This window comes from Macaca fascicularis, chromosome 14, assembly GCF_037993035.2.
Source record: "Macaca fascicularis isolate 582-1 chromosome 14, T2T-MFA8v1.1".
Taxonomy (NCBI): domain Eukaryota; kingdom Metazoa; phylum Chordata; class Mammalia; order Primates; family Cercopithecidae; genus Macaca; species Macaca fascicularis.
The window spans coordinates 70,009,297-70,081,385 of NC_088388.1; the positions used below are offsets into that span (position 1 = coordinate 70,009,297).

At 38.3% G+C, this 72,089-nt stretch overlaps 2 protein-coding genes and 4 pseudogenes across 3 annotated transcripts in view; 4 read left to right on the forward strand and 2 right to left on the reverse strand.

Annotated features, from left to right (window-relative positions):
* TRIM21 (tripartite motif containing 21) overlaps positions 1-3,421 on the forward strand; it is an 8,781-nt gene extending 5,360 nt beyond the window's left edge. For both annotated transcript variants that reach the window (XM_005578941.4, XM_045371381.2), the window contains exons 4-7: positions 1-51; positions 1,358-1,380; positions 2,086-2,186; positions 2,481-3,421. The exon at positions 1-51 is cut by the window's left edge and continues 180 nt beyond it. In XM_005578941.4, the coding sequence (XP_005578998.1) occupies positions 1-51; positions 1,358-1,380; positions 2,086-2,186; positions 2,481-3,049 (744 nt within the window). In that variant the 3' untranslated portion in view covers positions 3,050-3,421. The remainder of the gene's footprint in view (positions 52-1,357; positions 1,381-2,085; positions 2,187-2,480) is intronic.
* A 3,105-nt stretch (positions 3,422-6,526) lies between these two features.
* Positions 6,527-7,469, reverse strand: LOC102129618 (olfactory receptor 52B4-like; annotated as a pseudogene).
* Positions 7,470-17,378: 9,909 nt separating this feature from the next.
* Positions 17,379-18,317, forward strand: OR52B4 (olfactory receptor family 52 subfamily B member 4). The gene is given in 1 exon segment (XM_015436042.3): positions 17,379-18,317. A coding segment is annotated over 1 exon segment (939 nt).
* A 24,528-nt stretch (positions 18,318-42,845) lies between these two features.
* Positions 42,846-45,095, reverse strand: LOC102129848 (olfactory receptor 52B4-like; annotated as a pseudogene).
* Positions 45,096-54,055: 8,960 nt separating this feature from the next.
* On the forward strand, positions 54,056-54,943 carry LOC102130240 (non-selective voltage-gated ion channel VDAC1 pseudogene; annotated as a pseudogene).
* An 11,339-nt stretch (positions 54,944-66,282) lies between these two features.
* On the forward strand, positions 66,283-66,867 carry LOC102129995 (RNA polymerase II subunit A C-terminal domain phosphatase SSU72 like protein 2-like; annotated as a pseudogene).
* The last annotated feature ends 5,222 nt before the right edge of the window (positions 66,868-72,089 follow it).

Consider the following 72,089-nt stretch of genomic DNA (forward strand, 5'->3'; position numbering starts at 1 on the left):
ATCTCAGAGCTAGAGAGAAGGCGCCAGGGCTCAGCACTGGAACTGCTGCAGGTGAGACAGGGAGGGGTTCCCTTCTACTATTCCGGGAATAACTGAAAAAGACCAGAGCTATCTGGAACTGCCATTCGAATAAATGGACACCTGGTCCCTGGAATGTTCTTAAATAAAGTAGAATTCAAACCCACGAATGGTTTGCATTCAAGGCACAAAGTAAAGATGAAAATAAGTATAGGACCTTTTTAAAAATCAATGTATGTTGCACTTAGAATCATCTTGCATCCACCAATGATATGTTTGCCTCACTGTACGAAATGATGGACTAGATCGTCTCACAAGTCCCTTCTGTTCTAACATTCTACAGTTCTTTCTTCACCCCTGTTCACTGTGACTCAGCGTGGTCATGAGCCATTGCTTTCTGGTGTGTGCAGAAAACCTAATTGTATTGGGTTGACTTGACAGGCTCTCTTCTGCCCAAACCAGGCTTTCTTATTTATTTATTTATTTATTTATTATTTATTTATTTATTTATTTTGAGATGGAGTTTCACTCTTGTTGCCCGGGCTGGAGTACAATGGCGCGGTCTTGCCTCACTGCAACCTCCACCTCCCGGGTTCAAGCGATTCTCCTGCCTCAGCCTTACATCACCACACCTGGCTAATTTTGCATCCCTAGTAGAGATGGGGTTTCTCCATGTTGGTCAGGCTGGTCTTGAACTCCCAACCTCAGACTCCCACCTCAGCCTCCCAAAGTGCTGGGATTACAGGTGTGAGCCACCATGCCTGGCCATGAACCAGGCTTTCTAACATACTTTTAACTGAGTCTAGGATCCTGCTAGCTCCCATGTAATGGCTCCCAATCCCTATAACAAAAATATTTTCAGTGATTTGGTTTCACATACAGGAAGGGGCAACATTAAGTACCCAAGGGAACTTTAACTAACCAACCTTTCCTTCCCAAGCAATGCTAGCCCACAAATGGAACAGAGCAGTTTCTAGACACCTGAACTTGGCCATTCTCTGCCTGTGATTGGGCTTAAGCCAAGCTGGGCTATGTGCCCTCTCTGCCCTCCTTTCTTTCTCCCCTGGGGGAAAAAAATCTGGTCTTTGAGTCAGAGTCCTCAAACTGATAATCCTTCCCCAGCTGTAGGTCACATCCATGCTGGGCTTCTGGTTACCTCACAAGCATCCACACATCCTTTCTGCTTCAAGCTGGTCAGAATCATCTTTGGGGCTTTGGACCAGAGGAAGGAAAGGAACAGTTCCCCAGGGACCACAGATGGATCACATCACCCACAGGGCTAATGTCTCAGTGGCAATCCAGCAATCCAGAACTTACTCTGTGTCTCTTTTCTCCTCAGGAGGTGATAATTGTCCTGGAAAGGTAAGGAGGAGTTTTCTTTTTTAGAAGAGGGGCCAGCAGAAAGCATATATGCCTATGACAAAGGTTATTGAATTAGAAATACATGCACTGAAGTTTTCCCCATCTGGCTTCCTATTCTCAAAGACTTCATTGTCTATAAAATATTTTCTGGTCTCAGAAAGCTAATAAGTGGACATCTTAGTTGGTGATTGCCCACAGTAGTTGGATCGTAACATCTTCACACAGTAAAGCCCTGCCAAACAGGGAAATCCTGGGAAGTTCTGTGTCTTTCCAGAATTCAGACTACTGGAGCATGGCCAGCTGGAACTCCTTTTCTCAGTGGAATCTAACAAGTTACCTCCCAAAAAGAGCCATGAGTCAGACCCACAGTGTGGGCAAGACTCCTTGAGGTTCCTTGCAGAAGTGATTCAGCCTGTCTCAGATGGATTGCCTATAAAATGAAATTGAATGCATTTGCCAGGTGACCTCAGGCTTAGAGAGGAGAGACAGACTGTCCACATGCTGCAGCCTATAACCAGGAACTCCTGGGTAGAAACTAAATCCTGCATTGTTTGCCTCTCACACCCACCCCTGAAGACTTGAACACCAGAAGTGTTTGTAAATTTGAGTTGAATTAAATTATCAGAGTCCTCCACAATGGAGGTTATAGTGTTAGGGTTTGGGATAGGAGTAAGAGACAGGAGTCTCAAACTCTCTTTCCCCCAGGAGTGAGTCCTGGAACCTGAAGGGCCTGGATATTGCCTCTCCAGAACTCAGGAGTGTGTGCCATGTGCCAGGGCTGAAGAAGATGCTGAGGACATGTGCAGGTGAGGCAAGCTCTAGGAATTTTGCGGGGGATAATGGGGGTGCAGAGTAGATCCCAGGGTCAGGGAGCCTGGATGGCAACTTGGAGGAGAGATGGAAGGTCAGAGCAGGGGGAGCAGAGATGGAGGTAAGGAAGATGGTTTCTTCAAAGGTCAGGACCAAGGCAAGAACTGGCTGATGGTCATTTCCTCACACAGGGAGGTTGACCCCTCATGCTTGCCCAAAATCCCCCCACCACAGGCACAGAGTTAGTGACTCCCCCCATGCAAGACATGACTATGGTCCTCTCTCTGCAGTCCACATCACTCTGGATCCAGACACAGCCAATCCATGGCTCATACTTTCAGAAGATCGGAGACAAGTGAGGCTTGGAGACACCCAGCAGAGCATACCTGGAAATGAAGAGAGATTTGATAGTTATCCTATGGTCCTGGGTGCCCAGCACTTCCACTCTGGAAAACATTACTGGGAGGTAGATGTGACAGGAAAGGAGGCCTGGGACCTGGGTGTCTGCAGAGACTCTGTGCGCAGGAAGGGGCACTTTTTGCTTAGTTCCAAGAGTGGCTTCTGGACAATTTGGTTGTGGAACAAACAAAAATATGAGGCTGGCACCTACCCCCAGACCCCCCTCCACCTTCAGGTGCCTCCATGCCAAATTGGGATTTTCCTGGACTATGAGGCCGGCATGGTCTCCTTCTACAACATCACTGACCATGGCTCCCTCATCTACTCCTTCTCTGAATGTGCCTTTACAGGACCTCTGCGGCCCTTCTTCAGTCCTGGTTTCAATGACGGAGGAAGAAACACAGCCCCTCTAACCCTCTGTCCACTAAATATTGGATCACAAGGATCCACTGACTATTGATGGCTTTCTCTGGACACTGCCATTCTCCCCATTGGCACCACTTCTCAGCCACAAACCCTGCCTATTTTCCCCATGAACTCTGAACCACCTTTCTCTCTGCAGAGGCATCTGGATCCCAGCAAGCGAGCTTTAGCAGGGAAGTCACTTCATCATCAACATTCCTGCCCCAGATGGCTTTGTGATTCCCTCCTTATATTTGGCCCAAACTCATCTTGATCAACCAAAAACGTGTTTCTGCCTTCTTTATGGGACTTAAGTTTTGTTTTCTCCTCTCCATCTCTAGGGTGTCATCTTTGATGAGATCTCTATTATATCTTGTATGGTTTGCAAAAAGACTTCCTAAAAGTAAAAAATAAAATTTAAAAAACCGTGTCTCAGTCTATCTCATTCAGTCCTCGTTCCTTAATCCTGAAATACTTGATAACTCTGAATATGATTAATAGTAACGTGTCTTTAACATTGCACGTTTTTTTCCTGCCTGGGCTGTCCCCTCTTCTCCATTTGAAATATTTGATCTTGGACTGAAGACCCAGGTCAAGAATCTTCTGTACTTCCCCATTACAGCCTTCCCCATCATAGCCGCTGTGGTGATAGAAGGCCATCTGGGCTCTGATCGCTGCCTGAGGGGATATTACCTCCTTACCATGATGGAACACCTGCTTTTGAAATACAAAGTTCTCCTAGGGTTGGGGTAGCTCTGTGGACCTCTGCATCTCTGACCCTCACGGACCTGAAGCACCTTCTGTCCATGTTCTCAGTAAGTGACGAGTGATAACATCAAAGTTCCTGGAGCTCTCTGTCCCTGCAAGGTCAAGGCTGGGCTGCCCTATGCTTTCAGTATTCTTCTAGAAAACTGGCCAACTCCCGTGCCCCTTGGAATATCCAATTTTAATGATATTTCTCTCTGGAATGCGTCTTTCTTGGGCAAAGTTTTCTGACTAATGCTCACCTGCTACTCACCTGTTGTGTGGCCCGGTTCCTAACAAGCCATGGACCTGTACCAGTCCACGGCCAGGGGGTTGGGGCTCCTGTTCTTAATGATCAGGAATGTGTAGTTTTTTACATTTTTTATTGACATATATGTGCATTCAGAAAAGTGCACATAGCATTCACATCAATGATTCTTTTTGTAAAAAGTTGAATGGAATCCTGTAATAGAACCCATACAGAACCAGAACATTCCCAGCACCCCAGCAGATCCAGATGAGCTCCCTTCAAGTCACAGCCCACGAAGGTAATCACTATCCTCACATATACAACTCGATTTATTTTGATATTTTGAATCCTGTGTAACTACAGTACCCATTATTTTATGCCTAACTTCATTTTTTTTATTCTATTATACTTTAAGTTCTAGGGTACATGTGCAGAACATGCAGGTTTGTTACACAGGTATACACGTGCCATGGTAGTTTGCTGCAACCATCAACCTGTCATCTACATTATGTATGTCTCCTAATGCTATCCCTTCCCCAGCCTCCACACCCTAAAAGGCCCTGGTGTGTGATGTTCCCTGCCCTGTGTCCAAGTGTTTTCATTGTTCAATTCCCACCTATGAGTGAGAACATGCAGGTGTTTGATTTTCTGTCCTTGTGATAGTCTACTGAGAATGATGGTTTCCAGCTTCATCCATGTCCCTGCAAAGGATATGAACACATCCTTTTTTATGGCTGCATAGTATTCCATGGTGTATATGTGCCACATTTTCTTAATCCAGTCTATCATTGATGGACATTTGGGTTGGTTCCAAGTCTTTGCTATTGTGAATAGTGCCACAATAAACATACGTGTGCATGTGTCTTTATAGTAGGGTTCAATCAGTTGAACCCTCATTGATATGAAAGCCAGGACTGAGGTAACAGCATCACCTGGTGACAGCATACTTTAAGTTTTTAAGGTTGGAACAATAAAGCTCTAAACTTGAATCACAGTATACTGTGAAAGAGCCCTAGCATTCCAGGAACTCTGATTCCTTAACTAAAATAGAGTCTCAGTTTGCCCTCAGCACCATATCTACTCAATATTTCATGAAAAATTCAGATACTGTACAAAGAAGTCAGTGACTTTGAAAAGACTTTATTGATCAAAGAGTTGCTTCTAAGGATGAGTAATGGTCTGTCTTTTAACATAGGACAGAAAATAATCCTATGAAGAAAAGATAAAAAGAACAGAAAAGACCCAGGTCCTAAATCCTCAGATGACAACATTACAGAGCTAAATCGAAATAAATGACAAAGTCAACCAGTTCCTTGGGTAATAAACTGGAGCAGGAACATGGAAGAGAATTAATGTGTGTGCAAATGAGGAGGTACTGGGGAATGGTGGGCTTGTATTTGCTAGGTTCATGGAGAAAATGAAGAAAAAGAAGGGTAGATTATAAAATCAGCTTTTCTGCTTCTCTGTGTTTCTGCCTTAGAGCTGACCAGTATAAATGATGGTTTTCTCCCTTTCATTGATATACCAGTGAGAAGAGACTGTCATAATGACATCAACCTAAATCTCAATTCTCAAAATCTGAATACCTTGGGATATCAGATTACCTTTGTACTTGGAGATATACATTATACAGATGATATACTTCCCTTGATCTCCACCAAAATAAATCAAGTGGTAGAGATTTCAAAGAATCTCAACTTTTACGCCCACCAATAGTCACTAACAAGTAATCCAGGTACACCCTTGCTTGCCACATAAAAGTTCTCCTGAGAAATGAGGAAAGACTCTATCAGCACTAATTCTAATTCTCATTAATATTGTCCTTTAAAATTCAAACAAACTAGTTGAATTTTCTAATCTCTTTTGATTCTACAACTTCCTTTTGAATTAGGAAAAATAGATATTATACTGCAATTTTAAAGACAAAGTCAGTAAAGTGGAAAAGGAAGAAAATTTAAAATGTATCCTCTGCTTATTTTGTCTCATGTATATTCAAGGTCCTGTTCATACTTTATTTTATTTATTTTTATCATAGGCCTATGATAAAGGTACAATCAAGACAATCAATAAATGCAATGATTATGACACCCTCCCATATCTAATTTAAAATAAAATATAGTCCAAATGATATCAAATATATGTATATGATTACATTAAGATAGAGTCTATCTAAGTGTTTTAACTGTAATGCCCTAGTAAGTAAAGTTTTCTTATGGTTTAATTTGGTTACCTCGGTTTTGATAGTCCTTTTTCTGGCACCCTAAGGATGTGCCAGGAAGAGTCTCTGAGAGAATAAGTAACTTACCCAAGGTCAAACACACTGTTATCAAGGAAGCCAAGATTCAAACCTAATCCTGATCCAAAGCTCATGTTCTTCCCTAAACACTACACTTTTCAAGGTCACATGATAATCGGATTTTCAAAGTCATGGTCAGTCACTTTATCCATAGTCAGTGGAATCTTAATTCATAAGTCTCTACAAAGTAGGCAAAAAAAATGTGAAGCCCTATAGTGATAAACATACCATCAGATTAGTCAAATCTAACACCATTTCCTCTATGAGTACAAAAGACTGAGCACACGCTCTTGAATCTGTCTGGTCTTGATCCCATAAATGATGGGGTTCAGCGTGGGAGGAGCCAACATGCAGACATTAGCCAGCAGAATGTGTGTATGGAGAGGAACATGGTGCCCAAACTGCTGGGTAATTATAGTAAAAATACCAGGCAAGTAGAACATGGAAATGACTCCGAGGTGGGAGCCACACGTGCCCAGAGCCTTTAGCCGAGCTCCTTGGGAGGGGAGGTGGAAGACTGTATAGAGGATGAAGCTATAGGACACTAAGATGAGCAAGGCATCTAGCACTACAGTACAGAGAAGGACAGAAAAGCCATACCAAACATTGACACGAATATCAGCACAAGCAAACTTGGCAACAGCCATGTGCTCACAGTAGGTATGCGCAGCAGATTGTTACGGCAGAAAGGCAGCCGCTTTGCCAGAAACACATCTGTGATTATCACACAGAAGCTTCTCAGGACCACAGCCAAGCCAATCTTTATGATTGTTGCACGACTGAGCACTGTGGTATAGTGCAGTGGGTAACATATGGCCACGTAGCAGTCAAGTACCATCACCAACAGAATTCCTGATTCTGCAATGAAGGTAGCATGGATGAAGAAGATTTGGGTAACACAGCCATCAACGGATATTGCCCCAGCATAGAACCAGGATATGGCTAGGGCCTTGGGCACAGGCCAAGGATGAGGTCAGCCGCAGCCAGCACACAGAGGAAAAGGTACATGGGTTCATGGAGGGTGCGTTCAGTGATGATGATGAAGATGATGAGGCTGTTCCCAAGGAAAGCAACAAAGTAGGAAATAAAGAAGGGGAGAGAGATCCATGTGTGCTGGTCTTCTAAGCCAGGAATGCCCAGCACAATGAAGAGTGAGTGGCTGCTACCAGTGGAGTTGTGGGTTTCCATGCCCAGGGAAGGTAACCTGTGCATTGGTATGTAGGATTTGGCAGTCACCTCTTCTTTTTTCCCAAGAAGCTGAATGAGGTTGGAGTAGGGAAAGAGGGAACAGATTATTTTTCACTGGATGGAGCAGTGAAAAGGGTCCTGTTCAAGAAGTCAGGGAATGTGGGCTAAAATTCTTTGCCATTCTATTCATCAACTATGTGATGTCAATAAAATTACTTCCCTGTTCTGGGTGTCTCTTTTATTACCTAAAACTAAAGTTAGGGAGAGAATGGATTACATTATTTGTAAAAGAGGACTTTTTGGTTCTAGAATTCCATAGATCTCAGTCTCAGGTTGTTATAAATGGTTAGGAGCTGCGAATAATAAGCATTTCAGTTTCCACTTTGAACACCAGAATGCGATGTGCATCTCAAAAGGAAAGTGGCAACTGAATTACCTATCAATTTAACAAGACTTACTGAGTATGTGCCAGGCACGGTTTCTTGAAGACCTACTTGGGGCAGTCAGACAATCAGGCAACTTGTCTACCCATCTAATATGCACACTGTAGAAGAAAAGCTAAGCACAGGGAGCTGTGGAAAGAGGAAGAACTCCGTAGAGGTTCGGAAAAGGCTTTCTAGAGTGCTGCCTTGAAGAATAAGTAAGAGTTCGCCAAGTAAGGAAATGTGATGAGGGAAGAACTTGAATGAAGTCATAGAGATCTGAAAAGACATAGAGTTTGGAGGAAAATTATAATGATGAAGGGTGAGTGCAAAGAGGACATGAGAGGCATAATAAAATTGTAGAAAGTAATGCAGGGGAGTGAGGTAGGGGCCAAATCATTGGGAGATTTGAGTCCTACTCTAAGGGCTTTAGATTGATGTTGAAGTAGTGAGAATCACTGAAAGATCTGTAGTGAGAGAATGTCATGGTAAAGTTTACATTTTAGGTAGCTTTCTCTCCTTCAGTATTGTGTAAAATGGATGGGGAATGGAGGAGACTGGAGAATGAGAAAAGAATCATTTAGGAGGGGTGCTGTGCTGCAGGCTTTATGTGCATTATTACAGTCACCATAGCCTGAGATAACTGTTGTCATTTCCTCCGTTTTGCTGATAGGGGACCACACAGAGCTCTGAGAATCTAAGTAGCATCCCTACCCAAGGTCGTCGGGCTAGCAAATGATAGAGCTGGAATTTGGCTTTCCAGACCAGGTTTTAATCACTTCATGTCTGCCCTGTTCCACTAGATGCCATTCATCGGGTGATGGTGATTTCCTGACAAGGAGAAAAACAAAGTTGTCAGTTACAAATTCCCTTAAACTCCACCGCCTTCACTCTGCCATCTACAAATTTATTTGTACTCAAGTTGTCCTTTCCCTCTTCCTCCTGCTGTAAGCTAAGCCCTCCATCTGTGCACTGGAACCCAACCCTTCGTTTTTCCATTAGTTGGTCACTCTCCAGTAATTTTAACCTCTCCCTCTCTGTTTGTTCCTTGTTCTTACTGAGTAAACACGTTTGGATGTCTTGTCTCCCCTTCACCTCAGTGTCACAAAAGGAAGGATGTGCTCTCTCTTCAGTAATCCTCTCACCTCCCTCTTGATCTTCACCCACTGCCATGGTACCGATAGCCCCAACATGCCACAAAAGTTTCCTTCTCTAAAATGATCTGTCACATTACGATTGCCCAATCTAATATCACTTTTGATTTCCTGTCACTCATAATCTTCAATTCTGTTACTAATACTTCTTAGCTTTATAATCGCAACCATTAAATACCTACTGCATATCATATACAATTATTATTTCTAATCTTCACACCAAACCTATAAAATTGAAATTATCACTGGTTTATTCACAAAGAAACCGACAGATAATTTGTCCAAAGTTAAACAACTTGTTAGTAACTAGCAAAGCTTCCATCAGTATTTAAAACTTCCATTTTGTTATATTGATTACCTAAACCGGGCTTCCACCCCACTCTGTTCCAGTTCTCCTACTCATGCCACAACTTCTAAAACATGTAAGACAGTGAACATAGGAAAAATAAGAGCTTTCAAGTCAGACCTACCTGGGTCAAATTCCATCTCTGCCAGCTGAAAATACACACACACATACACACACACACACACACACACAGTCACACACTCTTCCATTCAGGTGCATATTTCACACATGTTCATTCTTACAGTCACCATTACACATATTCACTCTCACAAATTTTAATGAAGATTTACATACTGACATTTTTACAGTTTACACAAACAGCCCTTCACTCTGACACTTCACACACACATACTTTTAACATTTCCTGCATATTTGTACCCTCACAAATTCACACATAGTCATTAATTACCCAAACTTACTCTTACACAGATAATTTATGACTTATCTAAGTCATCCCATTTTGAATCCCTCTTACCCCTGCCTCCAGTCTTAAAATCCCTAGCCTATGCCAGAAGAAGGGACTGTCACAGAAGCACAATTCACAGGGCAACACCCCTGAGCTTCCCCAGTTCCAATCTTGAACCTCCTAACCTTGAATGAGAGACATAAAATATATGGGTTGGGACTTAATTCCAGGGATCTTCAAACTTCAGCCTATGGGCCAATTCCTGCCCATTACCTGCTTTTGTAAATAAAGTTTTATTGGAACACAGCCATTTCCATTTGTTTACATATCATTTGTGAGAGCTCTTGTGGAACAGAGTTAAGCAGACCATTTCTGAAGCCTAAAGTATTTACTCTAGGTCTGTACCAAAAATGTTTCCCAATTCCTGCTTTAGAATAATCTTGTCGTGTAACTATAAGAGCCCAGAAAGGAAGGCAATTTTCCCAAGGTTACAGAGGAAATGAGTTAAGGAAGTCTAGAAGCAAGCCTCTTGCCTCTCATTTCACTAGTATTTCCAGGAGGCCACAAATCTTCTGTAGTAACATGTTGGTCCACTCTCTCTGACTCTGTTCTCAGGGGATAGAGAATTCCAAATATGACTTCTATAGAGTGGCCAAATGATGAAGGCAATTCATCATTGTTTCTCATCAATAAACTCAATATTTCTCTCACCTCCTTTATCCCCACACTCAGTCAAACCCCATGGTTCGTGCCCATAGGTAGAGCCCACAGAAGCACCAGGCTATGCTGTCAGTGCCACCTTATACCTCTCCTCACCCCAAAGAGCCTGTCTCAGTTTATCAGGAGTTGCCAACTGGAGCCATGCCCCTGTCTTGATCCCAGAGTGTCTCCACACCATAGACTGTGTGCAGTGACCAGTGGACCAAGCTGGAGGAGAAACTGCAGGACAAACTATTCTTTCTCTCAGCATCTTCAGGGACCACGGTCTTATTCACATGACTTTCTTCTCCCCTAGGAGCTCCTCTACTTCCAGTGACATCACTGTAAAGCTCTTAACTCTTTCACTGCATGGATGCTGGGAGCTCACCATGAAAAGCATGCTTGAGAGGCTCTATGAGTTTGGTGAGAGAGTGGTTTCAGAGGGAGAAGGTCAGGGCAGAGAGTGGAAATGTGACTAAAGACCTTCAGCAAGGCCCCAAAGTTTGTTCCCTACCATCCTCTTCAACCCTGACTTCCAGAAGGCACAGAAACCCTTCAGGAGCTGAAATCCTACAGATTTTCTCAAGCATTCATTTACTCATTCTCCATCAATTCCACCAATATGGGTTAAGTGCTGACTATATTGACAGCACCATAGTAGAATGCTAAACAAAATCAAGTCCATTTAAAATGTGTTTCTATAATTTTGTCTATGGAACTAATGCTTTGATTCTATAATGCATAGAACATTTTCATTGATAGCCTCCTAAGCTTACCCCCTATTTATTTTTATGTTGTCTTATATTTACCATACTCTTTTATTTAATTTCATAATATAGAACTTTTTCAAGGAAATAAGTGTTTTATGACCCACATAGCTCCTTTATTCTTTCCCATTTCAAGAAATCGTTCTTACTTTTTAAAATAAATTGTATTGTGTATGTCTAAGGTACACAACATAATGTTATGCAATAAGTATACATAGTAAAATGGTTACTAAAGTGAAACAAATTAACATATTTATTAGCTTACAAAGTTACTGAATTTTTGCTAGTTTTTGTGGCAAGAGTAGCTAAAATCTACTTGTTTAGCAGAAATCTCAAATACAGTACACTTTTATCACTACACAGGTCCATTAACATGCTGCATTTGTCTCCAGTATAGCACAATGCCACGTACATAGTACTCTATATATATTTCTTGAGATAAAATGGGTGACTAAATATTTCACATTGGTGACATGCCATAATATGTTTACATCCTTCCCTTATTGTTGAACGTTTATATAGCTTCCATTACTCTCTATTAAAAATATTCTGTCATGAATATACTTATATATGAAGTTTTGTAGGTGTTCTGGATTATTCTAATTAAATATTTGATATTCAAAAGAAGAAAATTGTTATGGCAAAATCTTCATTTTATGTTGTATAGGGTATTGTTGATGGAAATTTTTAATATTTTAATAATTATTTACAAATATTTTTTACAGAGAAGTCAAAATTTTTCAACTTGAAACCTACCTTGTGCCAGGCACATTGATATACAGGAGTGAAGACAGGTGCCATTGTGGGATTTACGGTACAGAGTGAAAAAATAAATAAATAAAAATGAAAAAGCGAAGCCCCCTCATTAAGTGTTTTCCTCCATTAGCATTTTGGTGCCATTTATTTAGAACCTGTGGGAGCCCTTACTATCTTAAACATTTACACCCATTTGGGGGGCATTTTTACTGCAAATGCCAAAACATTTTCCAGGCTTTGTTCTAAACTAATGCTCATTCACTTTCTTTTAGAAGCTACTACTCCTTTGAAACTCATGTTTCTTACCTTCTCCTACTCCTAATGTTGTATGTCTGTCTTCCAGATTCCCTCACAATAAATGTAGGCAAAATATAAATTATTACAGTACAGCTATTATGGAAAACAGTACAGAGGTTTCTGAAAAATTTAAAATAGAGCTACCATATGATCCAATAACCTCACCACTGGGTATATATTCAAAGGATAGAAAACTGATATTTCAAAAAGATATCTGTATGCCCATGTTTGTTGCAGCATTATTCATAGTAGCCAAGATATCAAATCAACGTAAGTGACCGTCAACATATGAAAGGCTAGTGAAAATGTGAGATATATACACAATGGAATACCATTTGGCCTTATAAAGGAAGGAAATCCTGTCATTGACAACAACATGGATGAACCCAGAGGCCATTATGTCAAGAGAAATAAGGCAGGCACCAAAAGCCAAATACAGCATGATCTTATTTACATACAGAATCTAAAAATGTTGAACTCATAAAAGCAAAGAGTGTAATGGTAGTCACAAGAGGCTGTGGGGTGGGAAAGACTGGGGAGATGTTGGTCAAAAGACACAAATTTTAGTTAGAAATAATAAGTACAAGAGATCTAGTGTACACCATGGTGTACAATAATTAATTATGATATATTATATATTTGAAAAATGGGAATAGAGTAGATTTCAAGTGTTCTCGCCACAAAAAGGTTATGTAAGCTAATGCATATATTAATAGCTTAATTTAGCCATTCCACAATGTTTATGTATATCAAAGCATCATATTGTATAAAACTACTTGTCAATTTTAAAAATTAATTAGAAAAAGTATCATCTTAAACTACCTAGTATAAGGACGGTCACAACATGCTCTATGAATGAGCTAAGATGTCAGATGATTCTTGAGATCTAAGTACACATTCACCAATCAGTCAAATAAGGAGGATATTCCCAGCAGAAAAATCAAGAATAAGGACTCAGAGGTAGAAGGGCATAGAATGACAAAAGCGGGGGTAAATAATGAATTATGTTCTGTATTTGAGGAATAGTTGTGAAAAACGAAATGGGAAATACTGTTGGAAAGGTCTCCTACAGCAAAATGCCTAACTGCCTTAGTTACTGCCCAAAGGTTAATTTTTTTTTTTTTTAGATGGAATTTTGCTCTGTTGCCCAGGCTGGAGTGCAATGGCGCAATCTCGGCTCACTGTAACCTCTGCTTCCCGGGTTCAAGTGATTCTCCCGCCTCAACCTCCCGAGTAGCTGGGATCACAGGTGCATGCCACCACGCCCAGCTAATTTTTGTGTTTTTAGTAGAAACGGGTTGCATCATATTAGTCAGGCTGGTCTCGAACTCCTGACTTCAGGTGATCTGCCCGCTCGGCCTCCCAAAGTGCTGGGATTACAGGTGTAAGCCACCGCACCCGGCTGTAAATTCTTAAGAAAGGCTTTTCTGCAACTGAACAATGAGATAGGCCCCAAATAGTATCTCCTGGCATCATCCTACACCATTCAAGCATTCCAAAACTCACTCTACCAGATGTCTCTAGCTGGAGAATCTCCAGGCTTTATGGTACCTAAGCACCTTAAAATTTACATCCAGCAACTGATGTCACATAATTCTATCATTCATAGTATCAGTTTATTTATTCAATAATATTTTCAGTCAATACATATTTATTGTGTTCCTAGAGTATGCCAAGCAGAATTGAAGTCTACAATGCAAATAAGTAAACAAAGCAAAATCCTTGCCTTTATGGTTGTCAGCTGCTGTGCCTCAGTTGCCCTCAATGGCATCTCTCACCATATGGTCTCTTATTTATTTGTCTATCATAAGCTATTTACATGGCTGGTGGCCTCCAAGACGACAGAATGAAAGTTACAAGGCCTCTGAAAGTATATACTCCAGAATTCAAATGCATAACTTTGACCTTATTCTATTAGTCAAAGCAAGTCATAAGGCCATCCTAGATTCCAGGAGATGAGTAATAAACAACATGTCATGATGGAGGAACGGTGCATGTGTTCAGAAGAGGGAGGAATTGTTAGTGGCCATTTTTGTGGATGCTCAACCACACTTCAGCCACACTATCAGACTGGCAAATATTCAAAAGCTTGACAACATACCCTACTGGCAAGGTCAGGAGGGAAAAGACATGCTCATGAATTGCTGGTGGTAATGAAAAACTGGCACAACTCTTATGGTGTTATACCATTAATACCTAACAAATCGACAAATGCATTTACCTTAGACCAAGTAGCCCTCTCCTAATAATTAAATATGAGATGCATCAGTAGAATTATCCAACTAAAGAAGTAGGAAAAAGAACAGAAAAATAAATGAATAGGCCACAGGTACTGGTGAAACAATGTGAAAAGGTCTAAAAATAGTTTGCTTTGGGTCCCAAAGTGAAATGTGAGACAGAATGGGATAAAAAAAAATTTAAGAAATAATTACTAAAATTTTCCAAGTTAGTTAAAACTCATATATTTACATATTCAAAAAGCTAAGCAAACATCAAGGAGGATAAAAACAAAGAAAGTTATGCCTTGGCACATCACAATCAAACTGAAAATTAAGAAAAAGTAAAAACAAAAAAAAATAAACAGTCAAGACAAACAATGAAATACAAATGTGTCCAAAATAATCATGACTCACATGTTTTCTACTAACCATTAAGCATCATTATTCATGACTGTGAAAGTTAAAATTTAGAAAGCCAGGGAGATCAATATAACTTCAACATTATACTTTTCATGAAGAAAAATCATCAACACATATTAATCATCAGACTTCATATGCCTATTAAAAATTGGTTTAACATTTGTTTTAACAGGCTGTTGTAAGGCTAGATTAGGTGGGAAAGGATTTTGTATTAGAGCATCTTGAGAAAAGCAAAAGAGAAAAGGAGCAGGAGGAATGCAGGGAGGTGGGAAGTGGTTTTAGAGACTCAGCCTACTTGGGAAGAGGGCAAGGCTGGTGGAAATAGCTCTTTCCCTAGAGAGCGTGGCAGAAGTGCTTCCCTCAAGGTGTCTTCTGAAAGAAGATAAACAGCCCAACTCCTGGCCCCCAACAGGCTGAATTTTATCACAGATCTCGTTTCTGGTACTGAAGTCTCAGTCTGAGGCCAGTGAGTGAATTAGACATCTATGGATGGTACTGGTTCCAGAAATAAGGTAAGAACCAGGCTGGTGTTATATCATACAGGCCAGAGGTAAAAGGACTCTTAGAGACTGTTGAAATATGTAGTAAATATATATACACCAGAGGCACAAGTCTCCGCTTATGGCAGAAGTGAAAGATGAGGATCTGAGAAGCGAGGGTGAGAGAACGTGGGCTACATGGAATTTACTAAAGGGCAGAAAAAAGAAGCAATCCAGTAGTTAGTAGGCACCATGAGAAAACATAAAATATATTGATGTACGCTGCAAACAATTCGTGGCATAATATGAAAGAAGCCCTGCAAATGGCAGGGAACTGTAGTCACCTGCCCCAAGCCACACATTGGAAAGAGCTTTGTGGAGGCAGCCAGGGCATCCTAGCAGGTGTGAAAAATAACTAAGAGCCAATTATCCCCCCCAGAAAGAAAGAAGGGGATGCACCAAGAGTGTGAACTAGAATGGAAGAAAAAATATTACTGATCATAAGATATATCTTAGCCAACAACTAAATATTTTAAGATACTCCTTTATTGAATATCCTCAGAAACCCCATGAAGAGTGTATTTTATTATTTGTCTCCATTTCTTCATTCCATTGAAAATGGAATTCAATATGGCTCTCTTCTCAGAAGGCACTCTCTGAAGCCATTCCACCTCCCTAGTTCTCCTCAGTACTCCTTATGCACACCAGTAAACCTATTTACTCACAAGCTCACCATTCTCTGAAACCATAAACCTATTTAGGACTCAGGCACACGGCATGATGCAGGAAAAAATAGTCAATGCTCAAATATGCCTGGTGAATGAATCCACTAATGAGTCAAGAAGAATATGCTAGGAAGTAAATGATGAAGTTACATGTTCATTTCTACCAACAGGAGAATTTCTCAAATAATCAAGAACTGCAACCCCTCCTCACCCCCCGGAAATAACTCTTTACCTAATTTCAGTCACTTCTAAGCCTAGTTCCCTGGGGTGTGAGCACAAGGAGCACCTCGTCTCAGATAAAGAGGTGCCTTGACCCTCTTCATAAGTGAGCAAACTGTGTGTGGTGAAGTCAGAGGTTTCAAATCTCATTTCTATCAATTGCTGCTTTGTGACAAGTAGCAAGTTATTCATATTGTCTAAGACTCACTTTCCTTAAGTGTGAAATAAGGATACTAGCCAGTTCTAAGAATGGATGTCTACTCCCTGCATTAAGAACGTACGAAGTGCATTGTGCATACTACAGCCCCTGGCATAAAGTGATGCTTAATAAACATTAGCTAAATTCTCCTGTGACTGTAATACAATAAGGTATTTTCCATTCCTGGAACAGCACTGGCCTTTTAGGCTTCAGTGTCTTCAATCAATCAATGTTCCAACAAACATCAACAGGTCATCTGTCTAAACTAATGACTGCCCCTGTGTAAAGGATGGGGCCTAAGAGTGAAGTTGTGATCAAAGCCCTTCACATTCAGGAAAATCCTGCCTATACCATCACTTCCCTTGTTCTCCTCAGTACTCCTTATGCACCAGCCACCCTGGCCTGAAAATATTTCAGAAACATCCTGTGCATTGATCTGTACACTCACCTTTTCTTATGCTACTTCCTTTCTCTCTTCATTATTAACTTTATGATAAACTACTCAATTTTAAGTGTCACCTTATTCAGCTTTCCCACACAGAAATAATAATTTCCTCTGTATATTCATAATCCTCCATTCATAATTAAAGTGCATACAATAATGTCTCTTATTCTGATTACTTGGAGATATTGTCTGACTGTCATTCATTAGAGTATAGACCACCACCTTTCATATTTGCGTGTTTGTTATGGAGATTATGGAATATGCCAAAAGCTCCTGGTGACATTGCAAAGAATGTTGGAGATTTTATCTTCTTCTGCCTCTGTGAGTAGGAGGTGAGGTTCTGAAAGTTCCCAGCTATGCCTACTGCAAACCACAGTGGCACTAGCCACACAGTCTTTCACTTGCTGGGCATCCCCTGCCTAGAGGACCAGCACATGTGGATTTCTATCCCATTCTTCATTTCTTATGTCACCGCCCTTCTTGGGAACAGCCTGCTCATCTTCATTATCCTCACAAAGTGCAGCCTCCATGAACCCATGTACCTCTTCCTCTGCATGCTGCCTGGAGCAGACATTGTCCTCTCCACGTGCACCATTCCTCAGGCCTTAGCTATCTTCTGGTTCCATGCTGGGGACATCTCCCTGGATCGTTGCATCACTCAGCTCTTCTTCATCCATTCCACCTTCATCTCTGAGTCAGGGATCTTGCTAGTGATGGCCTTTGACCACTACATTGCCATATGCTACCCACTGAGGTACACCACCATTCTTATAAATGCTCTGATTAAGAAAATTTGTATGACTGTCTCCCTGAGAAGTTACGGTACAATTTTCCCTATCATATTTCTTTTAAAAAGATTGACTTTCTGCCAGAATAATATTATTCCACACACCTTTTGTGAACACATTGGCCTAGCCAAATATGCATGTAGTGACATTCGAATAAACGTTTAGTATGAGTTTTCAATTCTAATGTCAACGGTGGTCTTAGATGTTGTACTAATTCCCTATATGCTGATTCTCCATGCTGTCTTCCACATGCCTTCTCCAGATGCTCGCCACAAAGCTCTCAATACATGTGGCTCCCATGTTTGCATCATCATCCTCTTTTATGGGTCTGGCATCTTCACAGTCCTTACCTAGAGGTTTGGACACCACATTCCATATTGTGTCCACATCCCATTGGCTAATGTCTGCTTTCTGGTTCCACCTATGCTGAATCCCATTATTTATGGGATCAAAACCAAGCAAATCCAGGAACAGGTGGTTCATTTTTTGTTTATAAAACAGAAATAACTTTGGTTTAAGAACTGAGTTTTCAGAATCTCTAGCTATCTGGTAAGTGGGTATGGAAGTGGTAGATGGGAGAGGTCAGCTGACACAGTAGGAAATAACTCAGTGAGTACCATGTCTGGAGCAAGGTCAACTGGGAAGTTGCAGGGCTTACTCTTCTGTTTTTTAAGGAACCTAGGACAGCAATGCAATGTTTGACTGAACAAACTACCTCCTGCACAGAGCCTGGGAGAGAATAGATTGATTTTTCAGAAGTCATGTATCCTTAATAGGACAACACTATCATGATCTTTGGAAATAGATAAAGTGGGAACAGTGCTCTGGCATTGGAATTTGTTCAGCTGTCCTCTACTGAGTTTCTGAAGCTCTGAGACATGTTGTATTCCTGTAAAATCACGTACAAACCTCCATTCTTTTATGTCCTTCATTCCAGCTAAGTGACATTCTTAGAATCAGTGATTCCTAGGTTTTCCATTTATTTCTATTATGTTATAATTTATATCCTTTGAACATGAATGTCTATAATAGAGGATTGAAAATAAATTGTGTGATTCATATTTTGCAGAACAACTCTTGAGGAACCTGAGTCTGATCATTTTTGTGTTGGGGAATGACCTGTGGTTTCTGAAGGTGTGGTGTGTGCTGGGGAAATGCTGAAGAAAGGGAACTCCTTCATTCTCAGTGTCAGGCTGTGTTCTTCAATGATCTCCTCCTCAGGAAGACATTCAAGATGTTTATTCACATGAATTCTGAGTGTTTTTACAACCACACTTCCCAATACCTTCTATGCAACCTGAACTTCAGATGCATCAGGCCATTAATTTGTCAGTTTTCTCAGGTTATACCATACTCTTCAGGTACTCTGCCTTCTCTTGAAATAACCTCCATCAACTTGTGGAAAACTCTTATTCCTCCTTTCATATCTAATTCTCATGTCATCTCCTCTGACATTTTCTCCAATCACAATTCCTTCTCAGTGTATTATAGTTGATAATTTTTTAAGAGAAAAATAGCATATTGCTCATATTTTTAATACTTATTTTATTAAAAGTCTATGTTGCTTCTAGGAAGCATTAGAAATTGTGAAAAAACAAACTTGAAATGGAGCTCATAAAACTACAATCTTAGAGCTCTCAAGCAATTTTACTGTTAAAATTTGTTATATATAGCTATACATCTTTGTTTATAAATGTACATGTCTATACATCTGTATCTGTATCTGAATCTGTATTTGTATTTATTTTCATCTGTATCAATTCCTGTATCTATTTGCAAAATATTATAATATGATAAATATGTAGAATAGCGACTATACTATAGTTGTAGTCTATAACCTAATTTTTCCCTTTTATAAATTTTTTTTAATTTTTCTTTTTTGTTGAAAAACAAAATTATATTTATCGTGTACAACGCGTTTTAAAATATGTATACATTGTGGAATGGGTAAATTGAGCTAATTAACATATACATTACCTCATTTGTTGTGGTAAGAAAATTTAAAACCTGCTATCTTAGCAATTTTCAAGAATGAAATACATCTCTTTTAACTATAGTCACTATGTTGTACAATAGATCTCTTGAACTTAGTTCTCTTATCTAACTGAACTTTTGTGTTCTGTGACCAACATCTCTCCATCCTCAACCCTTTACCCCACCCCAGGGTCCTAGCCACAATTCTATTCTACTTCTGTGTGTTCAACATGTGAGTGAGATAATGGGGTATTTGTCTTTCTGTGCCTGGCTTACTTCATTTAACATTATGTCCTCTAAATTCATCCCTGTTATTGCAAATGGCAGAATTTCTTTCTTTTATAAGGCTGAATAGTATTCCATTATGTGTATATACTACATTTTCTGTATCCATTCATCCATCGATAGACACTTATTTTGAGTCCATATCTGGGATATTGTGGATAGTGCTGCAACGAACATGAGAATGAATATGTCTTCAACATACTGATTTCATATATTTGGGTATATACACAGTAGTGAGATAGATGGATCACAGATAGTTCTATTTTTAATTTTTTGATGAATGTCCATACTGTTTTCCATCATACTTATACTATCTAACATTCCCACCAACAATGTGCAAGGGTTCCCCTTCTCCCCATTCTCTCCAACACTTTTTATCTTTTGTCTTTTTGTTAATAGTCATTCTAATTTGTATGAGGTGATATCTCATTGTGGTTTTAATTTGCATTTCCCTGATGATTAGTTTTGTTGACCTTTATTTTTTCTTCATTTACCTACTGGCCATTTTTATGTCTTCTTTGAGAATTGCCTATTTAGGTACTTTGCCCATTTTTTAAGAAGTTTATTTCTTATTATGGGGTTATTTGAATTATTTATATATTTTGGCTATTAACCCCTTATCAGATGAAAGTTTGCAAATATTTTCTCCCATTCAAAAGATTGTCTTTTTCCTCTGTTATTTCCTGCCTATGCGGAAGTTTTTTTTAGTTTTAAATAATTCTGCCAATTTTCATTTTTGTTGCCTATGTCTTTGGATTCTTATTCAAAAAGTTATTGCCCAGACCAATGTCATGAAGCTTTTCCCCTGTGTTTTCTACTAGTTGTTTTAGAGTTTCCAGTCTCACAGTTAAGCCTTTAATCCATTTTGACTTAATTTTTGTATGTAGAGTGAGATAAGGATCTAATTTTATTCTTTTGTTTGTGGATATTGAGTTATCCCAATACCATTTATTAAAGAGACTAATTTTCCCTCTTGTTTTTTCTTGCCACCTTTGGCAAAAGTCCATTTTACTAATGTGTGGAATTATACCTAGGCTCTTTAGTCTGCTCCATTGGTCTTTGTGTCCTTTTGTTAATGTTAGTGCCTTGCTCTTTTAATTACTATAGCATTGTAATATATTTTGTAGTATATTGAAGTCAGGTATTATTATACCTCCAGTTTTGGTTTTTGGTTTTTATTTTTCATTTTTTTACTTGAGAATGCTTTGGCTATTCAAGGTCTTATGTGGTTCCATAATAATTTTAAGGTTGTGTTTTCTACTTCTGTGAAGAATGTCATTGGTATTTTGATAGGGACTACATTGAATCTGCAGATTGCTTTAGGTAGCGTGGATGTTTTAACAATGTTGGTTCTTCCAGTCCATGAACAGAGGATATCTTCCCATTTATTTGTGTCTTCTTCAATTTCCTTCATCAATGTTTTATAGTTTTCAGTGTACAGGGTTTCACTTCCTTGGCTAAATATATTCCTAAGTAACTTATTCTTATTAATGCTATCATAAATGAAATTGTGTTCTTGATTTCTTTTTTAGATAGTTCATTGTTAGTGTATAGAAAAGCTACTAATTTTATGTGTTAATTTTTATCTTGCTACTTTACTGAATTTTTATCAGTGCTAACAGTTTTTTGGTGGAGTCTATAAGGTTTTCTTCGCATACAATCATGTCATCTGCAAACCAGGGACAATTTAACTTCCTCCTTTTCCATCTAGAAATCTTTTGTTTCTTTCTCCTGCCAAATTGCTCTTGCTAGGACTTCCAGTACTATGCTAACTAGAAGTGGTCAGAGTGAGCATTTTTATTATGTTCCTGACCTTTGAGGAAAAGCTTTAAACTTTTCCTCACTGAGTATGATGTTAGCTGAGGGTATGTCATGTATGGCTTTTATTGTGTGGAGGTGCATTCCTTCTATACATAATTCCTTGAGAACTTTTTTCATAAAAAAACAATGTTGAATTTTGTTAAATGCTTTCTGCATCTATTGAGATGACCGTATGATTTCTGTTCTTCATTCTGTTAATATGGTATATTGGCAGAGCAAGATGGCCGAATAGGAACAGCTCCAGTCTCCAACTCCCAGCACGAGCGACACAGAAGACAGGTGATTTCTGCATTTTCAACTGAGGTACTGGGTTCATCTCATTAGGGAGTGTGGGACAATCGGTGCTGGTCAGCTGCTGCAGCCCGACCAGCCATAGCTGAAGCAGGGTGAGGCATCGCCTCACCCGGGAAGCACAAGGGGGAAGGGAATCCCTTTTCCTAGCCAGGGGAACTGAGACACACAACACCTGGAAAATTGGGTGACTCCCACCCCAATACTGCGCTTTACCAAGGATCTTAGCAAACGGGCACATCAGGAGAGTATATCTCACACCTGGCCTGGAGGGTCCCATGCCCACGGAGCCTTCCTTATTGCTAGCACAGCAGTCTGCAATCTAACGGGAAGGCAGCAGCAAGGCTGGGGGAGGGGCGCCCGCCATTGCTGAGGCTTAAGTAGGTAAACAAAGCCGCTGGGAAGCTTGAACTGGGTGGAGCTCACAGCAGCTAAAGGAGTCCTGCCTGTCTCTGTAGACTCCACCTCTGGGGACAGGGCACAGCTAAACAACAACAACAACAACAAAAAAAAAAAAAGCAGCTGAAACCTCTGCAGACGCAAACGACTCTGTCTGACAGCTTTGAAGAGAGCAGTGGATCTCCCAACATGGAGGTTGAGATCTGAGAACGGACAGACTGCCTGCTCAAGTGGGTCCCTGACCTCTGAGTAGCCTAACTGGGAGACATCCCCCACTAGGGGCAGACCGACACCCCACACCTCACACGGTGGAGTACACCCCTGAGAGGAAGCTTCCAAAGCAAGAATCAGACAGGTACACTCTCTGTTCAGCAATATTCTATCTTCTGCAGCCTCTGTTGCTGATACCCAGGCAAACAGGGTTTGGAATGGACCTCAAGCAATCTCCAACAGACATACAGCTGAGGGTCCTGACTGTTAGAAGGAAAACTAACAAACAGGAAGGACATCCACACCAAAACACCATCAGTATGTCACCATCATCAAAGACCAGAGGCAGATAAAACCACAAAGATGGGGAAAAAGCAGGGCAGAAAAGCTGGAAATTCAAAAAATAAGAGTGCATCTCCTGCTGCAGAGGAACGGAGCTCATCGCCAGCAATGGATCAAAGCTGGATGGAGAATGACTTTGACAAGATGAGAGAAGAAAGCTCCAGTCCATCAAACTTCTCAGAGCTAAAGGAGGAATTACGTACCCAGCGCAAAGAAACTAAAAATCTTGATAAAAGAGTGGAAGAACTGATAACGAGAATAATTAATGCAGAGAAGGCCATAAATGAACTGACAGAGATGAAAACCATGACATGAGAAATATGTGACAAATGCACAAGCTTCAGTAACCGACTCGATCAACTGGAAGAAAGAGTATCAGCAATTGAGGATCAAATGATTGAAATGAAGTGAGAAGAGAAATCTAAAGAAAAAAGAAGAAAAAGAAATGAACAAAGCCTGCAAGAAGTATGGGATTATGTAAAAAGACCAAATCTACGTCTGATTGGGGTGCCTGAAAGTGAGGGGGAAAATGGAACCAACTTGGAAAACACTCTTCAGGATATCATCCAGGAGAACTTCCCCAACCTAGTAGGGCAGGCCAACATTCAAATCCAGGAAATACAGAGAACGCCACAAAGATACTCCTCGAGAAGAGCAACTCCAAGACACATAATTGCCAGATTCACCAAAGTTGAAATGAAGGAAAAAATCTTAAGCGCAGCCGGAGAGAAAGGTCGGGTTACCCACAAAGGGAAGCCCATAAGACTAAGAGCAGATCTCTCGGCAGAAACTCTCCAAGCCAGAAGAGAGTGGGGGCCCATATTCAACATTCTTAAAGAAAAGAATTTTAAACCCAGAATTTCATATCCAGCCAAACTAAGTTTCATAAGTGAAGGAGAAATAAAATCCTTTACAGATAAGCAAATGCTTAGAGATTTTGTCACCACCAGGCCTGCCTTACAAGAGACCCTGAAGGAAGCACTCAACATGGAAAGGAACAACCGGTACCAGCCATTGCAAAACCATGCCAAAATGTAAAGACCATCGAGGCTAGGAAGAAACTGCATCAACTAATGAGTAAAATAACCAGTTAATATCATAATGGCAGGATCAAGTTCACACATAACAATATTAACCTTAAATGCAAATGGACTAAATGGTCCAATTAAAAGACATAGACCAGCAAACTGGATAAAGAGTCAAGACCCATCAGTCTGCTGTATTCAGGAGACCCATCTCACATGCAGAGACATATATAGGCTCAAAATAAAGGGATGGAGAAAGATCTACCAAGCAAATGGAGAACAAAAAAATGCAGGGGTTGCAATACTAGTCTCTGATAAAACAGACTTTAAACCATCAAAGATCAAAAGAGACAAAGAAGGCCATTACATAATGGTAAAGGGATCAATTCAACAGGAAGAGCTAACTATCCTAAATATATATGCACCCAATACAGGAGCACCCAGATTCATAAAGCAAGTTCTTAGAGACTTACAAAGAGACTTAGACTCCCATACGATAATAATGGGAGACTTCAACACTCCACTGTCAACATTAGACAGATCAACGAGACAGAAAGTTAACAAGGATATCCAGGAATTGAACTCATCTCTGCAGCAAGCAGACCTAATAGACATCTACAGAACTCTCCACCCCAAATCAACAGAATATACATTCTTCTCAGCACCACATCACACTTATTCCAAAATTGACCACATAATTGGAAGTAAAGCACTCCTCAGCAAATGTACAAGAACAGAAATTATAACAAACTGTCTCTCAGACCACAGTGCAATCAAACTAGAACTCAGGACTAAGAAACTCAATCAAAACCGCTCAACTACATGGAAACTGAACAACCTGCTCCTGAATGACTACTGGGTACATAACGAAATGAAGGCAGAAATAAAGATGTTCTTTGAAACCAATGAGAACAAAGATACAACATACCAGAATCTCTGGGACACATTTAAAGCAGTGTGTAGAAGGAAATTTATAGCACTAAATGCCCACAAGAGAAAGACGGAAAGATCTAAAATTGACACTCTAACATCACAATTAAAAGAACTAGAGAACCAAGAGCAAACACATTCCAAAGCTAGCAGAAGGCAAGAAATAACTAAGATCAGAGCAGAACTGAAGGAGATAGAGACACAAAAAACCCTCCAAAAAATCAATGAATCTAGGAGCTGGTTTTTTGAAAAGATAAACAAAATTGATAGACTGCTAGCAAGATTAATAAAGAAGAAAAGAGAGAAGAATCAAATAGACGCAATAAAAAATGATAAAGGGGATATCACCACCGACCCCACAGAAATACAAACTACCATCAGAGAATACTATAAACACCTCTACGCAAATAAACTAGAAAATCTAGAAGAAATGGATAATTTCCTGGACACTTACACTCTCCCAAGACTAAACCAGGAAGAAGCTGAATTCCTGAATAGACCAATAGCAGGCTCTGAAATTGAGGCAATAATTAATAGCCTACCAACAAAAAAAGTCCAGGACCAGATGGATTCACAGCTGAATTCTACCAGAAGTACAAGGAGAAGATGGTACCATTCCTTCTGAAACTATTCCAATCAATAGAAAAAGAGGGAATCCTCCCTAACTCATTTTATGAGGCCAACATCATCCTGATACCAAAGCCTGGCAGAGACACAACAAAAAAGAGAATTTTAGACCAATATTCCTGATGAACATTGATGTAAAAATCCTCAATAAAATACTGGCAAACCGAATCCAGCAGCACATTAAAAAGCTTATCCACCATGATCAAGTGGGCTTCATCCCTGGGATGCAAGGCTGGTTCAACATATGCAAATCAATAAACGTAATCCAGCATATAAAGAGAACCAAAGACAAAAACCACATGATTATCTCAATAGATGCAGAAAAGGCCTTTGACAAAATTCAACAGCCCTTCATACTAAAAACTCTCAATAAATTCGGTATTGATGGAACGTATCTCAAAATAATAAGAGCTATTTATGACAAACCCACAGCCAATATCATACTGAATGGGCAAAAACTGGAAAAATTCCCTTTAAAAACTGGCACAAGACAAGGATGCCCTCCCTCACCACTCCTATTCAACCTAGTGTTGGAAGTTCTGGCTAGGGCAATCAGGCAAGAGAAAGAAATCAAGGGTATTCAGTTAGGAAAAGAAGAAGTCAAATTGTCCTTCTTTGCAGATGACATGATTGTATATTTAGAAAACCCCATTGTCTCAGCCCAAAATCTCCTTAAGCTGATAAGCAACTTCAGCAAAGTCTCAGGATACAAAATCAATGTGCAAAAATCACAAGCATTCTTATACACCAGTAACAGACAAACAGAGAGCCAAATCATGAATGAACTTCCATTCACAATTGCTTCAAAGAGAATAAAATATCTAGGAATCCAACTTACAAGGGATGTGAAGGACCTCTTCAAGGAGAACTACAAACCACTGCTCAATGAAATAAAAGACGACACAAACAAATGGAAGAACATACCATGCTCATGGATAGGAAGAATCAATATCATGAAAATGGCCATACTGCCCAAGGTAATTTATAGATTCAATGTCATCCCCATCAAGCTACCAATGAGTTTCTTCACAGAATTGGAAAAAACTGCTTTAAAGTTCATATGGAACCAAAAAAGAGCCCGCATTGCCAAGACAATCCTAAGTCAAAAGAACAAAGCTGGAGGCATCACGCTACCTGACTTCAAACTATACTACAAGGCTACAGTAACCAAAACAGCATGGTACTGGTACCAAAACAGAGATATAGACCAATGGAACAGAACAGAGTCCTCAGAAATAATACCACACATCTACAACCATCTGATCTTTGACAAACATGAGAAAAACAAGAAATGGGGAAAGGATTCCCTATTTAATAAATGGTGCTGGGAAGATTGGCTAGCCATAAGTAGAAAGCTGAAACTGGATCCTTTCCTTACTCCTTATACGAAAATTAATTCAAGATGGATTAGAGACTTAAATGTTAGACCTAATACCATAAAAACCCTAGAAGAAAACCTAGGTAATACCACTCAGGACATAGGCATGGGCAAGGACTTCATGTCTAAAACACCAAAAGCAACGGCAACAAAAGCCAAAATTGACAAATGAGATCTAATTAAACTAACAAGCTTCTGCACAGCAAAAGAAACTACCATCAGAGTGAACAGGCAACCTACAGAATGGGAGAACATTTTTGCAATCTTCTCATCTGACAAAGGGCTAATATCCAGAACCTACAAAGAACTCAAACAAATTTACAAGAAAAAAAAAAACAAACAACCCCATCAAAAAGTGGGCAAAGGATATGAACAGACAGTTTTCAAAAGAAGACATGCATACAGCCAACAGACACATGAAAAAATGCTCATCATCACTGGCCATCAGAGAAATGCAAATCAAAACCACAATGAGATACCATCTCACACCAGTTAGAATGGCAATCATTAAAAAGTCAGGAAACAACAGGTGCTGGAGAGGATGTGGAGAAATAGGAACACTTCTGCACTGTTGGTGGGATTGTAAACTAGTTTAACCATTATGGAAAACAGTATGGCGATTCCTCAAGGATCTAGAACTAGAAGTACCATATGATCCAGCCATCCCATTACTGGGTATATACCCAAAGGATTATAAATCATACTGCTATAAAGACACATGCACACATATGTTTATTGCGGCACTATTCACAATAGCAAAGACTTGGGATCAACCCAAATGTCCATCAGTGACAGACTGGATTAAGAAAATGTGGCACATATACACCATGGAATACTATGCAGCCATAAAAAAGGATGAGTTTGTGTCCTTTGTAGGGACATGGATGGAGCTGGAAACCATCATTCTCAGCAAACTATCGCAAGAACAGAAAACCAAACACCGCATGTTCTCACTCATAGGTGGGAACTGAACAATGAGATCACTTGGACTCGGGAAGGGGAACATCACACACCAGGGCCTATCATGGGGAGGGGGGAGGAGGGAGGGATTGCACTGGGAGTTATACCTGATGTAAATGACAAGTTGATGGGTGCAACACACCAACATGGCACAAGTATACATATGTAACAAACCTGCACGTTATGCACATGTACCCTAGAACTTAAAGTATAATAATAATAATAATAAATAATAGAAAAATAAAAAAAAATACAGTATATCACATGTGTATGTGGAAACATCTTTACCCCATGGATCAATCTCACCTGATCTTGATGAATGATAATTTTTATATGCTGTTGAATTCAGTTAACTAGTATTTGTTGAGGATTTTTGCATCTATGTTTATATTTGTTGAGGATATTTGCATGTAATTTTTTTTGAGACAATATCTCGTTCTGTTGCCCAGGCTGGAATGCAGTGGTGTGATCATGGCACACTTTAGCCTCAACTCCTGGGCTCAAGCAACCCTCCTACCTCAGCCTCCCAAGTAGCTGGGATTACAGGCATACACCACCCTGTCTGGCTACTTTTTTCTGTTTTTTGTAGAAACACAGTCTCACTATGTTGCCTAGGTTGGTCTCAAACTTCGGGGCTCAAGTGGTCCTCCTGCCTCAACCTCTCAATGTATTGGGATTACAGGTGTGAGCCACTGCTCTCAGAGTAATTTTCTTTTATTGTATGATCCTTGTCTGTCTTTTGTATCAGAGTAGTCCTAGTCTCATAAAATTAGTTTGGAATTTTGCCCTCTTCTTCAGTTTTTTGAAAGTTTGAGAAGGATTGGTTTTCTTTCTTCTTTAAATGTTTTGTAGAATTCATGAGTGAAACCATCAAGTCCTGGGCTTTTCTTTTCTTTTAAACAGTTTTATCGAGATATAATTTACATATTATACAATTCATACATTTAAAGTGTATAATCCAGCCTAAATGCCCATCAACCAACAAGTGGATAAAGAAAATGTAGTATATATACCATGAAATACTACTCAGCCATAAAAAGAAATGAAATAATGGCGTTTGCAGCAACCCGGATGGAGTTGGAGATCATTAGTCTAAGTGAAGTAACTCAAGAGTGGAAAATCACATATTCTATGTTCTCACATGTGGGAGCTAAGTTAGGAGGATGCAAAGGTATGAGAGTTACATAATGGACTTTGGGGATGTGGGAGGAAGAGTGGGAGGAGGTGAGGGATAAAAGACTACACATTGGGTATAGTATATGCAACTCTGGTGACCAGTGCACCAAAATCTCAGAAATCACCACTAAAGAACTTATCTGTGTAACCAAAAACCACCTGTTCCCCAAAAACTATTGAAATGTAATTTAAAAAATAGAAATAACAGAAATAAATAAAGTCTATAAATAAAGTAGTACCATTCAGGACATAGGCATGGGCAAAGACTTCATGTCTAAAACACCAAAAGCAATGGCAGCAAAAGCCAAAATTCACAAATGGGATCTCATTAAACTAAAGAGCTTCTGCACAGCAAAAGAAACTACCATCAGAGTGAACAGGCAACCTACAGAATGGGAGAACATTTTTGCAATCTACTCGTCTGACAAAGGGCTAATATCCAGAACCTACAAAGAACTCAAACAAATTTACAAGAAAAAAAAAAACAACCCCATCAAAAAGTGGGCAAAGGATATGAACAGACATTTCTCAAAAGAAGACATTCATACAGCCAACAGACACATGAAAAAATGCTCATCATCACTGGCCATCAGAGAAATGCAAATCAAAACCACAATGAGATACCATCTCACACCAGTTAGAATGGCGATCATTAAAAAGTCAGGAAACAACAGGTGCTGGAGAGGATGTGGAGAAATAGGAACACTTTTACACTGTTGGTGGGATTGTAAACTAGTATGGCGATTCCTCAAGGATCTAGAACTAGATGTACCATATGACCCAGCCATCCCATTACTGGGTATATACCCAAAGGATTATAAATTATGCTGCTATAAAGACACATGCACACGTATGTTTATTGCAGCACTATTCACAATAGCAAAGACTTGGAATCAACCCAAATGTCCATCAGTGACAGACTGGATTAAGAAAATGTGGCACATATACACCATGGAATACTATGCAGCCATAAAAAAGGATGAGTTTGTGTCCTTTGTAGGGACATGGATGCAGCTGGAAACCATCATTCTTAGCAAACTATCACAAGAACAGAAAACCAAACACCGCATGTTCTCACTCATAGGTGGGAACTGAACAATGAGATCACTTGGACTCGGGAAGGGGAACATCACACACCGGGGCCTATCATGGGGAGGGGGGAGGGAGGAGGGATTGCATTGGGAGTTATACCTGATGTAAATGACGAGTTGATGGGTGCAGCACACCAACATGGCACAAGTATACATATGTAACAAACCTGCACGTTATGCACATGTACCCTACAACTTAAAGTATAATAATAGTAAATAAATTTTAAAAAAAAATAGAAATAACAGAAATAAATAAAGTCTATAATCCAATGGTCTTAGTATGTTCACAGAGTTATGCAACCATCACCACAATCAATTTTAGAACATTTTCATCACATAAAAAACTTCATAACCACTAGTAGTCATTCTTCCTTTTCCTGCCCACTCCCACCTATTCTCTTCCTCTCTTTCCCTAGCCCCCGGTAATTACTTATCTACTTTCTAACTCTAAGTAATTGCCTATTCTGGACACATGTTTAATATATTATACACATTTCTCTTATCTAACTGTAATTACATATCCTTTGACCACCATCTCCCTATCCCTGCCTCTCCCTTAACCATCCACACCTCTGGTAACCAACATTCTACTCTCTACTTCTATGAGATCAACTTTTTTCTCACTCACATATGAGTGAGATCATCCAACATTTGTCATTTTGTGCCTCTATTTAACTTAATGCTCTCCAGGTTCAAACATGTTGCAACTCACAAGATTGTGTTCTTTTTGATGGCTGAATAGTATTCCATTGTGTATATATACTACATTTTCTTTATCCATTTTTATCTGTAGATGGACACTTAGGGTGATTCCATATCTTGGCCTTTGTGAATAATGCTGCAGTAAACATGGAAGCACAAATATCTCTTTGATACGCTGATTTTATTTCCTTTGGATATATACTCAATAGTGGTGTTACTGAATCATATGATAGTTCTATTTTTAATATTTTGACGACCTTAAAGAGTGTTTTCCATAATGTCTGTACTAATTAACATTCCCACCAACAGTGTGTAAGAGTTCATTTTTCTTCACTTCCTTACTATTTGTTATTTTGTCTTTTTCATAGTAGCCATTAAGACAGGTGCAAAGTGATATCTCATTGTGGATTTGGTTTATATTTCCCTGATCATCAGTGATGTTTAACATTTTTTCATACACCTATTGACCTATTGGCCATTTGTATGTCTTCTTTTGATAAATGTTTACTCAAGTGTTTGGCCCTTTTTAAATACGGTTGTTTGTTTTCTTGCCATTAAGTTATTTGAGTTCCTTATAAATTTTAGATATTAATGCCATATAAGGTATATAGACTGCACAGATTTTCTCCCACTTTATAGGTTGTCTTTGCACTTTGTTGATTGTTTTCTCTGCTGTGCAGAATCTTTTTCTTTGAATGTAATCTCATTTGTCTATTTTGCTTTTTGTTATCTTTGATTTTGTGGTCATATCCAGAAAAAATCCTTACCCACACCAATCTCTGAAGCCTTTCCCCTGTATTTTCTTCTAGTAGTTTCATGGTTTCTGGCCTTATGTTTAGGGCTTTAATCTTCTTTGACTTTTTTTTATATATAAGGTGAGATAAGGGTCTAATTTCATTCTGCATGTGAATATCCACTTCTTCGTATCCTACTTACTGAAGAGACTATCCTTTTCCCAATATGTGTTCTTGGTGACTTACTTGGTCGAAAATGTATTGTCTCTGAGTGCATAGAAATACTTCCAGGCTCCCTATTTCTGTTCCATTGGTCAATGTATCTGTTTTTGTGCTAGTGCCATGATGTTTTGGTTACTATAGTTTTATTGCATATTTTGCAGCCAGTTAATATGATGCCTTCAACTTTGTTCTTTTTGGTGAAAATTACTTTGGTTACTTGGGGGTTTGTGTGGTTTTATAAGTCTTTTAGGATTGTTTTGTCTATTTCTGTAAAAAAAAGTGTCATTGGTATTTTGATAGGGATTGCGTTGAATCTATATATAGTTTTGAGTAGTATAAATGTTTTAAAGATATTATTTTTCTAATTTATGAATATATAATATTCATTTATTTGTGTCTTCTTCAATTGCTTTAATCAGTGTTTTGTTTTGTTTTGTTTTGTTTTTTCATTGTAGAGATATTTCACCTTCTTGGTTAAATTTATGTCTAGGTATTTTATTTTATTTTTGCAGCTATTGTAAACGGGATAGTTTTCTGGATTTCTTTTTCAGATAGTTTGCTATTAACATGTGAAAAGACTACTAATATTTTTGTTGATATTTTATCCTTCAACTTTACTGAATTTGCATATTAGTTCTAATAGTTTTTGTGGAGTCTTTATATGAATAACACTTCATATAAGATAGTGTTATTCGCAAACAGGGAAAAATTAACTTCTTCCTTTCCAATGAAAGGGTCTTCTACTTCTTTCTCTTGCCTAATTGCTCTGGCTAGGACTTCCAGTACTATGTTGAATACACATACTGACAGTAGGCATCCTTGTCTTGTTCCCGATTTCAGTGAAAAAGCTTTCAACTTTTCCCCACTGGGTATAATGTTAGCTGAGGGTTTGTCATATATGACCTTTATTGTGCTGAGGTGCATTCCTTCTACACCTAATTTGTTCAGAGTTTTTATCATGAAGAGTGTTGAATTTTGTGAAACACTTTTTCAGTATCTATTAAAATGATTATATTTGTCCTTCATTCTGTTAATTTAATGTATCACATTTATTGATTTTCATATTTTGAACCATTCTTGTATTCCTAGGATGTTTCTCCCTTGATCATGGTGAACAATCTTTTCCATATACTGTTGAAATCAGTTTGATAGCATTTTATTGAGGATCACTGTATCTATATTCCTCAGGGATATTGGTCTGCAGTTTTTCTTCTTTTGTTTTTGGAACCTTGTCTGGTTTTGGTGTCTGAGTATAGCTGAATTTGTAGAATTAGTTGGGAATAATTCCCTCCTCTTTAGTTTTTTAGAATATTTTGTGAAGAATTGGTAGTAAATCTTCTGTAAATATTTGACAAAATTGTACTGTGCCATACTGAGGTTTTATGATGGCATACTTTTTATTACTGATTCAATCTCCTTGCACATTATTGGTCTGTTCAGGTTTCCATTTATTCATAATGCAATTTTGGTAGGTACTATGTTTCCAGGAATTTATCTATTTCTTCTCTATTTCCCAATTATTTAGTGTATAATTGTTCACAATAGTCTTATGATCCTCTATGACTTCTGCGATGTCAGTTGTAATGTCTCCTTTTTAATCCCTCATTTTATTTATTTGAGTTTTCTCTTTTTTTCTTAGTTACCGGTTTGTCAATTTTTTCTTAATTACCAGTTTGTCAATTTTGTTTATCTTTTCAACAAATCAACTCTTCTTTTTGTGTATCTCTTCCATTGTTTATCTTTAAACAATATAAAGTAGTCTAGTTTTGTAACTTAAAAAAAAGCAGCACTAATTTTTCATTTGCTCTTGTTTTTCTATTTTCTTGAGGTACAATGGTAGGTTGTATATTGGTGCTGTTTCTTCTTTTATTTGTCTTTATTTTTAATTTTTGTGGATAAATAATAGGTGTATATATTTATAGGGTGCATTATATGTTTTGATACAGGCATGCAATGCATAGTAATCACATCATGGAGAATGAAGTATACGTCTCAAGCATTTATCTTTTGTGTTACAAACAATTCACTTTTACTCTTTTAGTTGTTTCAAATGTACAATCAAATTATTATCAACTATAATCGCCCTTTTGTGCTATCAAACAGTAGGTCTTATTCTTTCTATTTTTTGTACCCATTAACCATCCCCACCTCCTCCCCAACCCCCACTACACTTCCCAGCCTCTGGTAACCATCCTTCTACTCTCTATGTCCATGAACTCAATTGTTTTGATTTTTAGATCCAGCATAAATGAGAATATGCAACGTTTGTCTTTCTTCACAAGCTTTATTTCAGTTAACGTAGTGATCTCCAGTTATATTCATGTTGTCACAAATGACAGGATCTCATTCTTTTTATGGCTGAATATTAGTACTGAATATTAGAATAATAGTACTCCATTGTGTACATGTACCAGATTTTCTTTATCCATTCATCTGTTGATGGACACTTAGGTTGCTTCCAAATCTTGGCTATTGTGAATAGTGCTGCAATAAACATGGGAGTGCAGATATCTCTTCCATATGCTGGCTTCCTTTCTTTTGGGTGTATACCCAGCAGTGAGATTGCTGGCTCCCATGCTAGCTCTATTTTTAGTATTTTGAGGAACCTCCAAACTGTTTTCCATAGTAGTTATACTAGTTTACATTCCCACCAACAGTGTACAAGAGATTGCTTCTCTTCACATCCTCACCAGCATTTGTTATTGCCTATCTCTTGGATAAAAACCATTTTAACTGGGGTGAGGTGGTATCTCATTGTAGTTTTAATTTGTGTTTCTCTGATAAGCAATGCTATTGCTTTCATAGGAGCCACCTTTTCATAAACCCGTTTGCCATTTGTATGTCTTCTTTTGAGAAATGTCTATTCAATTTTTTGCCTATTTTTTAATCAGATTTTTAGAGTTTTTTCCTATAGTGTTGTCTGAGCTCCTTGTATACTCTGGCTATGAACCCCTTTTTATATAGGTAGTTTGTAAATATTTTCTACCATTCTGTGGGTTGTCTCTTCACTTAGTTGAATGTTTCTTTTGCTGTGCAGAAGTTTTTTAACTTGATGTGATCGTATTTGTCCATTTTGGTTGTGGTTGCCTGTGCTTGTGGGGTATTGCTCAATAAATTTTTGCCCAGAACAATTAGCCGGGCATGGTGACGGGCGCCTGTATTCCCAGCTACTTGGGAGGCTGAGGCAGGAGAATGGCATGAACCCAGGAGGTGGAGCTTGCAGTGAGCAGAAATCGCCCCACTGCACTCTAGCCTGGGTGACAGAGCGAGACTCTGTCTCAAAAAAAAAAAACAAAAAAGAAAGAAAGAAATTTTTGCCCAGACCATTGCCTGGGAGAGTTTCTCCAATGTTTTCTTGTAGCACTTCCTTAGCTTGAAGTATTAAATTTAAGTCCTCATTCCATTTTGATTTGATTTTTGTGTATGGTGAAAGATGCAGTGGTACAGTCTAGTGTCTTTTTTTTTTTTTTTTTTTTGCATGTGGATATCTAGTTTCCCTAGCACCATTTGTTAAAGAAACTGTCTTTTCCCCGGTGTATGTTCCTGGCACCTTTGTCAAAAATGAGTTTACTGTAGGCGTGTGGATTTGTTTCTGTGATCTTCATTCTGTTCCATTGGTCTATGTGTCTGTTTTCATGCCAGTACCATGCTGTTTGGGTTATTATAGCTCTGTAGTATAATTTGAAGTCAGGTAATGTGACTCTGCCAGTTTCGTTCATTTTGTTTATGATAGCTTTGGCTATTCTGGCTCTTTTGTGGTTCTGTATACATTGTAGGAATTTTTTTTTTATTTGTGTGAAGAATGTCATTGATATTTTGACAGTGATTGCATTGAATCTGTAGGTTGCTTTGGGTAGTATGGACATTTTAACAATATTGGCTCTTCCAATCTATGATCATGGAATATCTTGTCATTTCCTTTCGGTGTCCTCTTCAATGTCTTTCATCAGTTATTTGTTTCTTTCCCCTGCCACTTTCAGAATCTTTATTTTTGAACTTTGACAATGTGATTATAATTCATATTGGGGTAGTCTTACTTGGATTTAATATGACTTATAGATTATGTACATTAAATACATTTTTACTTTAAATATCTTCAACTTATGATTACTTTATTGGGACATAACCTCATCATACATCAAGGAACATCCATATGCTAAAGCGAGTAGAGGTAAAATTTAATGGAAGAATCTTGGTGGTTGACATAAAATTGGTCATCATAAATTTTTTTAAAATTTCTGTATATTTGAACCTTTTCATAATAAAATAATATAAAATTTATTTATTTACTTGAATAAATCATCATCACTCTTTAAGAATAGCCAATACAGAATAATGGAAATAAAATGATTATACAGGTTACCAGTTATTGATGTTCTTAGATATCCATTGTTAATAAATTTTAATGTATATTGTTATATGTTTTTCATGTGTATGAGCATTTGTGTGTGTGAATGTTTGTTATTTCCCTAGTATCTATTGCATCTACTGTCATTACTAACATAATAGTTACTAAATCAAGAAAATAATTTTTCATTTTAAAAAGTGAAAGTATGAAATTCTCATTGTAGACTATTTGGAAAATATTTAAATACACAAAGAATTTCCTCTTTGACTCTTGTGTTTATGGTACAATTCTGTTTATCTCTTACTTGAACTTTTAAATGTATTTGGAAATCAAACTTATTTTTATTTCAATAATTTATACCCTATTATTTTTACACATATTTCTAACAAGTATTTATCATACTTGAAACATATTTTAATTTAACTAACTGCAAATTGAGGCAGGAGAATGGCGTAAACCCGGGAGGCGGAGCTTGCAGTCAGCTGAGATCCGGCCACTGCACTCTAGCCTGGGCAGCAGAGTGAGACTCCGTCTCAAAAAAAAAAAAAAAAATTTAAGAGTTTATCGTAATTAGTTACCAGTGTAACTGTTTCATATTTAACATCTACTATATTTCACATTTTACGGTTTTCCCAAAAAGTAATCTTTTTACACAAGGATTTCCTTATTTTATCTGTTCTTTAAGTCTAGTTATAGAGGAGGACCTACATTTTATGTAGTCAAATCACATCTCTGGATGTTTCCCTTCTCTTTAGAACTTCAGGAATTGTTCTGATTCTAATATAAGTCCATTACTTACTCTTTCTCTATTCCATTTATTTTAGATTTTAAATTGATATGTGTAATATTTCAACAGTATATGAATATTATAATTACCAACAATTACACTTATAAAAATAATTATTAATATTAGAAAACATTTTGTTATTTAATCATATTTTCATGTATTTCTATGTTGTATAATGATTAGTGTATTTTTACTTAATGTTACATGACAAGAATTTCCTTTGGTACAAAATGAACTTCACGTATTTATTTAACTTTATTTAATACTGCCTAACAGATTTTCACATAAACAATACATTACAAAATATATCATTTTAGCCAACCTATAGATTCTTATTGAATATTTATTTCAGATGATTTGCCAGTTCAATAAATTTGTCATAAACATGATTATTCATAAATTTTTGTATGTGCTCTGTGTTACTTTTTTACATGGGATAGATTCTTGAAGTTTTCTTATTTACATTTGACATACTCTTGGCCAGGTAGAATACATACAAATTTTTAATATATGTTATGAAAACTAGGATCATCTGTGCTTGTCAACTATACTAAAAATAATTAAATAAAAAATTTTTCAAAATAAGATGCCTGTGTAAGTTATATTATAATTTAAATCATAAATTTTTATATAATGAAAATTATCATTTCTTAATGGAGAAATTTCTTAATGAAGTTTTATTTCTGCAGAAATGATGGCCTTCTTCCAAGAGCTAGAAGTATACAATCAAAGTACTCATGGCAATGTTTAGCTATCAAAACAAAATTCAGCATAGGTAGAATATTGAATGGAGTAGAAGGTTAGATATCAATGACATTATCCCAGCCCAATCAATCTATGACTTTAGAGAGAAGCTTGTCATCCAACAAATTCAGGGTTGTTTTTGTTTTTGTTTTTATCTAATTGCAAAGAGGGAGACCAGAGGAGCAATGGGGTGTCTCACCAAACAAATGAAAAGATTTAGTTATTATGGGATTTACGGTACAGATTAGTTTCAGGCAAAATAATCAACATTTTAATAAGGTTAAAATAAAGCAGGGGTATCTCTAAAGAGATTAACGTAAATACTCAAATCTTATTTTAGGACCCAGCTGCCTGATCTGAGAATGGGTGACTAAACTCCCCCATTCATCAAAGGTTGACCTGTGATGTAGTTCTTTTATGACTTCTGGTTTGAAAATCTTTCATTCCCTATTTGGGTATATGTAATTAAAATTGGCTGGTCAGAGAACTTTTCACTGAGAAGAGGATGTGTGGACTGAAACTTATCTAATAAGCAGTAAGCCATAGAAAAATAGGCAATGACAGTATTAGGGGCACAGGAAAAAGAAATGTCAAAAAGCCACCTTCTAAAATTAGATCAAAGAGTTCAAAGAATAGAAAGAGTTGTAGCAGAGTATTTGTGGAGGTGAAGTAGAAGGTAAAGTAGATGAGGTGAATAGAAACCTAATCATGTAGGGTCAAGTATGCAAATATTAAGATTTGAAGATATGATTTATAGATTTGTTTCTGATTCAATCTTGGAAAATTGTTGGGGAGATATAGGAGCAAGTTGATACTATAAAAACTGAAAAGATAATTCAAGGACAGAACAGTACACTATCTTCAAATACTCCTGAGAGAGTAAAACAAGAGGAGGAGAGAAAAACGATCATTGACAACATAAAACCACAAATTGCACTATTACTTCCCATGTGAAAAAAGCTCTATGACATGAAATACAGCACAGTGTACCATTATACTCTCTTCAGGAGAAACAACAAAATTGTTCGTTGAAATTGTAGGCTGTTAAAAATCATAGAAATGACTAAATTCACTAACAGGATTGATAGAAATAAAAAAGTCTGGAAATTTCTGATATTCTTTAAAATCATTAGCATTTTGGGAGAAAAATATGTAACTGTAAGAAGCACACTATACAAGATAGTTAAGATACTAATTAATGCTTCTGTCTTATAGATATAATAAAAATAATGTACGACAAGAGAAAAATAAAATGTTCAGTCAAAATTTATGTCCAAGCGTATAATCTTTTATTTTATGTCCAGAAGTATAATGAGTCAAAATTTAGTCCAGAAACATAATGTTTACTTTTAAAATGCTAGTGTAAGTTGGTACATTTGCTTTGTGTTTATTTTCAATTCAGGTAAGACTAAAGAAAGCATTTCATTTTCCATATTCATTTTCCATTATATAAATGCTAATATAAATTCTAATACTAAATGCTAAAGTTAGGGAATACTTAAAATCCAGAATTAAGTGAATCTCAAAATGTAAGTGAAAAAAATCTATAACAATTTTTTTGTATTTTGATGGGAAAGTAGAAATAATATATCTTATTGGTCCAAAAGCATAAACATTTGTTCTCTTCAAGCTAAATATTATTCGTTTGTTATTTTTATATCATCAAGGCAAACATTAACCAGTTTGAAATCCTCTGCTTTGGATATAACATAAAAGGACATGGCATGATAATGTTTCCATTATGACAACCAGAAAAAGACAAATAAATTGCAAATATTTAGTTGCATATTAAGCCATCAGAGAGCTGAGAACTATTCAAAAGCAACTTGACAATTGCCAACCACTTTTCCCCCCCAGGACTATTTGCTGATTCTGGACACGTGCTAAGGATCACTCTTTGCCCAAGAAGAAGGTTTCTACTAGTGGAAAGAAAAACCAGCAGAGATTTTAGTGGCCATACAGGACTGTAGTAAAAATTTTGAAACATGAAGGTCTCAAATGCAGTGCTATTTTTCCCTGTGAGACATTTGCTGAGTACTGTGGGCACACTAGATGCTGAGGAACTAAGTCAAGAGATTCTGGAATGCGTTATGAAATTTCTTGTGATTCCTATGAAAGATAGACCTACCTGGGTCAGGGGGCATGCCTAAACTGTATTCTATCCTCTCCTTTCCATAATTTTTCAAATGTTGAAGCTACATGAAATAGAGTCTAAATACCAAATTAAAAGACTTCTGAAAGGAAGTATTGAATCTTCCATAGGGATTTTTAAAATGGAGTAGAAAAGGGCTTTTCAGAGTCTTAATCAAAATTTCTGAAGGGTTTTTTCCCAGGAATAAGAGTGTCTAAAACAAAGACTCATTTGACTAAAACTGAAAGTGGCCTTGACTCAGCCCAAGTCCTGATTGGAGAGAAGTGATTAGCTGTTCCCCTTATCTGGATAACATAAAACAAGGAAAATATTTCCAATAAAATAACGTTATCTGTAGTCTCTATAGTTTTCTTATCATAATATAAAGCATAAAATAAAAAACTAATAAACATAAAAAGAAAAATCTCTATGACCAGCAATCAGGACAAAACTGAAAAGAAAAGCAGAATGGCAGATGACTCCATAATTGGAGTTATCAGTCAAGGGCTATAGAATTTTAAGGATTATGTTCTTTAAAAGCACAAAATGTGCTGAATATACTTGAAAGTACGAAGAATTTATACAGAGAATTAGGTTCTGGAAAAAATTTAAAACTGAATGTTATAGAACAAAAAAAAAATGATTATGTGATAATAAGCATTCAATGGGATGAGTTACACAGAAGATTTTAAAGAGCAGAACAGAATTAGGGAACTGGAAAAGAGATTGATAAATATAACAGAAATGGACATGAGAAAGAAGCAAAAATAATTACAAAAATAATACATAAGCATAGAAACATAATAGACACACTCAAAATATCTAATATAATTATGCTGGAAGAGGAGAGAGAAAATGGGGCGGAAATAATGTTCAAAGAGATAATGGCTGAAATTTTTCCAAAACTAAAGAAAATATAAACTCACATATTTAAGAAACGTAGAAAATCCCAAGAAGGGGCCAGGCGCAGTGGCTTACACCTGTAATCCCAACACTTTGGGAGGCCAAGGCAGGTGGATCATAAGGTCAGGAGTTCGAGACTAACCTGGCCAACATAGTGAAACCCTGTCTCTACTAAAAATACAAACAAAAATAGCCATGTGTGGTGGCGGGCACCTGTAGTCCCAGCTACTTGGGAGCCTGAGGCAAGAGAATCGCTTGAACCTGGGAGGCAGAAGTTGCAAGTGAACCAAGATCGCACCTCTGCACTCCAGCCCGGGTGACAGAGTGAGACTCTGTCTCCAAAAAAAAAAAAAAAAAAAAAAATCCCAAGTAGGATACATGCCAAGTAAACCACACATGGATATAAGATAATAAACAAAAAGACAAAAGAAAACCTTAAAAGCATCCAGAGATAAAGGCACAATACATTTAAAGCAGCAACAATGAAACTTTCAGGTGAATTCTCAAAAGATTGGAGAAATATAGCAATAGGACATTTTTTAAATTCTGGAAAAATCCTTGTCAACTGAAAATTCTACACCCACAAAATTATATTTTTATCAAAGTTAAAGTATTTTCAGATTAGTAAAACCTGAGATAATTTGTTTCTTGCATTCTTACATTAAAGGAAATATTAGTCAATGATGTTTGACCATACCGCCTTTTTACAAATGTTTTACTTATTCTTTTGTGTGTAAATCATGTTCTCTGAATAAATGTTAAGTAATTTAGACCTAAATTATTACAAAAACTACCCCATCTTATGATTTATTTATATTCACCATTAATATAATTTTATTATATTGATGCATATATTTATCAGAAAATATATTTTAATGACTCATATTTAACTTTCTGATCTGGAATGTGCTTCTCTCTCCTATAAACATTGAGAACATAGTTCCATCACTGAGGGCATAAGCCCATGTTATTATTTCTCACTGGTCTATTATATTTCACATTATATGTGTGCTGTCACTTATTTAGCAACTGTTACTCTTTAGAACTTGTATCTGGCCAGGGGCAGTGGCTCACCCCTGTAATCCCAGAGCTTTGGGAGGCTAAGGAGAAAGGATCTCTTGAGGCTAGGAGTTCAAGACCAGCCTGAGCAGCATAGTGAAGACCCCATCTCTTAAAAAAGACCAAAAACTTGATTCTGATACTTCACCAAATTTTTGTTCAATAATTGCTTAATATATTATGTGTATATTGTATTTTAGACCACACTGGGCTACTGTTATTTTTTTTTTTTAAAAATCCCAAAAACGATACATGCCAAGAGAATCAGTATATAAGAAATAATTTCCAAGCAATTAATAGTCTAAGTAAAAATGTCATAGACATCAGAATAATAAACTTTTGTTACACTTTGTGTTCTGAGAGAGATGCAAAATATATACACATGCATATATCAATTCATTGTAAAATATAAGATACAGGTGACTTTTTGAAATAATTTGTGTGAAAGGCAAAATTTCAATATACAGAGTACATTAGGGAGAATCGCAGAAGGAATGTTCATGACAGAAATAAAATAAGTACAGCTATTCAAAGTTTAAAACACATCAGAAAATAGTATTCAGCAATTATAACTACTGTGTTCAATTCATATTATTCCAATATCCAGTCTAAGATTATACAGGTATAAGTTACTTAAGGAAGTAAACTGATCTAGTTCTCAACTCTGTGAATGAAAAAACTAAGCACCTAAAGACACTGACATCTAATGACTGATTAGAGGTTCCAGAAGAAACATGAACAAAAATTGCCCTGATACAGTTGCTCTGAAGATACCAATCGATGAAGTCATTTAACTAGTTTCACCACTGTAGCTTCCCATATCCCAATGCTAAAGCTCACTTCGTGCATGGAAAGAATTATTAAGAAAAGCACAATGTTAGTTTCCATTATCACATTCATTTCTGCCTTGTAAAGAACACACGAACCACCTGTTCCCAGATCTGTTTGATCTTCATCCCATAAATGATGGGATTCAGCATAGGTGGAGCAAGACTGTAGATACTGGCCAGCAGCACATGGATATGGAGTGAAATGTGATGTCCAAATCACTGAGTAAGGACTGAGAAGATGCCAGGTGCATAAAAGAGGGCAATGACACAGACATGGGAGCCACATGTGTTGAGAGCTCTATGACGGGCATCTTGGGAGGGGATGTGAAAGACAGTGCCGAGAATTGGTACATAAGAAATAAAAATTAGCACAAAATCTAAGATCACTGTTGAAATTAGGACAAAAAACCATACCAGATGTTTACTTGGATGTCATCACAGGAAACACAGGCCAAGACAACATGCCTACAAGCAGTGTTCAGGAGGATGTTATCTTTGCAGAAAGTCAGTCTTTTCAGAAGATATGGGGAAAATTATGCCGTAACTTCTCAGAAATATAATCACACCAATTTTCCCAATAAGGGCATGTGTAAGAATAGTGGTATATCTCAGTGGGCAACAAGTGGCAATATATAGCAATCAAATGCCATCACCAGCAAGTTCCCTGACTCATAGATGAAGGTAGAAGAGAGGAAGAAGACCTGAGCAACGCAACTATCAAGGGAGATTTCCCCAGCATGGAACCAGAAGATAGCCAACACTTGTGGTACTGTGGCAGTGGAAAGGACAATGTCTGCTCCAGCCAACAAGCAGAAGAAGAGGTACATGGGTTCATGGAGGCTGCATTTTGTGAGGCTAATGAAGATGAGCAGGCTGTTTCCAAACAGAGCAATGACATAGGAAATGAAGAAGGGGATGGAAATCCACACATGCTGATCCTCTAGGCCTGGGATGCCCAGCAAGTGGAAGACTGTGTAGCTAACACCAGTATGATTTAAGGTAGCCGTGTCTGGCAAGACCACCTACAACTCCACCATCTATGTACAGAGACAGAAAATGCAGATTACACTCAAATTTTTTTTTTACATCACCAGCACTTTTGGCATCTACCTGATCCCATTCAATTCAGAGGATGCCAGGAGCTATGTTATACATAAAGATGAATCAGTTATGGTTCATTCTCTTAATGAGATCTTGATTACAAAAACAAGGTAAACGTTTAAATAATGAATGAAAATATAATTATTAAGTTAATATCTTTTGTACAATTATTTATATAGTAACACAAGGGAAGGAGTAATGCTTTCTGAGTTTGTGAAGTGTTTATGAATGAGTGTATATCTGCAGTTACCCCTGAAGATAGTGTAATATGTCAATAGGTGGAAGGAGTGGCAAAGAAAATTTTTCTAATAGAAGGCAGAGAATAGAGCTAAGGAGCTAAAGGATTAAGGTCTGGTCCACAAGTGAACTTCTATGTACTAAAATGGTTGCTTGTCTAACCAAGATTACTCTAAGAAACTTATTAAATCCCTCATGAAGGCTTTCACAGCCTTGATCTAGACGCCTTCAGCATGCTAGAAAAGTCATATCAATCTTCCTACTTTGTGCTGTTGAAAGAATTACCCCTATTCAGAGCACTTCTCACTGTCTGCATGACATCTCCCCATAAGTTACCCCTGATCTTGCTTTCGCAAAGAATCTAATGTCAGAGTACCTATCTCATGGATAACATGATAATTGATTACCTGTTCATTATCCCCCTAATTGATTGTAAACTTTCTGTGGTCAGAGTATTGTCTTTTTATGTGTCAATTGCCAGAACCTAGAACACCGTGAACACCAAGGAACAGTATAAATTCCAAAATATTTAATGAAACAACCCAATGACGGATGGATGGGTGTGATGAGGACCAGGGGAAGGAAGTCATGAATAAACCCTTTTAAATACTTTGAATGTTTAGGATTCAACATTCCGTTTGATCCTAAATTTTGAATGTGGGGCCAACATAGAACCTTACCTGTAAACACTCACGGTGTGTTGGCACTAAGAGCTAGGGTGTTCTGAAACCCAGTTCCCCCGCTCTCCCCTGCACAATAGCCCTTTCCGTTCTCTTGGGACATTTTATAACTGTGACTCTGGTCCAGTAGTGTGCAGGTAAACAGGCTCACCAACTAAATAAAATAAAATAAAATAAAATAAAATAAAATAAAATAAAATAAAACATAAAATAAAATAAAACAAAGCCTGATTTCTAGTGTTTTCCAGTTTCTAAGATGCATGTACTCCCATCATGGCCCATTTCCAGCTACCTCCATGATGTCACTGAATATGGGTCTGAAAGAAATGGACACGATGGACTCTTATGAGCCTGTATTAATGGCTTCAACCCACAACAGTTCTATTATCTCCGACTGTGTTTATTTCACTCCAAAAAATAAAGGTTTTAATATTTTCAACCACCTATTTTAGGCCCCATAATATCTAGTAAAGAGCAGGTCTTCCCTCCCTAAAATTTGATCATATGACAATAAAAAATCACTCTGCTTGAGCGGGAGTTTTCAGGGCTAAAATGGGGTTAGTCATAATAAGACTCTTGGAGTGATGGGGGCCAGGGAACTGAGATATTTACGCATTTTCCTGAAGCCTCGGTGGGGGAACAGCTAGCACTCTCCCAGGGGGTACAGACTTAGAGCTGTCTCTCTTAACAACTCTCTCTCTCTGACTGTCTGACCTATACATTTGGGTCACTTCATTATGGCTGTCCAACCCTGCCCATACCACCTTGTCCTCCACAACACCATCTCAGGATTAGGTGGGCACGTGTACTTTTTTCAATTAATAAACTGCTAGCATCACTGCACAAATATTCCTATTTCCATTTAATGAGAATTAACAAGTATTAATTTCATCTCAGTCAGCCCAAGTAATGAGAAATTAATTTATTATTTTAAAACACTGATTATTACAAAAGATTAGACAAACCGAAATTAAATATATGCCATATTTTTAGTCATTTAAACTTTGGAATTTGTAATAATAATGTATGAAATATTTACATGAGAATACTTGAATGTCTTTTTAAAAATCTATTTGTACAACTTATGTGAGTCAAGGTCAACTATGAAAAACATTCTATACTTTTGACTACCAAGTAACCTACACTTAACTTTCAGTTATTTTATTAAGTAAAGCTCCTCTTGCTGATAAAATTATCCCCTTTTATATTATGTTTATATCTTTTTATTTTTATTTAGTTAGTTCAAGTAAATTGTACATATATATTTATAAAGGAGAAACAACTTCATGTTTAAGAATTTTGTGTCTGTGCGTGATAGTAAAGCCACAGAATTCCAGTCAAAACAATATAAGGAGCTTATACAGAACTCTACTCCCACTTGAATGAAAGAGGAGCACAATAAAAATTCTTGTTTATGCTTTGTTGTTGATGATGATGAGCTGTCTTTCACTGCATGAATGTATTCATTCTCGCTGATGGAGGCTGTAATGATTAATTTTATCAAAAAGTCAATTTGGCTAGGCTATAGTACCCATATATTTGGTCAAACACTGGTCTAGATGTTGCTTTGAAGCTATTTTTTCAGATGAGATTAACATTTAAATCAGTAGACTCTGAAAGTAGATTACACCCTATAATGTGAGTAGGTCTCATCCAATCAGTTAAAGGTCTTAAGACACAATAGACCGAGATCCCCACAGAAGAGGGAATCCTGCCTCCATACTGTCTTCAGACTGGAGCTGCCACATAACTCTTTCCTCAGTCTCCAGCCTGCAGGCCTATCCTGCAGATTTTGGACTTTCCAGCCTCCATACATATGTGAGCCAATTCCTTAAAATACATATATATTTATATATAAATACATATCTATATTATAGTAATAAAATTTATGTGTATGCATATTTTATGGAGACATATATACTTTATATGTATATGTATTTTATTCCTTAAATTACACACACACAAATATATATACATATATAGGTATATATATTGCACACTCTATTGATTCTGCTTCTATGGAGAATCCTAACTTTTAATATAGAGGTCAAGGGTATTTATTTGGGACATATGTTTAAATTACTTTTAGAAAAATACCTGAGATTGAAATTGCTTGCTAATATGGAGGATATACATCTCATTTCCAAGAAACTGCCAAAACTTCTTTCAAAGTGATTGTACTATTTTACACTGACACTAACATTGTATGAGAATTCTAATTGTTCCACATTGTCACCAATATTTATCTATCTTTATGATTTTAACTATTGTGGTAGGAGTCTAACGGTACCTCACTCATGTTTTAGTTTGCATTTCTCTAATGACCAAAAATATTGAGCACACGTTTCTATGTGTATGTCCACTTGCATGTCTTCTTTGTGGTGTTTTTCTAATGTGGTCCCCATTTTTTAGTGCATGTCTTGTTTTTTTTATTATTGAATATAGGATATTTTATGTATTCTGGATACCAGTTCTTTGTCAGGTACATGTTCAATGAATATACATTTTCTTGGGCTGTCACTTGTCTTTTTTATTTTTTATGGTATCTTTTAATGAGAGAAGCTTCTTAAGATCTGATATTGAAAATTTGATAAGATCTAATTTACAAATGTGTTTTCTTTATGGTTATTGGTTTTTGTGACCTGGTTTGGGAAAAAAAAAAAAAAAAGCCTTTCCTTACCTTCAAGTTACAGCAATATTCTCCAATGTTTACCTTTAACCGTTTCGTGGTTTAAGGCTTTACTTTTAGGTTTATGATCATTCTTGAATTAATTTTTATGAATATTGAGGTAGCAGTAGGGATTGTTTGCATTTAGATATATAGTTTTTCTAGAATCATTTTTTAATCTGACTATCCTTATTCATTGAACTGTTCTGGTAACTTTGTTGAAAAATCAAATGTTTCTGTGAGTTTTATTTCTGGGCTTTCTATTCCATTGCATTAATCTATTTGGCTCTTTTTAATGCCAGTATCACACTACTGAAGATTTACAGTAAATATTTCTTTATCACAGAGTATATGCTTCAACTTTGTCCTTCTTTTCCAGATTCCTTTAGGTATTCAAGGTCTTTTGCATTTCCATACAAAATTTAGAATCAACTTGTAAGTCTTTTTTTAATCCTGCAAGGAATATGTGAGATTGCATAAAACCTATACATAATTTGGGTAGAATTGGAATCTTAACAATATTGAGTCTTCCAAAACATGAACATGATATTTCTCATCTTTTGTTTAAGTCTGCTTTAATGTTTCTAAGCAATATTTTGTAGTTTTCCATCTGGGGACCTTGCATTACTTTGTTCTTAGATATTTTGAGGAAACATTGATTCTGTAGTAAATAAAATATTCTTATTTGTATTTTCTGGTTACTTGATGCTTCATATAAAAATATAATTTGTTTGCATATTTTAAATTAGTGTCCAATGACCTTGCCAAATTCACTCATTAGTCCTAGTAGTTGTTATGTACATTCCTTTGGCTTTTTTAGATATATTATAATATCCTCTGCAAATAAAAACAGTTATATTTCTTCATAACAACCAGAATATCTTTTATTTGTCTTTCTTGCACTATTGTGGTTATAACCTCTAAAATAATGTTGGATAAAAGTGGTGACATTTGTTGTTTGTTTGTTTGTTTGTTTGTTTGTTTTTCTCAAAATAGCAGATAGGAGGCAGTGTGAGCATCCCTCTCCTACTTGGAAAGACAGAATAGTGGATAGAGATTCACACTGGGAATTCGTTTTTCCATGAAGCACCACAGCCAGGAAAACCAAAAGAATCCACAGACCCTTTGAAAGAAGTGGCAGGCTGCAGCCTACTCCATAAGACAGGTGAAAACAAGTTTCCAGAGTGTGAGAAGGAGAAAGCCTGCCTCTGAGCACACATCTCCACCAAAGAATCTAAAAATCCAGACCATGGGAGAAGGCCTTACCTCTACCCAGAGCTGGAACAAATTTAGGGAGCAGAGTGAAATAAAAATGTAGAAGCAGCCATGGGAAGTGACTTATAGGCATTCCCAGTCTCCAGTGTGAGCCTAGGGAAGCAATTCCTAACTATATCTCACAGTGGCTCTCAGGGAATTTAGCCAGTGAACTCAGGGAGGAGTCACAGGATGAAAGAAACTTCCAACTGAATTTTGTGATATCATTTTAAGTGGGGATGTATTGTGGGATCTGGCCAGCAGCCCACAATGCAACGGGGCTCTCTCTTTGTTCCCAGGTGGATCGGCAGGTCGAGAAATAATAGACACACACAAGATAGTGAAAGCTGGGTCCAGGGGGTCACCGCCTTCTGGTCCCACTGTGCCAACAATGCACTGGATATACCAGCATTTACTATTAAGTTTAGTGAGGGTGGGGGTAGGTTAGTGAGGGATTTAGGGTCATTTGATTATGAGGTGAGATGGTCACATGGGGATGAAGTGACTCTTTAACATAACATCTGTATGCAGAAGTATAGTTTACAGAAGTAAGAATTTACAATATAGTGTGTGCATCAGTAATTTCTAACAGAGCATTAAAACAGAAACACAGGCCGGGCGCGGTGGCTCAAGCCTGTAATCCCAGCACTTTGGGAGGCCGAGACGGGCGGATCACGAGGTCAGGAGTTCGAGACCATCCTGGCTAACACGGTGAAACCCCGTCTCTACTAAAAAATACAAAAACTAGCCGGGCGAGGTGGCGGGCGCCTGTAGTCCCGGCTACTCGGGAGGCTGAGGCAGGAGAATGGCGTAAAAACCCGGGGAGGCAGAGCTTGCAGTGAGCTGAGATCCGGCCACTGCACTCCAGCCTGGGCGACACAGCGAGACTCCGTCTCAAAAAAAAAAAAAAAAAAAAAAAATCCAACAGAAGGGCTCTAAAAAGTATTGACAGAAAGCAGTTTTCTAGCCTCTCTCACAGTTCAACAAGACCAGAGATGGCCAGAGGCCCCACAAGCCAAATCATTAGCACCTAGTAACTATTATTACCACTAAACATGTCCCTGGAACTGAGAAATACCCTGTGACAAACAAAAAGATATTTCTTAAACGTAAAACTGTTTCTCCTTTACAAATACGTATATATACACTTACTCGGACTAATTAAATGAAAAGAACAAAAAGATACGAAAAGGATACATAAAGAAAGGGATAAGTTTATCAGCATGAAGAGCTTTAGTGAATAAGATAACTGAAAATTAAATGTAGATTATTTGGTGGCCAAAGAAAAAGAGGATACAGGATGTTTTTCTTTTTTTTTTTTTTTTTTTACTTTCCATATATTACTGTATTTAATCTTCACAATGGCTCTAAAAGTAGGTACTGTTAATATCCCCATTTAACAAGTGAGGAAACTGAGACTTAGAGATATTGTTTCCGTAGGTCACTGTCCGGTTAACTGTGAAAAATAAGGGATTTTGGTATTGCTGAGTGTTGCCTACATGAGTAGGAGGAATCGTGGTGTTGTGCCATTTGGGGGCGGTTTGGTTTTGATTACTAAGCAGGAAGATGTTAGTGAAGTTTAGGGGCAGAAGGTGATGTGTTTAGAGCAGTGTTTTAGGACAATTAGTCAGCTCTATCCACAATGTATTGAAGCAGGAAGATTGGTGCTCTGAAGACCAGCTAGGAAGGTATTATGTGGTTCAGAGGAGAGGAGATGAGTATTTGAATTGGGTGGTGGCAGGAGGTCTGGGAACGAGGGGATAGATACAAGAGGCTGTCAAAGGAAGAGGGCATGGTCTCTGAATGAATACCAAAGTGAAAGAAGGATGAAGGACTCAAAAACTGATTTCAGGATTTCAGAGTTGAGCAATGAAGGAATTATGAGGCCTTCAGCAGAAATGGAAAGTGAGCAGGTGGAGCTTGTTTTGTTGGAAGAGGAGTAGAGTAGGTGCCTTGAGCTTTAGTACAGAATCTCTGGGTGGACTTATAGAGCAGACTGGCAAGAGGTCAGTTTTAGGGGCAGAGATTTGGGCAACACCTGCCAAGTTGTGATAGTTGTAATCTTGGAAGTGTGTGCTTCCAGGCTGGGCTCCTAAAGCTGTGGGGTTCAACCTTGAACCATCCCTTGGGGCTTGGCTTGCTCATCCCATACCTCTATCTCAGGCCTGTCAGCTAGTCCAGGTTGAAACCTAGTATGGGATAGAAAACAGCATCCTTCCTCAAGACGCTTTTCTGATATCTTCTACAAGTTTGTCAAAATAACTACACAAATCTAAAATTATTATGAGAAAATGGTGTCCCCTGAAGTTGTGCAATATGCACAACAAGCACCAGCCAGTTGATCTTGACTTACAGAAGTAGGTAAAATCAATTTTTAAGTGATATTTAGGTATTCTCATGTAAATATTTAAAATATTATTATTACAAATACCAAATTGAATATTTTTTGAAAATGTTATAAATTTAATTCAAGTTCCAAAGGAACACTTTTGATAAAATGTGTTTTTTAAATAATTAATATTATTTTCAGGCTGGGCATGGTGGCTCATGTCTGTAATCCCAGCATTTTCGAAAGCCAAGATGAGAGGATCACTTGAGGCCAGGAAATCAAGACCAGCGTGGGCAACATAGGGAGACCCTGTCTCTACAAAAAAAATTAAATATGTAAAATGTTAAAAAGAAAATGGGATTAATGTTCCCCAGTACCCATAAAATGGAAACAGGAATAATTGGTGTGGCGATGCTGATACTCTTGTGTTAGGAATAAGTACATGAGCATCCTTAAGAAGGGATGGAGGTTTAGAGGAAAAGGTGGACTAAGCAGGCTTGGAGAGCAGTAATGACTTGGCCAACCTGTATGGAATTGAGTTCTATATTTGGGCTCCCTGGGATAATAGCTGCCCCTCAGGCTTTCGGGCCAACACATAAAATCTCACTTCCCTGTCACCCATCATTCTGACAGCCTTGTTGTCAGTCATCCCATTCCAGTCCAAGAGAACTCCTTTTAAAACAGGTAAGTGATTTTTTTTTTGCTGTGAGTAAAATTTCAGTCTAGATAGGAAAGGCCCTATCTAGACTAGATGTTATGCGACCTAAAGTAGGTGGCTGAAAATATTAGCACTATTGTCTGGAGCTGGGTAGACAGAGTTGGAGAGACTAAAGCATTGTGGGTTAGAGCCACTTGTACTGGCTCATCTGTGCATATTCCTTGCAAACTTCACATTCAGTGATGTCACGTTGATATCTTGAAAATGACCTTAGTGGGAGTACATACACTGCCAAAATTGGCAAACACTACAATGCTGGGTTTTAATTGATTGGCTGATCCTTGTGTGTGTACTTTCGCTGGGTTACCAGCACACCACCAAACCACAGTCATAAATATGGGCTATGCCAGTAGAATGGAAAATGCTGTCTGGGATGGCAGAATGAGGAGACTCTGGGCATGGGGACCCTTTTTACCTCTCAATGTGCCAAGGAGCCCTGGGCCCGGAGCCCCTCCAAAGAAGGTTCTACATTGGCTCTGATCCTGACTACTGTAAATATCCAAGGTATCAAAGGGACTTCTTTATGGCTGCCCTGCCCTGATACTTCACACTCATCCAATATTTTGTCATTTGGTTGTTCTGTTAAATATTTTGAGGAATCGCACTGTGCTGTGATGTACTGAGATCTGGAAAATCACAAAGAAATAATATAATTCTCAGACCTCAGAAAGTCTTAAATCAGTTAGGGGAAACTGCCAGGTAATCTAACATACTCCTATTCCTGAGATAGGTCCTCTGATAATTAGACTTTTGTGAAATCAGAGAGAAGAAGTGATTTTTGAGGTGAACGTTCTCACAGGCACATTGCTGACACATTGGAGAGATGATTTTTTAAAATACCCTGAATAAGGGTAATTATCTCGGGAACACAAAAAAGGGCAGTGGAAATTAATTTTCTGAGATGCTGAAGATACCTGGAATGAGACAGGAGAACATTCACGAGGCATTTGAGAAGTTGTCTAGATTAGGTTGAGTAGACAAGCAACTACTCAGGTACCCACAATTTCACCCGTAGGCCAGACCCCAGTCACTGAGCTCTTTAACCTCTCTTCTTTGCCTTCCAGAAGAAAAATCCTCCTTGCTCTCTAAGTATCAAATGGCCATCCTTAGCTTAGCAGGTCCTCTTCAGGCTTCTCTTTTCTACTTAAGGTTTACATTGCTTCATTTGATCTTCTTTTCTGGCTGTTACTTTGTCAGCACAGTGGTGCACACACTTGGCCATCAACCTCCAATGGCATTTTCATATCTATTTTGATTGATTCCACCTCCTTCAGAGAGGTGAATTTCTTCGGGGTATTATATATTTTCATAGGGCTGGTGTAGCTGCTGTCCACAGCAGGCACATCCTAAGGAGCCTGTACTGGGCTCTTGTCACATAATTTTATTTTTGAAACAGTTTCAGCCATTACCTAGAGGGTACTGCAGGAACAAAAATAGGAGTAAATCTTCCTACTTTGGAAACTGAATTTAGAGATGGGGAGAATGGAACCTAAGAGGCACGGAAAGAATGATTATATGTACTTACTATGTGCTAGATTCTCAGTCAGGCACTGAATAAATACAGACATGCTAAAAGTTGTTTATCTGTTATACTTCATTATTTCCTGGATCCCTGAACTTCTGCACCACGCTCATCTCCTGAGAATAGAGAAGGGCATTACATAATGGTAAAGGGTTCAATTCAACATGAAGACCTAACTATCCTAAATATATACGCACTCAACACAGGAGCACCCAGTTCATAATGCAAGTTCTTAGAAACCTACAAAGAGACTTAGAATCACACACAAAAATTGTGGGAGACTTCAACACTCCACTGACAGTATTAGACAGATCATCAAGGCAGAAAAATAGCAAAGATATTCAGGACCTAAACTCAATATTGGACCAAATAGATCTAATAGATCTTTTTATTATTTATTTTTGAGACACAGTCTGCCTCTGTTGCCCAGGCTGGAGTGCAGTGGCATGATCTCAACTCACTGCAAACTCCGCCTCCCAGGCTCAAGCGATTCTCGTGCCTCAGCCTCCCAATTAGCTGGGATTACAGGCGTGTGCCACCACACCCAGCTAATTTCTGTATTTTTAGTAGAGATGGGGTTTCGCCATGTTAGCCAGGCTGGTCTTGACCTCCTGGCATCAAGTGATCCACCCATCTCAGCCTCCCAAAGCACTGGGATAACAGACATAAGCCACTGTGTCCAGCTGGATCTGGTAGGCCTTAAGAGAAGATAGGCAGCCCCCTCCGGAGCCACCGCCGAGCCAGCTGCCACCACCTCAGAGAAGACAATGGCTGTGCCACACATGTATGCCGATCTTGGCAAATCTGCCAGGGATGTCTTCACCAAGGGCTATGGATTTGGCTTAATAAAGCTTGATTTGAAAACCAAATCTGAGAATGGACTGGAATTTACAAACTCAGGCTCAGCCAACACTGAGACCACTGAAGTGATGGGCAGTCTGGAAACCAAGTACAGATGGACTGAGTACACCCTGACATTTACAGAGAAATGAAGCACCGACAATATACTAAGCACCAAGATTACTGTGGAAGATCAGCTTCCATGTGGACTGAAGCTGACCTTCGATTCATCCTTCTCACCTATCACTGGGGAAAAAAATGTTACAATCAAGACAGGGTACAAGCGAGAGCACATTAACCTGGGCTGGGACATGAATTTCGACATTGCTGGGCCTTCCATCCGGGGTGCTCTGGTGCTGGGTTACCAGAGCTGGCTGGCCGGATACCAAATGAATTTTGAGACTGCAAAGTCCCGAGTGACCCAGAGCAACTTTGCAGTTGGCTACAAGACTGATGAATTCCAGCTTCACACTAATGTGAATGACGGGACAGAGTTGAGCAGCTCCATTTACCAAAAGGTGAGCAAGAAGTTGGAGACCGCTGTCAATCTCACCTGGACTGCAGGAAACAGTAACACGCGCTTCGGAAAGCAGCCAAGTATCAGATTGACCCTGACACCTGCTTATCGGCTAAAGTGAACAACTCCAGCCTGACAGATTTAGGATACACTCAGACCCTAAAGCAAGTTATCAAACTGACACTGTCAGCTCTTCTGGATGGCAAGAACGTCAATGCTGGTGACCACAAGCTTGGTCTAAGACTGGAATTTCAAGCATAAATGAATACTGTACGATTGTTTAATTTTAAACTATTTTGCAGCACCTTCAGAATTTAGTGTATCTTTTAGTGTTGTATGTCTGGGTTGCAAGTATTGCTAAATATGTTAGACCTCCAGGTTAAAGGTGATTCAGCTTTAAGATGTTACCCTGTCAGAGGTGCAGAAGACACTCATGTCCAAAACAGATCCTCTCAGTGGTAGACCTGGGGGCAACTTGGTGGCCTCTTTGAGATGCCAGGTTTCATTTTTATCTAGAAATTACTTCTAGTGGAAGCTGATAATATGTAGGCACTTTGTAAATTCATATAGAGTAAATGAATGAAATAGTGATTTCCTGAAAATCGAACCTTGGTTTCCTAACCCTAATTGATGAGAGGCTCGCTGCTTGATGGTGTGTACAAGCTCACCTGAATGGGACTTTTTGAGACAGATCTTCGTGACCTGTTCCCATTCCAAGAACAGGTCATCGTCACCATTTTTACACCAAAAGGTCTGCAGGGTGTGGTCACTGTTTCTTTTGTGCCATTTTGGGGTGGAGAGGGTGGTTGTGATGAAGCCAACAATTCAGGACTTATTCCTTCTTGTGTTGTATTTTTTGCCCTGGCACCAGAGTGTGAAATAGCTTCCAGGAGTTTCAGCTATAAGCTTGGAAGTGTCTGTGTGATTGTAATCACATGGTGACAACACTCAGAATCTAAATTGGACTTCTGTTGTATTCTCACCACTCAATTTGTCTTTTAGTAGTTTAATGGGTACATTTTAGAGTCTTCCATTTTGTGTGGAATTAGATCCTCCCCTTGAAATGCTGTAATTAACATCACTTAAAAAAAAAACTTGAATAAAATATGGAAACCTAAAAAAATAAAAAGATACATTTTTCTCACCACTCTATGGCACATACTCTAAAATGGACCACATAATTGGACATAAAATAATCTGCAAATGCAAAAGAACAGAAATCATATCAAACACACTCTCAGGCCATGACACAATAAAAAAACAGAAGTAAACTCTAAGAAAATTGCTGAACACCAATTAAAAGACGCAGACCTGCAAATTGGATAGAGTCAAGACCCATCAGTTTGCTGTATTCAGGAGACCCATCTCACATGCAGAGACAAACATAGGCTCAAAATAAAGGGATGGAGGAAGATCTACCAAGCAAATGGAAACAAAAAAACAGGGGTTGCAATACTAGTCTCTGATAAAACTGACTTTAAACCATCAAAGATCAAAAGAGACAAAGAAGGCCATTACATTATGGTAAAGGGATCAATTCATCAGGAAGAGCTAACTATCCTAAATATATATGCACCCAATACAGGAGCACCCAGATTCATAAAGCAAGTTCTTAGAGACTTACAAAGAGACTTAGACTCCCATACAATAATAATGGGAGATGTTAAGACCCCACTGTTAATATTAGACAGATCAAAGGGACAGAAAGTCAACAAGGATATCCAGGAATTGAACTCAACTCTGCACCAAGCGAACCTAATAGACATCTACAGAACTCTCCACCCAGATCAACAGAATATACATTCTTCTCAGCACCACATCGCACTTATTCCAATTTTGACCACATAATTGGAAGTAAAGCACTCCTCAGCAAATGTAAAAGAACAGAAATTATAACAAACTGTCTCTCAGACCACAGTGCCATCAAACTAGAACTCAGGACTAAGAAACTCAATCAAAACTGCTCAACTACATGGAAACTGAACAACCTGCTCCTGAATGACTACTGCGTACATAACGAAATGAAGGCAGAAATAAAGATGTTCTTTGAAACCAATGAGAGCAAAGATACAACATACCAGAATCTCTGGGACACATTTAAAGCAATGTGTAGACGGAAATTTATAGCACTAAATGCCCACAAGAGAAAGCAGGAAATATCTAAAATTGACACCCTAGCACCACAATTAAAAGAACTAGAGAAGCAAGAGAAAACACATTCAAAAGCTAGCAGAAGGCAAGAAATAACTAAGATCAGAGCAGAACTGAAGGAGATAGAGACACAAAAATTCCTCAAAAAAATCAGTGAATCCAGGAGCTGGTTTTTGAAAAGATCAACAAAATTGATAGACTGCTAGCAAGACTAATAAAGAAGAAAAGAGAGAAGAATCAAATAGACGCAACAAAAAATGATGAAGGGAATGTTACCACCGACCCCACAGAAATACAAACTACCATCAGAAAATACTATAAAAACCTTTATGCAAATAAACTGGAAAACCTAGAAGAAATGGATAATTTCCTGGACACTTACACTCTCCCAAGACTAAACCAGGAAGAAGTTGAATCCCTGAATAGACCAATAGCAGGCTCTCAAATTGAGGCAATAATTAATAGCCTACCAACCAAAAAAAGTCCAGGACCAGATGGATTCACAGCCGAATTCTACAGGAGGTACAAGGAGGAGTTGGTACCATTCCTTCTAAAACTATTCCAATCAATAGAAAAAGAGGGAATCCTCCCTAACTCATTTTATGAGACCAACATCATCCTGATATCAAAGCCTGGCAGAGACACAACAAAAAAAGAGAATTTTAGACCAATATCCCTGATGAACATCAATGCAAAAATCCTCAATAAAATACTGGCAAACTGAATCCAGCAGCACATCAAAAAGCTTATCCACCATGATCAAGTGGGCTTCATCCCTGGGATGCAAGGTTGGTTCAACATATGCAAATCAACAAATGTAATCCAGCATATAAAGAGAACCAAAGACAAAAACCACATGATTATCTCAATAGATGCAGAAAAGGCCTTTGACAAAATTCAACAGCCCTTCATGCTAAAAACTCTCAATAAATTCGGTATTGATGGAACGTATCTCAAAATAATAAGAGCTATTTATGACAAACCCACAGCCAATATCATACTGAATGGGCAAAAACTGGAAGCATTCCCTTTGCAAATGGCACAAGACAGGGATGCCCTCTCTCACCACTCCTATTCAACATAGTGTTGGAAGTTCTGGCTAGGGCAATCAGGCAAGAGAAAGAAATCAAGGGTATTCAGTTAGGAAAAGAAGAAGTCAAATTGTCCCTGTTTGCAGATGACATGATTGTATATTTAGAAAACCCCATTGTCTCAGCCCAAAATCTCCTTAAGCTGATAAGCCACTTCAGCAAAGTCTCAGGATACAAAATCAATGTGCAAAAATCACAAGCATTCCTATACACCAGTAACAGACAAACAGAGAGCCAAATCAGGAATGAACTTCCATTCACAATTGCTTCAAAGAGAATAAAATACCTAGGAATCCAACTTACAAGGGATGTAAAGGACCTCTTCAAGGAGAACTACAAACCACTGCTCAGTGAAATAAAAGAGGACACAAACAAATGGAAGAACATTCCATGCTCGTGGATAAGAAGAATCAATATTGTGAAAATGGCCATACTGCCGAAGGTAATTTATAGAGTCAATGCCATCCCCATTAAGCTACCAATGAGTTTCTTCACAGAATTGGAAAAAAACTGCTTTAAATTTCATATGGAACCAAAAAAGAGCCCGCATTGCCAAGACAATCCTAAGCCAAAAGAACAAAGCTGGAGGCATCATGCTACCTGACTTCAAACTATATTACAAAGCTACAGTAACCAAAACAGTATGGTACAGGTACCTAAACAGAGATATAGACCAATGGAACAGAACAGAGACGTCAGAAATAATACCACACATCTACAGCCATCTGATCTTTGACAAACCTGACAAAAACAAGAAATGGGGAAAGGATTCCCTATTTAATAAATGGTACTGGGAAAATTGGCTAGCCATAAGTAGAAAGCTGAAACTGGATCCTTTCCTTGCTCCTTATATGAAAATTAATTCAAGATGGATTAGAGACTTAAGTGTTAGACCTAAAACCATACAAACCCTAGAAGAAAACCTAGGTAATACCATTCAGGACATAGGCATCGGCAAGGACTTCATGACTAAAACACCAAAAGCAACGACAGCAAAAGCCAAAATTGGCAAATGGGATCTAATTAAACTAACGAGCTTCTGCACAGCAAAAGAAACTACCATCAGAGTGAACAGGCAACCTACAGAATGGGAGAAAATTTTTGCAATCTACTCATCTGACAAAGGGCTAATATTCAGAACCTATAAAGAACTCAATCAAATTTACAAGAAAAAAAACAACCCCATCAAAAAGTGGGCAAAGGATATGAACAGACAGTTCTCAAAAGAAGACATGCATACAGCCAACAGACACATGAAAAAATGCTCATCATCACTGGCCATCAGAGAAATGCAAATCAAAACCACAAAGAGATACCATCTCACACCAGTTAGAGTGGCAATCATTAAAAAAATCAGGAAACAACAGGTGCTAGAGAGGATATGGAGAAATAGGAACACTTTTACACCATTGATAGGACTGTAAACTAGTTCAACCATTGTGGAAAACAGTGTGGTGATTCCTCAAGGATCTAGACTAGAAATACCATTTGACCCAGCCATGCCATTACTGGGGATATACCCAAAGGATTATAAGTCATGCTACTATAATGACACATGCACACATATGTTTGTTGCAGCACTATTCACAATAGCAAAGACTTGGAATCAACCCAAATGTCCATCAGTGACAGACTAGATTAAGAAAATGTGGCACATATACACCATGGAATACTATGCAGCCATAAAAAAGGATGAATTTGTGTCCTTTGTAGGGACATGGATGCAGCTGGAAACCATCGTTCTCAGTACACTATTGCAAGAACAGAAAACCAAATACCGCATGTTCTTACTCATAGGTGGGAATTGAACAATGAGATCACTTAGACACAGGAAGGGGAACATCACACACCGGGTCCTATTGTGGGGAGGGGGGAGGGGGGACAGATAGCATTAGGAGATATACCTAATGTAAATGACGAGTTAATGGGTGCAGCACACCAACATGGCACATGTATACATATGTAACGAACCTGCACATTGTGCACATGTACCCTAGAACTTAAAGTATTAAAAAAAAGAAAGAAAAAAAAAGGAAAATCACTGAAAACCATGAAATTACATGGAAATTAAACAACATGTTCCTGAATGACTTTTGGGTAAATATGAAATTACATGGAAATTAAACGACATATTCCCGAATGACTTTTGGGTAATGAAATTAAGGCAGAAATCAAGAAGTTCTTTGAAACTACTGAAAATAAAGATATAATATACCATAATCTCTGTGACACAGGTAAGGCAGTGTTAAAAGGGAAATCCATAGCACTGAATGCCCACATCAAAAAGTTATAAGGATCTCAAATTAACAACCTGATATCACAACTGAAAGAATTAGCGATGCAAGGACAAATCAACCCCAAAGTTAGCAGAAAACAAGAAATAACCAAAATGAGAGGAGCTAAACTGAAGGAAATGGAGGCATGAAAACTCATTTAAAAGATCAATGAATCCAGAAGTTGGTTTTTTGGGGAAAAAAAATGATAAAATAAATAAATAGTCCACTAGCTAGAAATAAAGAAGAAAAGAGAGAAGATCCAAATAAACACAATTAGAAATGACAAATGAAATGTTACCACTGACCCCACAGAAATAAAAATAATCATCAGAAACTACTATGAACACTTCTATGCACACAAACTAGAAAACCTAGAATAGACGAATAAATTCCTGAAAATATATACCCTCCCAAAACTGAACCAGGAAGAAATTGATTCCCTGAACAGACCAATAATCAGCTCCAAAAATAAGTCAGTAATAAATAGCCCACCAACAAGAAAAAGCCAAGGACCTGATGGATTCATAGCTGAATTCTATCAGATATATAGAGAAGAGCCTACAGAAATTATTCCAAAAAACTAAGGAGAAGGGACTCCTCCCCAACTCATTCTATGAGGCCAGCATCATCCTGATACCAAAACCTGGTGGAAACACAACAAAAAAAAGAAAACTTCAGGCCAATGTCCTTGATGAATATCGATGCAGAAATCCTCAAAAAAATACTTGCAAATGAATCCAGCAGCATATCAAAAAGCTAATCCACCACAATCAACTAGGCTTCATCCCCAGGATTCAAGGTTGATTCAACATATGCAAATCAATAAATGTAATTCATCACATAAACAGAACTAAAGAAAAAAAACACATGATTATCCCAACAGATGCAGAAAAGGCTTTCAATAAAATTCAAAACCCCTTCATGTTAAAAACTCTCAATAAACTAGGTATTAAAGAAACATACTTCAAGATAACAAGAGCCATCTATGACAAAACCACAGGCAACATTATAACAAATGGGCAAAGGCTGGAAGCATTCCCCTTGAAAATTGACAGAAAACAAGGATGCCTTCTCTCACCACTCCTACTCAACAAACTATTTGAAGTCTTGGCCAGAGAAATCAGGCAAGAGAAATAAATAAAAAGCATCCAAATAGGAAGAGAAGAAGAAAAACTATCTCTTTTTGCAGATGATGTGATCTTATATCTAGAAAACCCCCAGAGTCTTGGCCCAAAAGCTCCTTCAGCTGATAAACAACTTCAGCAAAGTTTTAGGATACAAAATTAATACACAAAAATCACTAGCATTCCTGTACATCAAAAACAGCCAAGTCAAGAGCCAAATCAAAAAGGTTGTTCCATTCATAACTGCCACGAAAAGAATAACATACCTAGGAATACAACTAACCAGGGATGTGAAAGATCTCTACAATGAAAATTACAAAAACTTCACATAGAAATCAGAGAAGACACAAAAAAATTGAAAAAAAAACAATCTCAGGCTCATGGATAAGATCATTAGAATGGCCATACAGCCTAAAGCAATTTACAGATTTGACGCTATTCGTATCAAACTACCAATGACATTCTTTACAGAACAGAAAAACAACTATTTTAAAATGTACATGGAACCAAAGAAGAGCCTGAATAGCCAAGGTAATCCGAAGCAAAAAGAACAAAACTGGAGGCATTAAATTGCCTGATACCAAACTATACTACAGGGCTACAGTAATCAAGACAGCATGGTACTGGTACAAAAACAGGCACATAGACCAAAACAGCATGGTACTGGTACAAAAACAGGCACATAGACCAATGGAACAATAGACAACCCAGAAATAAGGCCATACACCTGATCATCTGATCTCCAACAAACCTGACAAAAACAAGCAATGAGGAAAACACTCCCTAATTCAATAAATGGTGCTGGGATAACTGGCTAGCCACATGCAGAAGATGGCTGCTTGAACCCTTCTTTATACCATATACAAAAATCTACTCAAGGTGGATTCAAGATTTAAATATCAAATGCCAAACTATCAAAACTCTGGAAGGCAACCTAGGCAATACCATCCTGGACAGAGGAAAGCACAAGTATTTCATTACAAAGACACTAGAGGAACAACAAAAGGAAAAATTCACAAGTGGGATCTAGTTAAACGTAAGAGTGTCTGCACAGCAAAAGAAACTATCAACAGAGTATACAACCTACAGAATGGGAGAAAATATTTGGAAACTATGCATCTGACAAAGATCTAATATCCAGCATCTATAAGGAACTTAAACAGATTTACAAGAAAAAAACAACCTCATTAAAAAAATTCAAGGGGGCCATGCTTTCTGAGGCCAAACTAATAAATAATTTAGTGAGTGAATTGAAAGAAGGGATGGTCTTCCTTGAGATCCAAATTTGATTTGACAACTATTTCAAAACAAGAAGCAAAAATATAAGAAACCATGAGGAAAAGATAAGGGACTTGGAGGATAAATCAAGAATAACAAAGTGTCACAAGCAGTAAAAGGTATTAATGGAGAGAACACAATAATTAAACCAAAAATAGTAGATTATTCCTTGAACTGTAATAAAAGGCTCACTGTTTCAGGGTAAACCATGCTCTCTCAACGAGGTGAAAAGGGGGTGATGGTGTCCCTAATGGGGCAAAAATTGGTTCTTGGGGAAGTGAACAAAAATCTCACTCTCTTTATGTACAAAACACAAATACAGTACATAAATAAATATACAATATACCTGTGCTATTAAAACTGTATGAGACGGCGATTAGGAAAAAGTGTCTAAAAAGGCTCCATAAGTGGGGATTGATGAAAAAATGGAGAAATACTGGACTAGAGTGAAGAGAAATAAAAAACACTGAGGCATCTGCTGTTAAAAATATTGAACTCTAAGGAGAAAGAGAAAAATCTTACAAACATCCAGTTAAAAAGAACATCTTATCTACAGAAGAAGAATGATGCTGGAATTAGACTTTTTATCTCCCATGCTGGAACAGACAGTGGCATGGCAGTTAAGGACTACTGACAGAAAGGACTACAGCCCAGCAATCCTGTACCCAGCCGAGATGTGGCCCCTGTGTCAGGGTGAAGGAAAGATACACAGCAATTCAGACAGTTTATCTCCTGTGTTCCCCACAGAGAAACCTACTTGAGAGAAGACTTTCCAAACATTATCACTTATGTGAACCTGAACAATTCATGGAAATAGGGAGAAAAGAACACAAACTTCTGGGGTTCACCACTAGAGTTTGTGATTCACTGGTTTGGGGTCTACATTTTCATTTTTTACAAGTTCCCAATTAATGCTACTGCTGCTAGTCTAAGAACACACCTTGAGAAACTTTAAGGTGTTTCCTTTGTTTGTGTGTTTGTTTGTTTGTTTGTTTGTTTGTTTTGAGATGGAGTTTGGCTCTTCTTGCCCAGGCTAGAGTGCAATGGCATGATGTCTGCTCACTGCAACCTCCGCCTCCCGGGCTCAATCAATTCTCCTGCCTCAGTCTCTGGAGTAGCCAGAATTACAGGCACCCGCCACCATTACCGGCACATTTTTTGTATTTCTTTAGTAGAGACGGGGTTTCACCATGTTGGCCAGGCTGTTCTAGAACTCTGGACCTCAGGTGATCCCCCCGCCTCAGCCTCCCAAAGTGCTGGGATTACAGGCGTGAGCCACCAAACCCAAAACAATGACTTCAAGTGAAATGATGTATAATAAAATTAATTTTATCATAGGCTAATTGATATGAACAAGAGTCACAAAAATATCACCAAACTTCTAAACAAAGATTCAACACACTCAGAATATTAAACTTAGAAACAAATGTGAGCTGTACATGCAATTAAGAAAGCCTAACAAAACCTAGTGAGATTATTATTCACATAATTTTTGGTGAATCAGTGAGTGATGGCAGTCGCAGTTGTGGTAAGTTAAACCAAGGAATAAATGTTTGCAAAGAAAAAATTGTAAGGAGCACCTCCTACTACTACACAGTTAAAAAATGAATAATGACAGACACTGCAGGCTGGCTGATCTATTTTGTACTCTTATCATTATTGTCTTGCATTTGTATGATTACCACGTTTTATGAATTTTTATTTTTCAATAATTTATATTCATTCATTCATTTTCCAACCCGATGATTCCAGTTCAGGGTGGCAGGTGGCTGGAAGCTATCTTGACGGCTCAAGGTACGAGGCAGGAACCAATGCTGGACAGGCCTCCATCCGGGGCACAGGGCACACCCTCACACTGGGACCATAGAGATGTCAGTTCACCTAATGTGCACATCTCTGGGATGTGGGAGGAAACAAGATTATCCAGAGAAAACCTACGCAGACAAGGGGAGAATATGCAAACCCCACGCAGACATTGGCCTGCCAGAAGGCAATTTTTTAAATTAATATTATAATCAAATGATATTATTTGAGGCTGGGCACAGTGGCTCATGCCTGTAATCCCAACATTTTGGGAGGCTGAAGCGGGTGGATCACTTGAGCCCAGGAATTTGAGACCAGCCTGGGTAACATGGTGAAACCCCATCCTCTACAACAACAACAACAAAAAAAAAAAAAAAAAGATGTTATTTGAGAACCTGCTGTATTGGCAATGTAAGAATCACCATAAGAGGAACATAGAAAAATACAATATGTTGCTTTATAGATAGATTTTGTCCCTGCGCCAGGGACGAAAGTGATGTCCCTGATCTGATTTATATTGAAGTAAATGTGAACTATACATACATTTAATAAGAACAAGTAAAATTGGGGAGGGTGAGGTGGCTCATACCAGTAATCTCAGCACTTTGGAAGGCCAAGGCAGGCAGATCACTTGAGGTCAGAACTTTAAGACCAGCCTGACCCACATGGTGAAACCCCATCTCTACTAAAAATACAAACATTAACTGGGTGTGGTGCCGAGTGCCTGTAGTCTTCAGCTACTTGAGAAGCTGAGGCAGGAGAATCCCTTGAACCTGGGAGGTAGAGGGTGCAGTTAGTCCACATTGCTCCATTGCACTCCAACCTAGGTGACACAGCAAGACTCCTCAAGAAAAAAAAAAAAAGATCATTATTTACCCAATATTTGGTAAATCAGTGAGTGACAGTGAACAGAGCTCACCTATAAATCAGTCCTGACTAGGTGGGGCCACGTTTATGGAGAGTTACTGAATTAGGAATTTAATCATTTTGATTATTCTTCTAATTAGCAGTCCATTATCATAATCTAACCAATCTAAAAGTGATTGATTATAAAGTGACATGATTATCTTATTTTTTGAAATCCCATTCATAATTTTAAAATCTCTTTTATTTTCTTAATAAATCATACAACTACTAAAAAAAATTCTAAACATTGCATTTAAGTGTAGAAAAGCTCAAACACAGCTGTACTTGGAGGCAGAGGATTGCATCAATTCCTGCATTCCCTGAAGAATCATTATGAGTTCGATAATATCAAATGCAGAAAAATGTTGTGTTCAATAACTCTTAAAATAGCATAAGCAGATATGTTGTTCAGAACAGGATTTTTTTTTGTATTGGTGAAAAAATTTGTGAGTTTCTGGACAAAATTATATACAGTGGTCCTATGATTTATGCAATTGCACTTCTCGAACATTATGAAAATTAAAACAAGCAACAATACTTGTAATTTATCATTAAATAGGGTGCGGCCTTGGAAATTGTCAGCATGTTTATCATCCAATTTCAGGTCTGAAGGGCCCTGGAGAGTCCTATGACATGCTTGCAGGAAGCTTAATTGTCTTGACCATTGTCAATCCAGCCCCCATTCACTAGGAGAACCAACAGAGCAAACTCCAGATTTTAAATGAATCCGGACTGGGTGGTGCCACCTTTGTTGAGAGTTACTGATTGAGGTAATTTAATCGTCTTGATGGTTCTTGTGATGAGTTAAGAGTCCATTATCACAACCTAATCAATCTAGAAGTCATGAAGTCTCCACCCACTAATTAAGGTGACTCAATATAAACCTGCCTCCTGTGCCTCCACATTAGCTCATTTGGAAGACCTGGGTATAGGTGGTCGTCTCCTTGGCTCAGAGTCCCTGCAGCAGCTGAGGTGCCTGTGTCTCTCTGGTTCCCAGTGGCCGCCATCATGCTCTCCTCCTCACTCAGGGTGGCTGTGGTGTGTGTGAGCAACATCAACAGGAGCATGGAGGCCCACAGCATCCTCAGGAGAAAAGGGCTGAGTGTGCGGTCTTTCGGAATTGAATCTCATGTGAGGCTACCAGGACCAAGACCCGGTCGTCCTGTAGTTTATGATTTTGCTAAAACATATAAGGAGATGTACAATGACCTCCTCAGGAAAGATAGAGAATGCTACACCCGCAATGGAATCTTACACATCTTGGGAAGAAATGAGAGAATCAAGCCCGGTCCAGAAAGATTTCAGGGGTGCACTGATTTCTTTGATGTCATCTTCACTTGTGAGGAGAGTGTCTATGACACAGTGGTGGAAGATCTGTGTTCCAGAGAATAGCAGACCTTGCAGCCTGTGCACGTGATCAACATGGACATCAAAGATACCCTGGAAGATGCCACCCTGGGAGCTTTCCTCATCTGTGAGCTTTGCCAGTGCCTGCAGCAGTCAGACGACATGGAAGACAGCCTGGAGGAGCTGCTGTTGCAAATGGAGGAGAAGGCAGGAGGAAGCTTTCTTCACACCATCTGCTGCTACTGAAGATCTGGGCTGGCTTTGTCCCCTTCCTCAGTAAGAACTTAGGCATGGGACTTTAGTCCAGATTTATTGTGAGAAGCATCTGCAAAGACCTTCCACTGAGTGCTGTTTGTATTACTTTTGTACATATCACCTGGAAAGGGATGATTACCAAGGAAATATTTTATGGGAAATGAGAAGGACTAACAGTTTTAAAAGCACTGAAACATGCTTGGCATTGTTCTAGGTGCATTACATAGAATAACGAATTTACTGCTTATATCATTCTACAAGGACGCTATCCCACCATGACTGCATTTGCCAGATGAGCAAACAGAGCTGATAAGGGACTGCTGGAAAAATGATTTGTTTAAGGGTACTCAGCAGATAAATAAGATTGTATAGATAAGCACTTTTTAAATGAACACTCTTTTTGCAATTTGAGTGCTATATTTTTTAATTTTTAAATGTTTTAAGTTAGTTGCGACCAATGGAGTGTGGTATTTAAATGGAGTAACTTAAATGTTGTTCTTCTTTAATAAGAGTATAATATTACATGTTTGAAGAGATAAATGTGTTCATCTATAGATCATATATTTTTTACTAATGCTCACTTTAATAGGTAAAATCCAAATTGGATAATGAACTACATATTATTGTAAAATTTGGAATTATCTACTCAAATAGTAGGTCATCAAATTTAATGAAATAAAAAATTTAAATGAAAAGTATATTCTTATTTCTGTTTGGGGGATGGATTTCAAACCACTAAGCGACATGCTTTTGTTTAAACCTTATGAATTACACTGAAAAAAAAAGGGATCTTTCATAGTGAAAATTTTATTAAGTTTAAAATGTTCATTGCTTTGAGCATTGAGAACATCAGGTGATAAACCTAATGATGTTTTCAAGGAGAAACAAGTGAAATACTTTTTCAAAATCCTTGGTAGTGGCACTAAACCATGTTTACCCATAGAGGAAAAATAGATCCGAAGTAGTTGTTCATAGATGAATTAATTTTCATGTTGTCTATTGAGCTAGACTTATAGCGACCTAAAATAACAGCAGACATTAGCTCTCAAAAGACAAAGAGTTTATTTGAATGAAGGATTGGAATCAGGAATGCACCGGGTATAACAAGTCACAAGTGTATCCTGAGAGGTTGGCGTAAGGGGAAACTTTTAAAGGCAAAAAGAAGTCCACAGAAGCTGCTTGGAAATAAACGTATTGGTCACAGCAGCTGATTGCAGGAGCTGGCATTAGCTTATTGGTGCAGACAGCCATTGCTAGGCATATGTTCTTGTGAGAACATTTTATCTGGAATGCTGCAGTCTTGAATATAATGCAGTTACAGAAATACATGTGGCCACGCAGAATGAGCCAAGTGTGTAAGACCTGCTGATGATGTAAAGCATGTAGGATGTGCCATAATCTCTTGTGGGTTTTAGGGAGTCCTTGTGATAGTTCTTATCCCATATATACAAACATGGGCTCCCCTCCTTGATGACCTTCCAGCTCCACTTCATCAGCCTGCTCCACTGTGAATTCAGCCTTTTTCACGTTTTCTATGCTGGACTCTTTAGAAAAAGTCCCTATGTGCTGCCCACATTTAAGGAGTGTGGACTTGTGCCCTACTTCCTTGTGGGTGGATTATCCATGTAAATTATATGGACTCACTCCACACAGATGTGTCTATTCTCCCCCTCATTAATGTATTTATTCAATTATTTCTTCATAGCAGTATGGAATCTTGGATATTTATTTTTCTATGTGGGGTTACAGTTTGATCCTGCTTTGTTTTGTTGCTCAAACTGTTGCTGTTTTGGCCATCGCAAGCGCTTTCAGTTGCCTCCTGGGCCCTTTCACGTGCCCCATCGTGGTATTTGTTTTGTTTTCCTTCGTTTTTCATGGGAAAGGAAACTCACTCTGGCATTATGAGATGCCTCAGGTTCGTCTCATATATTTCTAGCCTCAGTCCCAGAATCAACAATTTCTCCAAATCATCCTATTTGTATTACTGGAGGACGACGAGAGTAACCAAAATCGGGTGTGCTTGATGCTACTAAGGTACCAGCGTTTTCTGTCCTGCATCCTTTGGCTACATTTAATTTTTTTCCCCTTGTCTTAATTTCCAGTTTGATTGTGAGGCATCTACATATAACTTTCTTTGTTTTTAAGCCTCCTTGACGTTCCATGAGCTTTTTGAATCTGTAATTTTTCAGCTTTTTACCTAATTTAAATAATTTCACAATTACTGCCTCAAAAAAAAAAAAAATCAATCCCATTCTTTCTCTCACCTCATTTTGAGACCCAAACTACACATCTGTTAGACCTTTTGATATTGTTCCTCCAGTACCTGAGGATCTCTTTCTTTTCTTTTTTGTTCTTTTTTTCTCCCTTCTTCAGTTGGATAATTCTGCTGATAGACCTTATGGTTAATTTTTAGAAGTAGGATTACTGTGGTCAAAGAGAAGTATAGGCCAGAAACAGTGGTTCACGCCTGTAATCCCAGCACCTTGAGAGGCTGAGGCAGGAGAGTCGCCTTGAGGCCAGGAGTTCAAGACCAGCCTGAGCAACATAGTGAAACCCTACCTCTACAAAAATATAAAAAATAGAAATTAGCCAAGTGTGGTGGCACACACCTGAGTCCTAGCTACTTATAAGAGACTACTTGGAAGACAGAGTAAATGTGTTTTTAAATTTATTAGATATTCAAGATTCCCTCCATAGAGGTTGTAACATTTTTCGTCACCACTGGCAAACATGCCTTTTCCTTCACAAACTTGCCAGCAGGGTATAGCGTCAAGCTTTTGAACATTTCTCAATCTGATAGTTTGTCAGGTATGGTTGTGTATCTGTAAAAATAGCTTCCAGCCATTCTCTCTGCTGAACACATGTGCCATTCCCCCATCATGATGTGCAGTCTGTTGCCCAATCCCTTTCATCCAGGGACATTGCCTTACGACTTGCTTCAACCAACAGACTGAGCTTGAAGTATTACGTACTCTGCTTCATGGATTCGACTTATGTAAAACCACAAACAAGCCACATGGTGATTACATAATCCAGGTCAGACCAGGGGTAGATTGGACATGGGGCCGGGAGCAGTGGCTCACACCAGTAACCCAAAATACAAAAATTAACCTAGTGTGGTGCCATGCACCTGTACTCCCAGCTACTAGGGAGGCTGAGACAGGAGAATTGCTTGAACCTGATAGGTGGAGGTTGCAGTGAGCCAAGATGGCACCACTGCACTCCAGCCTGGGCAACAGAGCGAGACTCAGTTTCAAAACAGAAGAAGAAGAAGAAGGAGAAGGAGAAAAGATTGGACATGGGAAGTGAGGAGGGAGAGGAAGTAAAGAAGAGGGAATAAAACAATTACAAATAAAGCTGTTAACGTATTTATAATGTTAAGTTTTTTTCATGAAATATAAAGTATTTCCCTCATTTTTTGAGTGTTTTATTAGTCTTCTTATGGTAATTTTAAAACAGAAGAAAAACACATACATAAATACAGAAAACCAAACAAAACAAAGGAGTTGGTTAAGAAAATATTATAAGGCATACATCATGTAATCGAGAAATAGAAATTTGTCAGACACACCTAAAGCAATGTTCATTTGACCGGTCCTTATCACAATATCCTTCTTTCTGGCATAACTCACTTTCATAGTTAAGATTTATCTTCAAATCTTCCTGAAATTTGTTTCCAAATGTCAGTTTTCATCTTCAATAACCATGTGAACACCCATTTGCCTCTTTCTCTGGCTACTTCCTCAAGAAACCATTGTATTTTCAACCCAGCAAATCTAAATCTTAATTTCCCACTCTACATAGTAGATAGTCAGATATAGGAGGTCACCATTACAACTTCCAATCAGAGCTCCCCTCCCTCTACCCAATAAGCCAACACTAGAGGTGTTCAACAACCTAGAAAGTCTTCTCACCATATCTGCCCAACACATAATCATGCCCCATACTTCCCACACCCTGATTTTTAGTGATAATATTAGCTCTCACCTCTAATGCTTCCTCACACCCAACTACTGCCACAGTTCTTAGCAATTCTAGCATCCACACAGATTATGCACCCAACACCCTCAACACTCTCACTTCTTCTCCAATTGCACTTGTCTACACCCCACCAGAGACACCCATGGCCATAGTCATCAAGAACCTCACCACCAGATCAAAATCTGAAACCGTCATGCCCCAACTATAAGACCACATCTTGTCATGCACTTTTGCTTCTTTATTTAAACTATAAGGGCTGTTTGACCATGCATTGTGCCACAACCCATGGATTCCAGCCCAGTCCCTACTTATTCGCCCTTTCCGGTTCAAAGCCAGGTTTCATGGTTTATCACTATAATTACACCCTTTCAAACTCCCTCAGCATTTCTGCACCTTGCTCTTCTGTCACATTTGCGTCATCCATGTCCAAACAGAGAGAAAGGAGAAACTCAACCACCTTGTCGTGTTTTTCCAAACGGATTGGCTGGAAAAAGTAATATCTATGGGACAGTCTCATTTTTATCTTCAGAAGAGCTCTCAACACTATCACAAAAACCTACACTCAAGTTTGTATTCCCATATTTTAAAACAATTATCTATACCAAATATCCTCACCCCTATCCCCAGTCATTATCCTGACTGCCCACTGACAGCTGATGGCCTTATTTTAAGCCACATTGACAGAATAGAGAAAAACTATCAGTGAGGAAACACCTCACTGCCCTACCACCAAAACTTCCACTTACATATTTGGACCCAGCCACCCTGAAAGTCAGAAATCTGAGAGTGATTCAAAAGTCCTCCTTTTCTCATCAAGAAGCCTGCTCATGTTAGCTCTAACATCCCTCTCCCATGTGTCCATTCCTCTGCCTTTTCACAGACACTTCCTTTCCCCAAGCTTCCAACCTCTCCTCCACGAACTACTGTACCAGCTGGATTCCCCACTTCCAGTCTTGCCTCCTGCTACCTACACTCCAAGAGAAAAAGAATATTTTCTTAAAACTTTGATGTGAAAGTTGTTACTACCAAGACGAAGTCCACTATCGTCAGATCCAGGTGAAGTGGAGCTGGAGGGTCATGAAGGAGGTGAGCCCATGCTTGTACATCTGAGATAAGAACTATCACAAGGACTCCCTAAAACCCACAAGAGATTTATGGCACATCCTACATGCTTTACACCATCAGCAGGTCTTACACACTTGGCTCATTCTGCATGGACACACGTATTTCTG